Source organism: Eurypyga helias, unplaced genomic scaffold (assembly GCF_000690775.1).
Source record: "Eurypyga helias isolate BGI_N326 unplaced genomic scaffold, ASM69077v1 scaffold16458, whole genome shotgun sequence".
NCBI lineage: Eukaryota > Metazoa > Chordata > Aves > Eurypygiformes > Eurypygidae > Eurypyga > Eurypyga helias.
In genome coordinates this window covers 1-54,976 of record NW_010265103.1, presented here as the reverse complement: position 1 = coordinate 54,976, position 54,976 = coordinate 1, and the positions used below count along the sequence as shown (strand labels likewise).

The 54,976-nt window shown below is 40.0% G+C and overlaps 1 protein-coding gene across 1 annotated transcript; it reads left to right on the top strand.

Annotated features, from left to right (window-relative positions):
• Positions 1 to 13,307: 13,307 nt before the first annotated feature.
• LMBR1 (limb development membrane protein 1) lies at positions 13,308 to 35,562 on the top strand (the record flags this gene model as incomplete). The annotated part of the gene is made up of 13 exons (XM_010156611.1): positions 13,308 to 13,407; positions 14,014 to 14,140; positions 14,561 to 14,629; positions 17,064 to 17,128; positions 18,651 to 18,723; positions 23,394 to 23,474; positions 24,695 to 24,771; positions 24,997 to 25,074; positions 26,155 to 26,228; positions 26,471 to 26,561; positions 28,018 to 28,084; positions 32,563 to 32,724; positions 35,106 to 35,562. Coding segments are annotated over 13 exons (1,147 nt in total), but the record flags the coding sequence as incomplete, so codon positions are not given.
• Between the last annotated feature and the right edge of the window lie 19,414 nt (positions 35,563 to 54,976).

Here is a 54,976-nt window from a genome sequence, read left to right as displayed (position 1 = left end):
TTGATTCTAGATACCCAGCTTAGCTCAGAATTTGGATAAAAGCACTGTTCCAGTGGAAGATTTTATGCAGGTCGTCTTGAATTTGTCGTAGAATTAACATCATTATCATGAATAAATAGATCACTTGAGGTTTAGTTGTACACAGACAAGATATCTGTTAGAAGGTGTTCATGTAAGAATTACTTGTTAGATTTTAATAGAAGTTCTGAAAATGAATCATTAGAAGAGGTTCAGTCCTGAGATAGAATGGATTTTTAAATTTTTTAATGGATTTCTTTGTTCAGCTTAAATTGTGACAATAATGTTAGTCATTATAACATATGAGCCTAACTCCCAGTGTTTTTAGCCATCTGTTTGACTATTTATCATGCATTATGCTACAGAAGGTGATTTTATGTATTCACTGTAATGTGAACCTTTTGCAAGCTGTGATATTTCAGATAGCTCATAGGTTACTACTATGAGCTTTGTGTAACTTTTCTTTCCATGTTCTTGTAAACAGGTATTGTTCCCTTAACTGTTCAAGTTTCATGGGTCAGAGTGGGTTTGATTAACCATCTACCAATTTACTATGACTTTTTTTTCTTGGCTGCTAATATGCTTTCTAAACAGCATACGGCCCTTGTTATAGACTCTTTTCGATTCCCCAGGGCAACAGTTTAAAACAACCAAGGACTTGCATATTGTGCAGAGGAGAAAAATATGGAAGTCAGGCACTCACCATGGACGGATGCAATGTTGTACTGAAAATCAAACTGATTCTCTGCCTCGTTTTTAATTAAAACCACTATGTTAATTCAAAAAGGGCATTTTGGGCCTATGGGGCTTGACCATGCCCTTTTAAAGAGCACAAGTGCTCTTCCTTGCTATAGTTTCCATTAAATAGCAGTTGCAGACTTCTGTTATCAGGAAAACAATTATAGAAGCAGTATTGAAGGTGTATAATATGTGTGTATGTATATCTGTGTATATACGTGTGCATGCCATGCCTGTATGCCCACATACGTATTTTCATGCAGATACGTGAATTGGGCTTTTCAAGACTATTGAGGTAGTTGGAGGTTGGCTATATTACACCTTAGCCAGAGCTATTAACTGAGCTATTGGAGTACCTGAAGTAACTTTAATCTTCTGTATCAGTATTAAAAACTTCTTCATAGCTTTCTATATTCTTGTTTTCCTTTGTAGAGTCTGTACATAACTTTTGTTTCTTGTTTAGATATTCTTTCAGTTCTTTGTCACTGGCCTTCTCAAATTCTGTAGTACAGTTATGAAACAAAGGTGTCAACCATCTATCTTAATGTCAGAATTAACCTCATCCTTTATCATTCTCTCTGAAAAAGGAAAATTGTGGTATTGGCAGTTGAGCCTCTGTAGTTCGCAGTGCTGATATTTCCTTGTGTGATAACAGACTGCACAGAAAATTACATGTGTGCTGCTGTGTGAAGGAAGCAAGTATTTTTGAGGAGATAATTGCTATACCTTTTCTTGACCTTTAAAATATGTGTTCTCTTGATGTAACTTCAACTGAAATTTGTATTTGTTTGAAGTTGACAAAGATAAAGATGTTTAGGAGTAATTTCCTTGTAAGAAAATACAAATAGTGCAATTTACCGCCGTGAGAAACTGGAATAACTAGGTATTGCATAATCATGAGTGTAGAGTTTTAAAAAGGCTTTATGAAGTATTTTACCTTAATACTGATCTTTGAACTTGAAGTCACGGCATAAAGTTTAACATGAGCGACAGCAACATCCTGACCAATTATCCAAATTATCCAGACATCCCAAAATGTTCAGAACACAACACACAGAGTCTGTGGATTAAGAGGTTAACTCCTGGAACATCAAAAGAAGTGCATGATAATAAAAACAAATAGTACAAAAATTTGAGGTAACTTCCTTGCTTAATTAATTAGGTAGACCAGGTGGAAGCGAAGAGGCCAGAGCTGGTGCTCAGAATGTCTATAAAGCTGAGCAACATGACAGCACAATGGAGGAGGAACAAAGATTTTTTTAATATACTTCTATCCTGTGTCACAGTTTGAAATTGTCCTGGTTTATGTCCCTTTTGGCAAACTTACATAAAAGTGACCCTGTACTGTATTTTATGACCAGATGACTTTTTTCCCAGTGGCTAATTTGTATCAGACCCCCATCTTAGAGAGACAGAAATGAGTAGGAAGTCCAAGCCGGTTTGTCTCAATGAGCTTTCATTGCATGCTTTCATTATTTTTGCTCGTTTTTGCCACTGATCATCCATAAATTGTTGGAAATGAGTGATTAAGGAAGTGCTGCTTAGTGTTAGTGGCACATGCACATTCTTGGTATGTTTTTTGTGGGTGAGAGGAAATCGCGTACTGCACAAACAAAAAGGAAAACTCCTGCTGGGAACCTTTCAAGGAAATTTAACTTGCATAATGTTTTGATCTTGGTGTTTATTACAGAAAATAAGAGTAATATTTCACTAGCTATTGTTATGTGTCAGCCAGTCTCTCCATCTGCTTGCCTTTCCTTGATATCTTTCCAAATTCTTACTGAGTTTAATGAAAGCCCCACTTAGAAGCATAGCAGTTTTCATACGCTTAAGGCAGGTGAGATGGGTCAGTGTTCTGAACAGTTTATTGCGTAGTGCTTGCTACTGTATAAACATTTGGCTGTCGTGACTGCAGAGTCCTGCCTGTGTAAGCAGTTGCAGCTTAGCCTGTGCGAGCAAAACGTGATGTCAAAGTTCCCTGCCAAATAGTGAAACATAGTGGTTCTGCTGTTACAGGCAGAGTTTTGTCCCTTCCCTCCTTCCATTGGAGCATAGTTATTTTTAAAAATGTGTTTTGTGAATAAAATTACTTGGATAGGGAGCGAAACATTGAGGCTTTACAGAAATAGTTACTAGCATTTTTTGAAACTGCTTTTTTGTTATAAAGGTAGGCTGTTGTTAATTTTGCTGAGCAGCCTCAGTGTGTGCATCTCATGTCTTCTCAACATTTGAGTTGATTCGATAGCCTCTATTTATCAATAACAATGACTTTTCCTAGTTGTTCTACCATGTAAAACTGAACTAAGTGTAAGTTTCTAATGTGTTGTGTTGCAGTGCATTGTATTTGCAAACTCTAGGTAACTAAACATAGTAATAAACATGAGTGAAAAGTAAACCTGCCACTTTTTAATTTCTTGGTGGGTATGGAAGTTCTAATTTCTGTATTTTTCCCCACAGAAAAGGTGCACTCCCCAGTTTTGCTGTGTGTACCTGTAGAACTGTGGTTTAACTAGTTGCAGAGCACTGTAAAATACGTTTTCAGTAAGTGATGAAGCCAAAGTACTAAGTACGTTCAAAGTTACTTTTGAAGCATTTGCTTTTAGAAACTTTTTTACTAATCTCCAGAAGTAATCCGTGGAAAGCAATAGTTCCTATAATACAGAATACTGGAGAGGTTGGCTTGGAAATACTTTCCAGTATGAGGTTATCTCTAATTTAAGCTAGTCACTCTTTTAGATTTGTCTTGATTTTTCTGGAAAAGTGCTTTGGATAGTGAAGAGTCTTGAACCTTGTTTGGAAATAGCATTTGACTTCGTGTTTTATGCTTCACGTACATCCAACTTGCAGTACCCACGGGCCAGTGTGTAATGGCTCACCAAATAGTCTTGAGGTACCCTGTTAACAGTGTATGTTTATTTGGCAATTAAGCTCATATTTATTTGTCTGTAAAATCATTCAGCATGAACTGAGACTTTAGTGTTCTGATCTCCATGAAATGTTTACTAGTATGTAACTGAATTATTGTACATTGTATTACAACCCACTTACTCATTCCATTAGCAATACCAGAGACAAAGTTGTTTAATCAGTCACATCAAAGGCAGCTGCTTTCATTTTGTATTTTTGACATAAGCTGACGTCTTAAGTTCAGATATGAAGTCCAGCTCTTTAAACTAGAGTAATTTAAGATGGCACCGCTTAAAATTTATTAGATTTTTGTTCTTGTTTAGAAGCAGATCCTGCTTATTCTGGGTTTCTGATTCGGTGAGTAGCTTGGTCAGGGTTTTTCCTCCTCCCTATTAAAATAAAAGCATACTTAACTGACAGTTATACCAACCCATAACATAATCTGTAAGATAGAAGGTGGGTAGTTAAGGACTTTCTTAATGCAAGATTTACTGTTAAATAATGGTGCACATCTTGACTCAGCTGAAGTCTCAGGAGTGGTGTCTACACAGCTAAATGTAGAGTGTGTTTATAATTTGTAAAGTAGAGTTCGGGCACATCTAATACTAAATTTGAAGAGCTTACAGAATGGCAGGAAATGGAAGATGAGAAGGTTTAGTATACGTGTCAGTGGGTCACATGGACAAGCATCTACACTAAACTCTGAAAAAAATCTTCATGTTACAGCTTTGTACTACTGTGTCCTTTATGTGCAGTTCTGCAGAGGGGAAAAAAACAAACAAAACCCAAAAAAGACTCTTCCCTGACAGGTATTTTCCAGCAAATTAATCTGAAAAGAGGTATGTGAGTGTCTGGCCTGCTCCTGAGGACCTGTGATCTGAGTCTGTATCTACACTGTAGATTAGTAGGAGATGAAAATACCTTTGTCTGTACAAGTGTTGCAGGGATGCTGTTTTTCTGTCCTTTCACAGTGACTGTAAGACAAAGTTAAGGTAAAGACAGTAAGAACATGAAAATTACCTGAGGTAGGCCAAGAAAAGGTTGGGAATGTTGCTTGTATTTTTGTACCAGAAAGCCTAGACTTCAGCATGCATGACTTTTTTTCTGGTGTTTGTATTTAGGCATTTAGGAACAAAAGCTGTGCAGGACAGGTAAATAACAGGCATGTCGTCTTCAGCTTGGGGCCATGTCACGTTTCAATGAGAGCAGGATAAAAAGAAATTCAAGAATCAGTGGCTAGGGGAGAGGAAGCTGCTATATTGAAGCCATTATATTGAAGAATAATGGCTTAATGTGCATTTCTTTATGTACAGATACAAAACGTTTTATAAGACATTTTGCTTAAGTTGGGGACATTATATGCAAAATCTGCCTTTTTTATTTTAACATAAGGAGATGGGTGGTTTGTTTGAATGTATGTAACAGTTTTGTATCTGGGGACAGCTGAGGGGGGAAATAAGTGGAAGTTGGTTGTTGCACACATTGGATCAAGATGTGATGAGATGCGATCTGTGCTCCGTTTCATTGAAGTAGTTAAATGTCAGTTGGTTGCTTCCATAAATTAGAATGTACTTCTTTAAAGAGGTTTCAGTGTAAGAACAGCAACAAAAAAAGGCTGACGGGAGGTAAACTAGTGTTATCGTTTACTTGACATAGCTTTTCTGCACTCCCTGCCTCACTTTGACTTCATGAGCTGAACAGTGATTCAGCCTTTCTGCAGTAGTTTGTGGGGTTGAGAGTAAAGAGTTGGTCAAAGTAATTTTAATGTAGATAGAAAAGCAAAATATGTCAGGTTAGTCTGTGTTCTTGGAACATTACCCATTTCCATAACTCAAATACATGAAAGAGTAGTAAGAGGAAACAAGGATTGCTGGTAATATTGGGGTGAAAATATTGTGCAAAGAAAATCCCAGACACAGTGTTATTTCAAAACATGGTTTTCTGACCATTACTTCTTTAGCATACTGTGGGAAGCTATATTAGTAGACTCATGCATTATGAGTTGCTAGTCATCTGTAAAACTAATTAGTTTTGGAAGCTAGCACTGGAGCATTAGTTATTCCACCTCATCTGGGCCAAGAACGAAACGCATTGCTGAACTTTTGTGCTTTCCCCACTCCTACATCATTCTGAACTTGTACATTTCTGCTGTATTTAGCATACTTATGGCTTGTGGAATTTCCATAGTTCTTTGCTGAAAGCCTTAACATGCAGCTGGAAGCCTACAAATGGAATAAGTTGGGAATGTTTTTCTCTGCTGCTCTCAGTGAATAAATTGAGTCGTTTTTTTTGATGTTACAGTTTTTATTTGTTTTTAGGATAGCTTATGGAGTTCTGCATGAGTAAAAATGGACATGCTAAATACTTGTACTGATGGTACAGCTACCAATACTAAGCTTGAATCTCTGCATTTTTCATTGATGTAAACTGAAGCACTGGGTTCTAAAATACTACTTTTTCTGAAGATACTTTTTTAGGCAGAAATGAGTAGTTTTCAAATTTTGTTTGGATGGAGCATTCTTAAAGCTCTCTATATTTCCTTCTGTTTGTAACAGATGATAGCTGTATGTCTAAAACCCCTGAGATGTATTTCTTATTTTTTTTTAATTGTCAGTTTATAATAAAATTCATGTAACTTTCATCTAAACTAGAAAATTTTGCCATCCTTTGGGAAGGTTAGCCATGCAGGATCCTTGAAAAAAATCAATGGTAGAAGGCGGATGCCTCTAAAGAATTTGGTATGTCCTAGTTAGAGGCCTCAAGTAGACAACATGAACACCATGTTTCCATCTCAGTATTTGAGTTCCTTGTATTTAATGGTAGGAAACATTAAATTGATCTGCAGCTGTTTCTATTTGAGTGTTGTGATTTGTTTTATAAAAATGGCTGGTTTATGCATGGGGAATATTTTAAGATTTGAATACTTGAATATTTTCACATTACTCCGTGTTTTCCTTTGAGTCTTCATGGACATGTAATAGTGACCTTCCAGGACAAGCAGAAACTGTGTCCATTTCAGGTCTCTTTATGCACTTTTGACTTCATATAAAAAAAGACTTTACAGGTTTAATAGAAATGTCATTTTAATTCAAAGAGGAAAATTGATGCATAATTTTATATTGATAGTGGCAAGTGTTAATGAAACAGTTTTTTCTAATAGGCTTCCTTAATTAAATGAGGCTGTGCTAGGTAAACACCACTGCTGATTCCCTCTCTGAAAACAATCTTGTTTTTTCATTAATACTGATAACCAGCAGCATGATATTTAGACCTTTAGTATATATTACTAGAAATATTCCACATTAAGTAATTCTTAATATAGGGCAATTCTTAATCTGAATTGACAGCGCAAGGAAGGAGCTAATGCATCTGTAGTGAGGATTGAGAAGGCAGCTAACAACTTTATTTACAAAGGAGGGGAGGAGGGACAACCAATGAGTTTGTCTCCCATCCCTGGCCTTTTTAAAAATTTTTTTTAAATTTACCTTAATTTTTTTTAATGGTGTAGTTTTTTGAAGGATTTCCCAGTTTATTAAAAGGAACTTCAGCAGTCTGGTGCTTTGGCCAATTCCTAGAAGTGTGCTTTCTTCTTATTCACCCTTGCCGGGTAAGGTTAGTAATAGACATTAACATCAAAAAACCTTCAGGTTTCTCTTTTTTTCTAGATCATTAATAGTGACCTGTGTGCTTCTGTGTCATTTACTTTTGGGAACTGTCTTTCTGGTTTCTTTCTGCCAGAAACACAATCACAAATTCCAAGTCTGTCCTTACTATACTTTATCTTAATCCTCTGCCAAGCTACAAAGAAGTTGGAAAATGTCTATTTATCTTCCTATCACTCCAGTCTAGCAGGAAAGATTCTTTCTGATCCAAAAGGGAATGATTAGAAGGAGACTCATAGTGTCAGAAGTCCCACAGCTCCCATGTTGTTGCAGGTGGCTTTGGAAAGTCTGGGAAACTTGGTAGGTGGAGGGAGTGGAGCATCTAAGAGCTAATTAATTAGTGAGGGCTGGGCTAGTGAATGGAACAACAGGGCAAACTTGTGGGGCCAAGGGAGGGAGCATTGGGACAGTCATCATACTATGTGTATCCTTTCTGTGCTTACTTCCCTTCTCCTGAAAAGTTTTGGGTTGTATGCGTTTACTATAGTGTCTAGATCTGCATCTGTCCTTTTTAATAAGAGCTTAGACGTAATGCTGTGTTTTTGGCAGTAGTGTCTTCCTGCAAAGATAGGAAGGGCAGGCTGCAGCAGGGTAGTCACATACATTTGACAGCTGTAGGCTGTAATTATTTTATTCCACCTAGTAGCTATTTGCGTTCTCTGATATTCTGTCTAGCTTTTTCTCATTTTAAGAAATTGTTGTCTTCTGTTGCAAAATATGGAGTGAACATTTCTGTAATATACTCTTTCTATGTTAAATATGCAAGAATGATACCTCTCTGTGGAAGAGCTGGGTGTATGCTCTTTCATGAAGTAACTTGAATCCATGTATTTGAAACAATTCCTTGACTGCTAGACAATAAATGAATCTCATGTTATCATTCTCACTGGAGTCTATCTTGTACTGGAGAATTAAATATTTCCTAGGAAAAAAGTGAGCAAGAACTGTTTTTTATCCCAGTCACAAGGATACACATATGCAAGGAGTCTGTCTATCCTTGCGCTTATGCTATTTCAGTGAGTTATTTGCATGCGATGTCAGCCACAGGAAAGTTTGGATATGGACCCCAAAATACACTGTAACACTGTGGTTTGGGTACTCTTCTGGGACACTGGAGAGGAGGGCTAAGCTTTCTTTGGCAGAGGAGTCCCTGCAGTGGGTGTAGTGCATCTTGGATAGATGTCCTCTTCAACAGACTTCTAAATAAAGACATCTCTCTTTTTGACCTCTAGTTGAGTGATTTTGGTCCTTCACTTGTAATTTGGCAGGCATAGCTCTAGTGCTTATTGATACGTGTCTTTTAGCTAATACCCAGAGAACTTGTCATTTTTCTTTCCATCAAGTTACTTTAACTTTCACTTTGTTTTTCTTTATCCAGTTCTTACTATCTCTTTTGAAACTTCTGGATTTTGTTACTTATACTGTGTATCTATGTAAGTTCTATACAGTTAAATGATTTCAGCTGCCTTTCTCCTGTTCCATTGACAGAATGGTAAACACTGTGAAATCGTTTGGGAAAAGATTAAGACAAAAATCAGCTGAAACTTGCCGCAAATGTTTTGTGACTGTGTGTTTTTAGGATTTTCATTGTGTAGAAAATATCAACTTCAAAGCATGCTGGTTGTGTTGTGATGAAAAGTGTTCAAGATTGAAATCCCCACAGGCTGGAAAGCTGCTGTAGAGAAGCAGTGGTGTGGCAGAAGACACAGTCAGCACTGATCACAGTCTGAAGACTTTGGTTCTTGCATGGGCAAGGGAACTTCTTTTCTGATTGCTGGAATCTGATGCCTGGATATATTATTCTTGATTAAATTTTTTTGCTCACTCTGGGAGGGTTCTGACTCATTGGCTTCTACATTTTTAAAATGAACTGAGTTTTCAGAAAACTACAGATAGTGTTTTTTTGTCTCAACAATTTGTGGAGGTTCATAAGGTAATGACCCCTTGACAACACATCAGTTTTTCCATGTTACCTGATGGAAAATGGGTCATCTTATTAAAAGAATTGTTGCTGCACTGCCTTGAGTAGGTCAGAACAAAGATTGCTCTAAGTATGGTTTCTAACTATAGGTAATGGCTAGAATGCTTGAAGCTCATCTCTTGGCTAATGCTTACAAATGGAGAAAGAGGGGGTATTACCTGCTAAATATGTAACTGATGTTTATATACAACACCCCCAACCTCACACCTGCTGTAGTTCTCGTTCTTTTTTAGTGCCTCCATTTTGATGTTTGCATGCGTGTTTGTTGCAGTCAGCCTCTCACTGAACAAATCTTAAGGTTACTAAGTCTTCGTTTTGCCATGTGAGAACAATGGGCTTCGTGTGTACTTTAAATGTGCCATGATTGCAGGAATGTTTCCCAGGCTTTCCCCATGGGTCGGGGCATGGTGTACAAAGTAATGTTTACCTACCTTGCAGGAGGTCAAGATGTCCCAGCAGATCTGTGTTCAGATACTCAGCACCATAGAAACCTTGTTAGGTCGCTCTGGGTTTGAGTATAATGTTGTGAAGTTTTACTTCATTGATAATAGGTGGTTTTGATTTTTTTTTTTCCCCTCCTGCACAATTTGCAACGAAATTAAAACGTAGAATTAACTAGAATTGACAAAAGCCATACCATGTCATACATTAGTGATGTAGTTCCACAAATGTCCCACCTTAGAGGAGCTAATAAATAATGTGTTCATCAAAATCACTGTAGCAGGTAACGTTTCAGCAAATAGATGCTTTTTCTTGAGGTGGGGGTTGGGCTGTAGTTCTTGGGTTTTATCAGGAGTTTTTCTTCTTACAGAAAGAGAAAATAACATGTTGCAAGGTTTTTGTACTCCATCATCAGTATTAAAACACAACAACTCTTGGTAAATATTATCTGTACATATATGTTAAAATCCTTATAGCATTAGAAAGCATGAAAAATTAGGCTTAAATTGTTGGAAAATAATATTTGGTTCCTCATCACAACTGACAGAGCAAAAATTGGCAAAAAACCAGCTTGACTGCTTTCACTTATGTAATTATTCTTTCCCAGAAAGTAATGATTTGTGAGTTTCTGGCACAGGGTTGTGTCACTGCTTGGAAGATAACAGTATCTTCCACGGTGTGCTTCGTGGAGATGTGGTGCATGTTTTACCCTAGCTTTGCAAGAACGATGGTTGTCAGAGTTCCTTTTAAGCCTTCCCAGATTTCACATGTGACTCTTCTGGAGAGAGGAGCAGTCAGCAGGTTTCTAGCCTATGGCCTGTCTTTGTGAGTCACTTGTTGGGAGAGTTCCCTGTGCTAACGCTGGTTATGCAGGACACCTAAAACCGCGTGGACAGCCAGTGTGCAGAGCCAAGTCTTCCCTTGTTACCTCCGCTAGCTTAATGGGAAAGCATTTTGTGTTTTAAAACTTACTCAGCATAGTTACAGAATTTCAAACGAGGAGAAAAACATGCAACCCACTACATTATTAAGAAGTCTCATGTTAGTTATTGAAAAGCTGTAAGAAACTATTACCAAACATATATTCTCCTGTAAAGTAAAAACCAGCCTCCAGGTGTTATGTGTGAACACACAAAGCGGGAAAAATCTTAACATTACAATTTGCATAATAGTCATCCTGCTTGTCCCAAATGCACTGGGGAAGAGAGTTGGTTTCCTTATTATGTTTTCTGAATTTCTTGTATGACATCCATCATCCCTTCAGGACTGTTGTTCCCATTTGTACTTCATTGGGCTTTTCAGCTGACAAATTACCTTTTTTGGCCATGTGTTGGTTTTTAATATGTTTTGGATATTTATCATCCAGGATGACTTATCTGTGCTAATCAGAATAGGAAAGAAACATGGTAAGATTTTGATGATGCCTTCTAGAGTAGCTACTAAAAATTTGTCAGGACAGTTGTAAAATAATTAAAACCTTTCTTGCTAAAATTAGGCTTTTCTGGTAACATAAACTGTTAGGCTTGCTGCTAAAATCGCTCTTCAGCCAAAGAAGTGCCATCTTCCTTCAAATTGTGGTTCATGCTTCCCATAGGATGGCCCTAAATGAGTCCATCCGGGGAACATTTTTCTCATTTTTGGACCTACAGGGAAATTCATTTATGAATTGAAGACCAAAGATCAGGTGGTGGTTCTCAACACACCTGGCTTTTTTTTTTTTTAGCTCGCGTTATTGCTGTACCTCTCCCTCTTGCTCTTTCTGTTTCACTTCCAGTTCATCTTTCTTCTTTTTAGTGTTGTTTAGCCATCTCTGTCCTCTGCATATCCTTGGAGAGCAGGAGCCATACCAGCACCTACAAAAGTGAGGATACTGTATGAGCCCCTTTATAATAAAATCTGTTCACGTCATGCTTGCGTTTTTGAGATCTTCAGGGAGTATCTGAGGAAGTAACCATGATCTACATTGCTGCATCCATTTCCTTTGAGGACTCTGTGTCCTGGTTAGAGATTCAGGTTTTCTAGTCTTCCTGACTGGCAAAAATAATCTTTCTAATCCCAGGCTTTATTCTACACAAGTGTTTTTTAGAAGGAGTATATTTTTTTTTTCTAGGTACTCCTATGTTCCTTATTTCTTTCCCACTCCTCTCTCCTTATGCACACAAATGGAAGCTGAAGTCACAGCAATATTCTTAGTGCAATAGCAGGGAAAGCGTGAGAAAACCAACCAGTTTAACACTTATTTCCATTCCCCACTTGATTTTGTAACTTCAAGCTCAATTACATTTTGTGTAGTTTGTAACTTTCTTTCTGATATCTGGTGTTCGTACCACTGTAAAAACAAATTTAAAATCTTGGTGTGTGGGGATTTTTTTTTTTGTTGTTACCTCTCCAACTTAACCAGCATCCCAGCAGTAATTGGCCAAGAGAAATGAAGTGATCTTACCTCCTTAAAAATGACACTTTACTGCAGGGGTCAGCGTGTCTTGCTGAAAATAAAGCAAGTGTATTGCCTGAGCTCACTCTTCTCATTTAGAATTGTCTTATCACTGTATTTAAAAACAATACAATTGAACCTGAAGTAGAGGGGAACATTTAAAGTTATTTCTAAAGGCTATGGCTGTGTTCATCTCATAGGTCTACATCATGGGAATGTTATTTAAGGTTGTACATGTACAGCTGTTAAGGCTGTACTGAAATCTGAGTTTGATATTTTGATTGATAGTGGTGTCAAGGTTGTTCTCCTTATGCTCCCTCCCTCTTAATAATATATATACATTTATAATTTGTTTCAGACTGCATCTTACGTTTGAATTCTTCTGTAAATGCTAGAATGTCGGATAGATGCCACTAAGCCTCTTCTTTGCTGTGTCAATACCCTGGAGGTGTCCTACTGGTGCTTTACTGTGCAATCCCTCATTGGTTTGGGGAGAAATGAATCCATCCTACCTTAGGTTAAACTGCAAGTGCAGTTGCATCAAAGTAATTCATAAGAGAGTGAATTAATTGTGGTATATGCATTCTGTTCATAATGAAGGACACCTTAAGAATGAAGTAGTACTTGTGTTACCAAATGCAGGTTTGAAAGCTGAGATCTAGAACAGCTTCCTGAAAAATCTGTTGGAAGCTGGTTGGTTGTGTAGTGCTTACTTTTCTTGTTCTTACCGGCCAGAGACATTAGGAAAAGACTACTAGATGAAGAATTGGACAACATAGTTTTCCTTCTCAAATACCATGTGGAAAGCTAAAAATACATTGTATTTTCCCATTCCTCTTTCTTATAGTCAGTTTAATTTCCATAGGAATGTTAAGCAGTGATCATAGGAACTAACGAGTCAATTTCTCCTAATTAAACACTCAAACTGGAAAACTTGAGTAAAAGGTATTTGGTATGTTTACACCTGCAAATCTCGCACTCAACTGTTAGAGCATTGTTACGTTTTTAGACCCACGAGCAAAAGCTGTGATACATAACCTTGTAGATCTGCGCTTTGCGTGTGTTGCTGGTATGTTTACACCTGCAAATCTCGCACTCAACTGTTAGAGCATTGTTACGTTTTTAGACCCAAGAGCAAAAGCTGTGATACGCAAGGCACAGATCTACAAGGTTATGTGTGTTGCAAGCGGGACGCGGGAGTTCCACGCAGCGAGGAGCATCCCAAGGTGGGCGGCAGCGGCAGCGTGGGCAGGCTGGGGCAGGCAGTTCTCCCACCGCACGCTTGAGGGCTCTGAAGACTGCGAGGAATGACGCAGAAGCGATTGCAGTTAAAAGATGTATTTTCACTAAATGGGTGTATTGTACCTGCATGGGGTTTAATGCTTGCTGGGCCATTTGGCTATTTGCCATAATTGGCTTTCCATTCCCTTGATTGGAATCATAGATAAAAATTTGCTAATCCACTTTCTTTGCTGAAAGTATTAGAAAAGTAATCCATCTTTCAAAAATGCTCGAACAAAATCATGTGGTATAAAGAATACTTTATGGAATAATGAGATTAATGAGAACTGTAAGGCGCACACGATTTAAAACATTTTTCTATGGTTTTAAGGGAGAAAACGCAATCTGGACACTATAAAGCCGTAATTACTTCCTTTTTTTATGCACTGCCTTTTAAATGTGCATTACCTGTTACACTTTTGTCCACACGATAAAATGTAAGTATATACTTAGGAATAAGGAACGGCTGTTTATTTGTATTATGTTGGAAAATACCTGATTCAAAGTTCTTGGCTGTGTTCTTTTCCCCCTCTCTCCTCTTCTGCCCACAGGGCATCAGAGCACGCATTTTGGAAACCCTTGTAATGCTTATTCTTCTTGCACTGCTTATCCTTGGAATCGTATGGGTGGCTTCAGCACTCATAGACAACGATGCTGCCAGTATGGAGTCTTTGTATGGTATGGAATTAAAAACCCCACTACCTAGTTTCCTTTTAATTATGGAAATGGATGTTTTTAATTAAATAATGTTTCTAATAAATGGCATGAGTATTGCACAGATTGTGAAGAAGCTGTATTAGTTTAGTCAACACCTTTTTTTTCTCTTAAATCTGTTTTTGGCATGCTGAGAAATTATATGCTCGTGTGGACATGAGGAGGTATGTTAAAAACAAGTGACCCAGATGAGAGCTTGAAAACTATCATCAGCTTTAAAATACTTGGCAGTCTAGTTGTCTGCAGGATTTTACACCGACTAATTCTTACTTTATACTTGAAAATACAATAGTTCAATCCTGAATGCTGAAGGAAAGATGTTAATTCAGTTGTGTTTGTAACAGAAGTAGCTTATTACAAATAAGCTTAATACTATCTTTGCAGACCTCTGGGAATTCTACCTCCCATATTTGTATTCCTGTATATCACTGATGGGATGCTTGTTACTTCTGTGTAAGTATTTTCCTGATTATTCCAAAAGATGAGTGCTTTTATTTTTTTTTAAAGATAAAGGAAGCTGGTTGGTTTGATTGTGGAAGTTGAGTGTGAAAATGTGGGGGGATGTGTGTGCTTTTTTTAAGTTTTATGTTTTTTTTTTTAAATGATGTTTAAATTTAGATGTAAACTTGTTAGGTTTGGGTTCTGAAGTTTGTGGACAAATGTTACCTTGTACTTTAAGTCTTTGAAGAACTTCACACCTCACCCAAAATAATTTCATTTTTTCACTTTTTAGAGCAGGTATTTGAAAAATAGGGACTCCATTCTGCAACAAAAAGCACAGTTCTAAAATGAAATGCCTGCAGGAGCTCAGTAGTACGGAGAGTGTGTTATTTTGAACACTTAGTTTGTCCTGTATTCAGTAAATGATCTTTCTCTTTTTTTTTTTAATTGAAAATCTTCCTGTATAGACAGAAGTGGGAACAGAGTGCAGTTAGCTTTCACAATCACAACACTGGCATCTGGCCAGTCCGGAGGTCAGCTACATGATTGCATGTAAAACAAATGGAGTAGGAAACCCCAACCTTAGTCCAACTGACCCTAGCCAGAATTCAGGCATCCATGTTTAGAGGAATAAGGGAGATGATGGAAGGCTCCAAATCCCACTTATAACTTCAGTCCTGCTTCGCCACCCCCAGTAATTTCTAGAAATGTGCCAAGAGGGAACAGAGTATCTCCCTGTCTAGATTATCCTGGTTTCACCTGCTCTCCAGGCTTTGGAGGTTTACAGCTAGTGTTTAGAGGGCTGAAGGGGTGAGGAATGGTAGTTTGAAACTTCCTTAAAACTAAGCCGATCTCTCTCTGAATGGTGTTGCTCACAGAGAACTCGTAGAGCTACCTTAGGTTCTCGGTATGTGGAGATTCTTAAGCCCACTTTAATAGAGGGAGGAAGTGTTAAAAAACCCCAAACCCAAAAACCAAAACACAAGCCAACCAGTGGTTCTGAAAGTCTCTCATAGGCAGTTCCGGAGCGCGGTTCACAACAGCTGCTGAATGTTTTAATGGGGAAGTTGGTTTACAAACTTTCTACATCTCGCAGTTTGTTTCAGCAGAGCTGAAAACACGGTGTGTTCTGGGGCTGTCGTAAACCAGGTCACCGAAAGGATTGGAATCAAAGGCCTGGTTTTGGAAGAGTTACTTATAATTTTTAGAAGCAAATCACTGAAGTTATTTAAAGCCCTCCAAGCTGTTGGAAGGGCAGCATACAGCGGTGGGAGAGAGGTAGCTTCATCTGGTGTTCAGCTGGCTCAGTTGCCGAAGCAGTGTTTGAGTTATTGCAGTGGTGATTCGGGGCATCACTTCCTTTCTCTTTTCTCCTTTTCCTGCAGGCTTCCTCTGTAGTAAGGGAAGACTGACTTAAGTTAGCCTTTTTGATTACTCTTGTATTTTTTTCTGTAATACATAGCAGTCATAGTGAAACACTAGTTCGTAGAAATATTTGTCATCCTCACTGTCAAATCTACTATGCTTCTCCTTTCTTGACGACTTTTATTATTATAATGGAAACTGTAACTGTATAACCTCATCCATGCTGTTACAAATTCCTTCCATCTGCTTCCATCTCCTACACACTTCAGTATTTGAAGGCCGTTTTCCCTAAACTATTGGTATTTACTAATAATTTTCTATTATCATAGTTTTGAGCCTTTCTCCCAGCAAACATATATGCACCATACCTGGGAGCCATCACGGGCTAAGATCAAGAAAGTCTGATTGTTATTTCATGGGAAAGTAACTTAAAATCCGGTAGCTGAGCCTACTGTCAGCTGAAGTTCCAGTACAATGTTCAGCACAAAGCAGCCTCATGGTCTCTTGACCTCACAGCTACACCAGTCCTGATAGATGAAATGTTCTTGAGGTGTTCTCCAGTGCTGTGCCCAGCTAGTGTCCTTCCTTCCATGGTACTGTGGTTTGCAGAAGGTGGTTGTGTACGTATTGCCTCATGGTAATGGTTCCTGGACTGCAGAAACTCCAAAACTGCACCTGGGAATTGTTTGGGAAAGTGCGAAGTGGCCCAGGGCAAGTCATGCCAGCGATAGTTCTAGCAATTTACTGGTGTAGACAATCAAGTCTTAACACCCAGGAATGTATCCTGGCACTGCCGAATTTGCTAGTGTAGACATAGCCTCTGGTGCCACGTGCTTTGAATAAATAATTGCTTGAGCAAGTTTAACATATCTGATTGTATGATGTTCCTTGTTAACAAAAAATTCAGTTATGCTCTTGGAAAGTCGCTTGTCTTGTTTGAAATTCATATGATAGCAGTGTGTTAAAGTTCATATTGACAGTTTGAAACTTGCTGTTTTCACTTGAACATCCAAATAAAAGTTGTCTTTGACTTACTGTTTTGCATAAATCACTGTTTTGCATAACCTCTCTTCCTCTGTAGTATGCACACCAGTGGGGCTTTCACGGATGTTTACAGTAATGGGTCAGTTGCTGGTGAAGCCAACAGTAAGTGTTGCACAAATCTGTCCTCACCTGTTATCTGTCAGATGGTAGAATGGCATTAGGGCACTTTCTTTTAGAATGCTTGCACTTCCACGTAATTCTGTCTTCAGTTTGTCAGTGTTTTTATAGTCAGTATTTATGTACTTGTTTAAAATTTTTCATTTACCAAAAAAGCCTGGTTTCTTCCACAGAATGTGGTTTGTTTTTAAACAGTATAGACTTCCTCTGATGTTTTTAGTTTTATGTAACTGCTACTAGCATTAACTTCTAATATTTATTGCAAGTATTGTCTGCTATGTCTGTTTTCCAAATGCCTGAAAAGTGTGGTCTTGTTCCGAGTTCAGGAGCAAAGCATACAAGGCTGAACTAAGGCTGGATGACAAGAAGGGTACCTGGGGGTACACTTAGATGGGTGAAACATAGGTGGTTGGCATCTGTACAAACTTCTTACACATAGCTACTCTACCTACTGTTTTTCAACTGAATGATGTGAGGGAGGAGAGGAGTTCGTACCATGTGCAAGTGCTCCAGTAACTTTGCTGTCACATTTCCTAGTTTGTATTTACTAAAATTTGGATGCACTCAGGTTTTGTATTTCTTATTAGTCAGTTCAACACTGCAAATACAAAGAAAACAGATAGTGTTTTGCTATCTAAACTTCAAACTCAAAGCACCTGACAGTAAGCTTCAGACTTCATTTATTTGGGTTTAGCTTCCATTAGCTATTTGTATTTGTTTGAAACATTGGCTTTTTACAAAAGTCACTTTCTAATACACTTTTTTCCAAAATCTGAAGTAATTTTTGCTTAAATAAAATTGAGTGTGAAGGTTGGTTGGTTGTTATTTTTTTCCCTAGGAGTGATTTGAATGATGTGAATGTAGGTCAGATATACTTTCATAGAATCGTCACAGAATCACAGAATAGTTTGGGTTGGAAGGGACCTTAAAGACCATCTAGTCCCAACCCCTCTAACATGGGCAGGGACACCTTCCACTAGACCAGGTTGCTCAAAGCCACATCCAGCCTGGCCTTGAACACTTCCAGGGATGGGTCATCCGCAGCTTCTCTGGGCAACCTGTTCCAGTGCCTCACCACCCTCTCTGGGAAGAACTTCTTCCTGATATCTAATCTAAATCTCCCCACTTTCAATTTAAACCCATTACCCCTTGTTCTGTCACTACAGGCCCTTGTAAAAAGTCCCTTCCCAGCTTTCTTGTAGCCCCCTTCAGGTACTGTCCCTTCCCCTATTTCCCAAGTCTCTTTTAGACTGAAACTGAATGCAAGAGCTTTAACCTGAAATGAAAGCTTTACAGATAATTTGCTTGAAGAAGTAGATCTGTAACAGAATAGAATAAACTTTTGTAGAGTTCTTATTTGTATTAGTATTGTGAAGTTCTAGACTATATATTTAAAATATAGGTTACTAGAGCAAAACATACCTGACTAAGTAAGTGCAGTCAGGTAAAAAAGTGATTTTTTTTTTCCCCATTCTCAGTCAGTTCATGTTTCTGTTTCCAAATACAGATCCTTGAAGACCTAGATGAGCAGATGTATATCATCACTTTAGAGGAAGAAGCAATTCAGAGGAGGCTTAATGGTATGCTTGTTCTGATACTGCTTCAAATGCAGTGTTTAGTGGTTCTGGTCACGAGTATTGATCACACTGTTACATAGCCTCTTCTCTCAAAATACAAAATTTCAACATCTTAGTATGTGACAGGCTTACATTTTATTACTTACCTTGTTCATGATTGGCTGTTGTGTGTTTAGTTTGCTTTGTTTTTGTTTTTAAGATGTTCATCAGCTCTATGTGAATATTCTGAGACTGAAGAAGCAAACTGAGTAGTTGACCAGACCCACCACCCTTACTGCAAAATATTTTTGACTAGTAGATGACTGTATTTTAGCCTTGTCTGAACAACAATGAACTTAGATTAGCAAGAGGCTCAACTTCCTGCATTACAAGTTTTGGGTTTTATTGGGAGAATTTTTTTCAGTTCATAATTATTTAGAATCTTTGGTAATTCATTAAATGTCAGAGCAGTCCTTTGTATTCTAGGAGCTATGTGGTGAATATAATAATTTTAATGAATCTATTAATGAATAATTACAATGATTAATTCTACAAATGTTTTAGACTATTTAGTGTTGCAGTTATGCACTTCTTTAAGGTGTTTCTGTTTTCAGTATTTCAAAAGCAGTATGAAGCTTTGGCTTTTAAGAGAGAGTATTGGAGCACCGCAGGCACCAATTAAAGAAAATATATCAATTTCATAAACCTGGAAATCATGTTTTGCAAAATCTCTTCTGAATTGCTTTTAACTGCATGGATAAGCCATCCATCCACAACTTCTACAATTGCTTCAGATTGGAAATCCAAGAAAATACTCATGTCATGACACATCCATTGTTGTGTTGTCTTATGACTTGTTTTAGCCTCAGTTTTCTTCATTTCCTGCCTTACTCTTCAGTCTTGTCATATATGTCAATCTTCTTTCAAGTCTCAGAAAAATCTGTTCAAGTTGCTTGGTCAGGAAAAGTACCTTTGATAACAGTAGAACATGGTGATTGTCTTTATTCCCGTGTTTAAAATCTGTGGAAGAGTAGTGACTTCTGTGCTAAAATCAGCCATGGTTTCAGTAAAAGTAATGTTCACCTTTGCTGTTTTGGAAGCTTAGGTTTTTATGCTGACATGTGCATATATATATATATTTATATATATTTGCATACTCATGCAGACATGCAGAAAGGTGCGTGCAGCGAGTGTCTTTGAAGCTGTGATGGGGTAATTATCATTGTTCTGAGTGCTTGATGTTAGCTAGCAACTGTAAAATATTTGTTTCTGAATATTTTATGTTGTCATGGTGATTGTGCTTATGTACAAGAAAAGCGATACAGAAACACAACCCAGTTGTTACTCAGGTACCTATTGGAACTACTGCGGAGTGGTTTCTGCTATCCAAGTGGAGAACGTGGTTGCTTAGATTGTCTGCTGGTTTCCTAAGCAGAGGTCTCTGCGACAGGTGTTTACGTTGCAATTTAGGAATACTACTTGTGAGGTGGGCCTAGTCTGTTGGTAGGCATCTATGAATTGGATCTGGATTTAGGATGTGTGGAGGTGGCTCCCCCAGCCTTTAGCTGAAAGGCTGGATTCTCTTGCAATGAATGGGTTAGTATGCAGCGTAAAGTGGAACGGCAACCCGCTCGTGTTCCACAGAGCTCTCACCAGCCTACTCGTTGAGAGGTGAAAGATGTGGGGCTTAAATGCCCTCTGACATGAGAGGGAACTGAATTCTGTTTTGCGTGCTGAGGGAATGGTATTGACACTACGGTCTGAAGGAATGCTTGGAAACCGGTTTGGTGTACAGAGAAAATTGACTTAAGCTGAGAAGTAAATAAAAATGGGAGCTTGGATATAGCATGTAGGTAGAGGGCAATGTGTCACAGGTATGAGAAGATGCTCTGCAGCACTTCTGTGTGTAACTATTTAAGTAATTTTAAGTATGGTTCTCATTTATGTTGCAAGCATGGGATGTTTCATCTTCCCTGCCAAAACTCTTTCTAATACCTACAAGTTATGCCAGAAAAAGAGACACCATTTTTGCCAGACCTATGAAAACTCATGCATAATCGTGTTTATTGCATCTTGAAAAAACTTGTACAAATGGAGTTGTAGTGCTGATTACATCAACAAATGTCGTGCTGTGATGTTAGAGGCCATCATCTCTAACAACACACAGCCTGTGTAAGTATTTACGTTGCTGTATCGGAGCAGGTACGTTAGGCTACGTGCTCCCGTGCCGTGGCCGTTGCAACTCTTCCACAGTTGTGGTAGTGGAAATGTGTGCTTCAGTAACCTTGCTGGATGATTTTGCAGTCAAGTGTTCTGAAATACATACTCCGTTTATATGTATAACCAAAGAGTTGAATTTTTATTAAGGCTGAAGAGGAGCAGAGCACAGTCACAAGCTATACTTGATGATTGGCGATGCTGATTATTTTTTAAAATTTTATTTCTTTTTTTTCTTGGTAAGATAACTGCTACCACAGTCCTGACACTGCTTTGCCCTGTCCTGATTAATACATCCTCAGAGAATGCCTGTACACAGGAAGGCTGTAGCATGAATCACTGTTCCCACTGTATAGGGTGGGTAAAGCCTCTGTTTTCAGGAGGACAAACATTTAGCTGTGTGAGCTGGTGCCCTTCTTGATTTGTATAGATGCAATGATCGTGGCAGTGATGCAGTTGATTGATAGGTTAATTTTCAAATATGAAGATCTTTACATAATACTCTAAAACTTCTTTTTTTGTGGAAACAAATTTTCTTCATTCTCAGATGTCTACAGTGTGTAACTGAAAATCAGAGGAGGAGGGAGGGGAAAGTTTGATCCTGTTATCTACCCTAGTATTTTTATCTATTGAAGAGATACTGGGCTTTGGGAAAATGTTTGTTTCCAGTGTATTATATTTCAGTACCCACATCACTCCTACAGTTGAAGAATAAAGCTGGGACTTTTTTATATTAAAAGAAAAAAGTTGCCTTCAGCTATTAGTTTTCCTGAATCCAAAGAGACGGGTGGGGTAGGATCAAAAATACTTACGTGATCAAAGTTATTGGCTCTGAAGGTATCCTTACCTATGTAAGAAAGATGAAAGGTGTTGTTTTTATTGCACGCTAGTAACAGTGTAATTTTGAACTAATTGGTGTTGAACTGCCAATCACCTAGGGGGAATGCAAATAGATACTCTTACAATTTCCTTTGAGGTACTGAAATCTTATGTCGGGGCTGGAAGAAAAACAGAATAATACCGTTAAATTGACCTTAAATGAGCTGCTTTGTGGCTTTCTTGGAGAATCCCTTCTAACTTTTCATTGCTAGTCCAAACAAGCCTTGTCTACCAATTTGATTTATTGGCTAGACAGCGCTGACATTGAACTTTGTGCGTGTTTGAAATAAAGCTAATGTTATAGAGCTTTTAAGAATTTTAGCTGCATCCTTTTCAAATACTCTTTTGACTGATCTGAAACTTTGCCTTCCCCTCTTGTAAAATATCCTTTTGTATAGCAACCTGTTGTTTGCTACTATTTTTAAGGAGGAATTATAAGAGCACTTCGACATGATTCAGAATGTCTTCTGGAGTGTCTCTAAGGGACCTAATGTGATCATGCTGGCTTTGTTGGAAAGGCTCCCATGAAAATCAGTGTTTTGAGCTCTGGATTTTTATACTGAGTGGAGGAAACAACATATATCTTGAATAAAGCTTTTCCTCAGGGACCCCTAAATCAGTTGTGGAAAAGAAAATGTCAGATGCTATTCTTTTTCAACTGCTTCCATTAAAGTTCTTGAGACTTTTTCCACTGAACTCTATAGCTATCCTTTTTCTCAACTCCTACTAATTACTCATTCCATAAAACAGATGTGTTACTTTTTTTCAGAGGGAATGCATCAGTACAAAAGCTTTATTTTTTTTACTGAAAATGAGATTAAAAAAGAACAACCCAAATTTTTATACCCCCCCAAATTACAATTACTTACTTAAAAACCACTGCGAAATTAAGCTGACATTCATTATGCAGGTACTTAAGTGAGTAGAAGTTGCTACAAGAAGACCATTTGTAGGTCTTACTGGTTAGTCCTGGGATTTGAGATATTTATGTTTGAAGCCCTGTAAATATTACCATATACACATCATGTCATTGGTATCAAAGACAAATATTTAGGTGTTGCACAGAAGCTGTGTTATATACAGGAATGTGTGTGAAAGGCACATGCAATTAAACACTTAAAAATTAATTTTTGAAACAGTTGGTTGCCTCATTGACTTGTTCAATGGAGTCAAATTACCAGTATTAATAATCTGAAAATAAAAAGAGTAAAAGTTTTAAAAAAAAAAAGTCTAAGAAATACTCTTGTATAACTTGGTTTTCAGGTAGGACCTCACTGTGTTGCTGGAATATGGAGAATGTGGGGGCTGGATGGGATGAGAAATTTACCTTTCATCTTGTATTGAGGTTGGTGGATGGATGAGCAGACTACAGCAAATAAGGAAATAATGAGACTGGACTGTAGTGATAGTGTGCCAGCAACCTAAGTGCTATTTAGTTTTTGTAGGCAAATAATCAAGATACAAGATAAAAGCCTGGACAAGACTGCAGTTTAAAGCCACAAGAGTTAATGTGACGTTTCCTAAATCTGAATTGTCACTGTGTCTTATGGTATTATACTTAGTCTCATCTAAAAAAAATGTTGCATCTGCTTTAAAAGGTGTATCTTCCACGGTGGAATACCAGACAGTGGAGTTGGAACGGGAGCTTGAAAAAGTGAAGAGCAAGAAAACAAATCTAGGTAACTTTTTTTTCTACTGTCCTTGGCTGTTTCATGTGGATTGCAGTTTAATAAATCACCTAAAGATGCCGTGTTTAGCTTGTAGCAGTCACTTGATTAATTCCAGTTTGTTCTTAACCAAATCTGTCATAGTTTATAGAATCACAGAATGGTTTGGGTTGGAAGGGACCTTAAAGACCATTCAGTTCCAACCCCCCTGCCATGGGCAGGGACACCTTGCACTAGACCAGGTTGCCCCAAGCCTCGTCCAGCCTGGCCTTGAACACTTCCAGGGATGGGGCATCCACAGCTTCTCTGGGCAGCCTGTTCCAGTGCCTCAGCACTCTCACGCTGAAGAACTTCCTGATATCAAATCTAATTTGTTCTTAAAAATACATCACATGGGATCATTGTGTTCCTCTAAAACAAATTTAAGTAGGGAGTCTGGATCTTGCGTTTAACATAGTTTTAGAGGAAGTGTAACACTCCTGACTTAGGAGCTCAACAGCACTGTTTTTTTCACATATGATATGCTTATGATTATTTGGGATAATCTAATACATCACTTTTCTCTGTTTTTCAATTACTTCTATAGTATTCAAATTTTGGTTAAGAACAGTAAAATAATTCTTAGGTTTGTGTTTTTTAAAACTTAAAAGCGTTACTTTTGGTAATGGCAGCCACCCAACAGGAATCTCCTTACTCAAAGACTTGCAGGATTTATCATTTATCAGTGTGTTATGTGCAAAACTAAGACTGTGGTAAGCAAAGGTTGTTGGGTTTTCTTTTTAGACATACTAGTTATGTCCAGTCCAGTGAGTTACTCTTGTCTTTCTTATGTTACAAGAGGAAAATACTGTTTAAATACTTGAAATTCCCTTCTGTGCCTTTAGGTTGTACTAAAAGATACATGTCAACAGCATATTTTTAAATTCAGTATTGATTAAACTTTGTGGAACTGCTGTGTGCCGGGAGGGGGGAGGGAAGTTATGGTGAAACATGCCTGTAAACAAGAAAAAAAAAATCTGTGTCTCTGCCTCCACAGCCTTTCTCTAAAGAAGCTTCATGTCTTTGGCATTGCTCTGTACAGCTCTTCAGAGTGGATATTTTTATGAACTGGCTGGTATTGGTTCAAGACAAGATGACTCTAGTGACCTATGGTTACAACCAGAGTTTATAGATATCAATGACTTTTACTTGTTGTATTTGGTTTTAAGTTCCTGTTGTTCTCTTCTGAACAGAACGGCGGAAAAAAGCTTCTGCTTGGGAAAGGAATTTGGTCTATCCAGCTGTCATGATATTGCTACTGATTGAGACAGTAAGAGTTTGTCTTTTTTATTTTTCCCCAGCAAAAATAAGAATAATTCTTTGGTCATTTGGGGGAAAAGTTTTAGAACTTGAGTGATATGTCTTTAAGCAACAAACTTTATATTCTTTCATTTTAAAAAGAACTTAACTTTATGAAATCTGGTGAGGGTAGATGTATACATTTAAAAAATGTGGAATACTTTTAAATAACAAGACTGTTTCCATTTCTTTGCAGTCCATCTCAGTCCTCCTAGTTGCTCTCAACATTCTTTACCTGCTGGTTGATGAGACCGCAATGCCAAAGGGCTCAGGGGTAAAGTAAACTTCTGTTACGATTTTTATAACTTACACTCAATTTAAGAAACTATGTTAAAGTCTGAAAAATCTGTCTTTTGTGTTCCTCTTAGAAAACACAACATTTTGTCCTCCTTTATGATAAAAATACTTGAAGAAAGTAAGGAACAGCAAATTGAGTAGCTGTGTCTGTTTTATTGACTTGGGAATGCTTTCCCAGCATGGAGCTGTATCTGAGCTTGCAGAGGGCTAAATGATGTTCATAGAATCATAGAATGGTTAGGGTTGGAAGGGACCTTAAAGATCATCTAGTTCCAACCCCCCTGCCATGGGCAGGGACACCTTGCACTAGACCAGGTTGCTCAAAGCCACATCCAGCCTGGCCTTGAAGACATCCAGGGATGGGGCATCCACAACATCTCTGGGCCACCTGTTCCAGTGCCTCACCACCCTCTCTGGGAAGAATTTCTTCCTGACATCTAATCTAAACCTCCCTGTTTTCAATTTGTACCCATTCCCCCTTGTCCTATCACTACAGGCCCTTGTAAAAAGTCCTCTCCCAGTACCCTTGTAGGCCCCCCTCAGATACTGGAAAGCTGCAATGAGGTCTCCTCGGAGCCTCCTCTTCTCCAGGCTGACCAAGCCCAGTTCTCGCAGCCTTTCGTCATAGCAGAGGTGCTCCAGCCCTCTGAGCATCTTCGTGGCCCTCCTCTGGACTCTCAAATGATGGCCACTCTGCCTCTGGGATTTGGAACAACTAGAACTGTCGTCTTTTGAGGCCACTTACTTTCGTTTCCAAAGTCATGGGGTGTGTGTAAAATGCAGTGTTGTGGGTAGATGCCACGTGCAAAAGATGTGAATCGTTGCACCTTCTGCCTTAGTAATCCGTGGCACTCAAGTGACAAAGCTGTCTGCTGTGGTCGCGTAGGGTGGGGGGAGCATTGCAGGCTAGAACATCAGAATGCCCCTTCTGTACTGAACTGAGAAAAGGCTGTATTGCATGTAAGATAGTAGGTTTTTTTTCATCCTGGTGGAAGTTAACTTTATGAACATTTGTGTGTATCTTATAAAATTACACAAAGTATTTTTCTCCTTGTAGGGACCTGGAATAGGAAATGCCTCCCTATCCACCTTCGGTTTTGTGGGAGCAGCGCTTGAAATCATTTTGATTTTGTATCCTTTCTGTAAGAATTCTGTCTGTTAACAAGTATTCTGTCTAGTTTTCTGGGACACTGGTAATTTACTAAGACACTTGCCTGGAAAGAAGAAAGATAGGTCAGCCATTCTCAAGCACCTCAAGTATTTTTGTTTGTGGTGGGTTTTTTTCCTTTGGTTCTTAAGACTTTTAGGACAATTCTAAGAACTTGAGTGGAACTTGCATTCCTTGGAGGTTCCTTTTTCCTTGATTCTCACAGCTATCTTATGGTATCCTCTGTCGTCGGCTTCTACAGTCTGCGTTTTTTTGAAAACTTCACTCCCAGGAAGGATGACACAACTATGACAAAGGTAAGGTAAAGTCTGGGGTGGTGACGGCCCCCTCCTCTCTGTCTTGCCACCCAAGGCAAACTGACTCTCTTAGTAATTGCCCTGAATGGCTCATTTGCAGTGATCAGTATTTGTTTGTAAGCTTGGTAAACACAAACTGGAAGATTTTCAAAATGCTGAATGAGTGGGAAAAAGGATGTGCTCTGTTTAGTTTGGATGGCATCCATTCACTTGTAAAAAGCCGGGAATAGCAGAGCTTGTTAACTAGCTATAGAAAAGCTAGTGAAAGAACTTTTTTCAAAGGAAACGTATTGCTAATGAGTAACTTTGATTGTGCTAACTGTACTTCAGGGAGCTTGTTTGAAATCTGAAGAACCTGGTTGCCAGAAGTAATACAGATGAAGTAATTCAAATTTGAATAATTAAACTAAGACTGAGGAGGTCTATTCAGCAATGTTTTGCATTCTGAGGCTAATTTGACTTTCCACCATTGAGCCCTGGCTTCAGAATAAGAGATGCTGTTACCTAAAGTGGAGCAACATGCTTGGGGTTTTGGCAAAATATTCCCACTGCTGGCCAGGGGAGGTGATCAGTAACCAAGGATCAGATGTTGAATTTAATTATATTTTTAATGTGTTTCATTGTTTGTTGTTTGGTGGGGTTATTTAAGTAATGGTTAAAGACATTTTTACCATAAATTTTTGGAAGTGAGAAAGTAGGTAAACACACAGAATGGTTATGGTAGATAGGTAGTAGGGAGTTGGAATGTTCGTTTTCTTGTTTGTTTACAGTAAAGCAGGAATAGGGTAGAAATAAATAGCAAATACATAAATATCTACGTTCCTTTAGGAACTTTTCTGATTTTTTTTTTCTTTTGAATTCTGATAGCATTAGAGCTGAAGAAAGTGATCCCTTGTGAGAGAAAGTTTCAATTACTTTTTACAAAGGCCTCACAAAAACTAGAGTAAAATCTAACAGCTGTGAATTTTTTCGTACTATTTGAAGTAGTCAACAGGGACTCAATTGAAAGGAAGGTCTTTGTAATTTTTTAAATAATGCTAATCCTGCAAGCAGTTACATACAAAGCTTAAGCTGATATATCAGTCGTCTATTCTAAGCCCCTGGAATGGTTCTTTTATAAAAGTTTGCAGGAATTAAGTAAACAGTTGACGCTTTGCAACATGGTAGTTGTGAATTATTTTGAATCTAATCATAGGCAACACTTTGAATAAAAGTAAATGATTACATATTTGATTTTTTTTTTTAAACTCTTCTCTTGAGTGATCTTCATCCTGTGTAACACCATATGGAGAAGTGTGACAGAAGTAATCAACACTACCACTATGTTGTTGTAAATTGCTTTAGGTTCAGCCTGAAGAGTTAACTTTCAGGAGTTCTTTTTCATTTTGACCACCATTTTTTTTACCCTTCAAGAATACCATTTATAATTTAAATGCTGATTGTTGTTTCCAAACAGATCATTGGAAACTGTGTCTCAATCTTGGTGCTGAGCTCTGCTTTGCCAGTGATGTCAAGGACACTGGGTGAGTGAAATGGAAGTATAAAACATGGTAATAAAGGATGTTTGAGTTAAAAAAAAAACACAACACAAACGAAAACCAAACGAATAAACAAAAGAAGAAACAGTCTGTAGCTGTACCCTTCATAGCATGTATTTAATTTGCCATCACTTTAAAGAGAAGAAAGAACGTTTATGTGTGGCCTTATTTTCTACACTAACCTGAGCTGTTGGACATACACTCTACATACATGAACTGCAGAATATAGATTCTAAAAAAAGATGCTAAGCATCTTCTGGAGAACATACTCTTTTAAAAAGGTAGGTCAGATTAAGTGTCTTAAAACTGGAGATGTTGAGGATAGATATGGAGACTGGTTGTTCAGGGCAATATAAAATAGTTTCATGTTCACTGAAATTACAGTAGTCAGTTTTGAGGAAAAATATATTTGGGGATTTCAGGTATAAAATTTGGATAACGTTGAGTACAGAGTTCTTTAAAAACAATTAATGGATCTTCTTTTTTTTTTTTTAATTGGCAATGATACCAGGCTACTTTAATTTTCTCTAGAGTAATCTGCTTGCATTCTTTGTTACTTTGGTTTTCAAATATGAGAATTTGGAGTTCAGCATAGTAGGACTGAAAGTTCTGATTTTCTTGTTAAGAACTAGCAGTAGCATTTGAAGTGGGAAAACTATTTTAACCAGTTAAAAAGACAAGATGTGTTGTATCTTCACTTTTTTTAATTAGAATCCTAGAATGATTTGGATTGGAAAGGACCTTAAAGACCATCTAGTTCCAACCTTCCTGCCATGGGCAGAGACACCTTCCACTAGACCAGGTTGCTCAAAGCCTCATCCCGCCTGGCCTTGAACACTTCCAGGGATGGGGCATCCACAGCTTCTCTGGGCAACCTGTGCCAGTGCCTCCCCACCCTCTCCGGGAAGAACTTCTTCCTGATATCTAATCTAAACCTCCCCACGTTCAATTTAAACCCGTTACCCCTTGTCCTGGCACTACAGGCCCTTGTAGAAAGTCCCCTCCCAGCTTCCTTGTAGCCCTTCCAGGTACTGGAAGGCTGCAGTAAGGTCTCCCTGGAGCCTTCTCTTCTCCAGCCTGAAGACTGAGTAATCTTCAACTTGAATTCTCACAGTTAGATTGAAAAGCTACTCATTACATGTTTAAGTAGTGTAGAATGCTTGCAGCTAATGTGAATTTGACTGGGAACATTAAACAGAACAAACCAAAAATCTTCACCTCGGCTTTACGAGTCTTAAGTACAAGTTCAGGAGTTTAAGCTCTGCCCCACAGACCTGTAATGTATACCCAGTAGCTCTGCAGCTGATGTTCTTTTCAGTCAGAATACTGTCAAATCAAGAGTAGTTAATATTTTCCCTTAAACTATGCTGTATATTTTCGTGCTGTGTAGATCTAGAGGTATTGACTCTTACTAGATTTACTGGATCATTTCAATAACAACAACAAACTATAATGCATTTTGGAGGGTTGAATCTTAAAATAGACATTCTAGAGCTTATGTTTTAAAAATATGTAGTAAAATTTCACAAAAATGCAGAAGAATAAGTCAAGTATTTAAAGTACTGCAGCTTTAAAATATACCCAGTACGATAAAGATCTAAGAAGTTGAAGCAGTTCTTGCACTTAGAACAAGATGTTATGTTGAAAAATTAATTGTTTAAAATAGTGGACACAATACTAATTAAAATTCTAAGTTACTGCATGCATCCTTTGTTTTAAAAAAATAAAAATCATTGTTTGAGATTATCAGTTGATAATAAACGGATTTTGTGGAAGTAAGTATACATGCTGGGTGCATTGTTGTCTCATAGGAAACAGATTAATGGTAAAACTCCGGAGAGGGGGAAAAAAAAGACTAACAAATGAAATTCCTGAATAGTTTGCCATAGAGATAAATAAAAGAAGAAAAAAGATGGAACGGTTAACACGCAGCCAACAAATGCGCAGCCACAGCTGTCCAAACAGGATTAATAGAGTGTACAGTGAGTCATGTGGTGCTTTGCAAAAATATCAACATGTGTTGCGCTGCGTGCTACCGCCCTGTGGCACTGAATAGATGCACAGAAATAAATATGTTAAGCAGGTTCATAGTCTTTTCACTTTATTAAAAATGCGAGTTTCTAGACTATACAGAAGACACTAGGCTTTATCATTATGGGAAAGGTAAAAAAGCAGAAGTTATCTAATATACATAGTGACCCTTTTCAAATTTTAAGAATGGAGATATTTGTTGTGTTTCATAGTATTCTAATTAAATAGGTGGTGGGTGTCTCTAAGGTGTCATTCCTTCAGAACTCCAGGCGAAGTGTTTACTAAAGTAAGTTATTTTACTAAAAAGTTAACTCATCTCTCCCAGAACTTTTCAGCCTTTTCATAGTCCTTCTTAAAAAAAGCTCCCCACCAGCACCATATTGCTACCACTGTGAAACAAATTGGGAACAGAGCACTAAATAGCCAGGGATATAGAAACAAGGAATTGCAAACAACATTTAATTTTATAATATATTCCTAGGATTCTTCTTTTGATTATTATGGTTAAGTAAATTGAAAACTTACTTGTATGTACAATCTAAAAGCAGTCTGTCTTTTTTTTACCTTAAAATATTAATTTGTTAAACTCCTTGACAACTTTAGTGGATATATATTTTTCCGCTAGAGGTGTAGCTTTCTATTCAGACTGAGTAGTCTGTCAAACTGCAATCCTGAATTTTTTTTCTGTGGGCTGAGTAGACACTTCTGTCAAAGTCAGCAAAAGCTTTACAACCCTTTTCTCCCATGGACTTACAAAATGATATTGTGTCAGATTTCTCTTTTTCTGATGAGCAGTGGCTTTATTTGTAAGAGGAAAACGAATGTAACTTGTGGAGAACATTTTCCCACCCGCTCTACAGAAGCATCAGGCTTCATTTTTGTTTGTCCTCATCCCGCTTGCTTTATTGCTCTCTCTTCTGAACCCCTTTGTGCCAAGGAGTATTTTGCTTTTCCAGAGAACTCGTTACTCAGTGCTCTACCTGGTTTCTTTCTTTTCCTTTAAAGCTCTGGAAGTCTGTAGGTTCAAACTCTACTTTCCCAGTGTTCTTGTAGCTCTGGAGACTGACTAAAACACACTCTGTTTCTTTGAAAATGTTCTTACGGTCACTGGCTTCAGTTGTGAGAGCAACTCTGTGTTTATTATCCTTCCTCTGTTTACAGTTTGATTCAGTCTGTTTCTTCTTGTGCAAAGACCTGTGCTTTTTTGATATTTCTCCCTCTCTTGTTACTTTGATCATCTTCAGTCATTTTTTTTTTTGCCTTTGAAAATTATTTTCTTCATTTTGGCTTTTTTTCTTATTTACTAAATTTGATTCCCCTATTTTCTTATTTAATTGACTCCTGCTGAGTACCAGAAGCATGTGTACCCTGTAACATTGTGAGAGCTGGCTGTAAGTCTTGGCTCTCCAGGTACAATGAGACTCGTAAGTGCCAGGCTTACCCTGAAAGAAGATAACTGACCCGTCTTTCTGTTCTGTCTCTCTTCACTTATTATCACAGTTGAAGTCAAAATTCTTAAAAGCCCCCAAACCCTTTTAAAGTAGAATGGTAGAAAACTCGCTTCCAGGAACTTGAGAGCTGGGATTATTTTCTGATTGCCTAGTTTTCTGCCCCCATTTTAGTTGTGGGGTGAGGTAAGCTTCCTTCCTCAGCACCACTGCTCTCAGCTGCGAGAGCTCCCATGCCCGTGACATCATCAGTGCCAAAAGTGAGGTTTTTGGTAATATAATGGCTCATCGATCCTAGACAGCTGTCACTTGGGTATTGTCTCAATATTCTACTCGTTATTCAGATCAGTCCTTCATGTAGACCTAGGAAAGGTCCTGTGGGACCTTCTGCCTTCTGGGATGGACCCTATTCATCCCAGAAGATGGATAGGCTTGTAGACAATTATTTTGGAAGAACTTTGCTCACTTGGCGGTAGTGATCGACTTGCCTTTGGTCAGCACGGAGGCCAAGTGTCGGTGTGTACAGTCTGCCGAAGAAGAGCTGTCAGCACTGTCTTTCAGCAAAACTCTTCCCGTTGTGCACGTGCTCTGTGGCTATAGTGGTGGGGAGAGCTGGGTGAAAAACTGGTGCTGGAAAGATGGCTTTAAGCTCTGGTTTCAGAAGCTGTGGCTCTGACGATCCTTGACAGAGGCTTAGTGTTCGCTGTAAGATGTTGTGGCTCTTGCAGAAAGGCTTTTTGCTACCTGTATCTTTGAATAAGGAAGCCCACGGTGCATTTCATCCCCTCCTGGAATAGGTAAGGATTTCAGAAGCTGAGATTCCATGCATTTTTCATACTAATACTGTACACACACAATATAGATACTTTTTACATACGGAAGGAAAATTCTTTCAGACAACACACTATAAATAATGGAATTAAGTGTTTGTTTCTTTAAAAATATCATAATGATTTTGATGTGACTCTAATGCATTTTTAACAGGAATCACCAGATTTGATCTGCTTGGAGACTTCGGAAGGTTTAACTGGTTGGGAAACTTCTATATTGTTTTATCTTACAACTTGCTCTTTGCTATCATGACAACATTATGTTTGGTCAGAAAGTTCACTTCCGCGGTGCGAGAAGAGCTCCTGAAGGCATTAGGTAAGAGCACAGAACACTTAGTTTCTGTTTGAACGTTTCCTTTCTCCAGCATCGCTACCTTGGTGTGCTACTGCTGAAGTGCTGTTACAACTCAACTTTTTCTTTTGGGTGGAATTTTCTATAGGTTAAAGTGAAAATGAGAATAGCTTTTGTGTTATTTTTTTGAGGAATGTGGAGAGCTAAGGTACGACGTTGATCTTACTGATACATCTGTGTAGTTGCTGATCTGTAGTTAGATTTTTTCCACCTGTAGAGAGCACAGAAATATTCTTGCTTTTGAGCAACTGCTCCAAACTAAAACTTCAACTTCTGTGTGGGTTGGCTTTTTCTTTTTTGTTTAAAGCAAATTATCAATTACCCAAAAACAGTTTAGTGGAAGTTTTAGCTCCCTTGTTGTGATGCCTTTTTTTTTGAGCACTACATGTTCAGAAAATCTTTGTACAGAAGCTTAATAATTGGCTGAGTAAAACCTGAACTTGATATATCAATTTTGTTCAAATTGTACATTCATGTTTCTTGGCCATAGAAGATAAGGCTTGAAACATATTTGATGGTAAGATGAAATATAATAACACAAATACCCAGTATGTGTACCTTTATTAATTCAATGAAGCTCCTGTCTCTTTAGAACCTTAGAGTAGTGTTTTGCTTCAATTGAGAGGACTAGTAGGGAAACTGCAGTGTTTCTAACTGCGGATCAGTTTGTAGAGTGTGAAAGGTACTCAGGTTAGTTTTCACCAATTGCTGCTTTCCAGGGGTGTGTCTCTGGTAAACAAAATCCAGGCACTTGCTGGAGTGCTCCTCTACTGGTTGCAATCAAGTTCAAATCAGACCTAATAGACAGGGAAATACAAAATTACTGGTGGTGTGGGATTAAAACAAGCCTTTCCCTTTTGGTGATTAGTTTTTTTTTAATGGTGAGTGTGGGAGCTCCAGGGTAGCAGATTGGTGGGCCGGGGCATGTGTGTTCATCTGGCCATTGATTTTTATGCTGAAAATATTTTCAGAGAAGTTCCATTGTTGATTGAGATGGATACTTGACAGAGTATGATGTGCTTGACATTATCCCCCAGCTTTTAGTTAAGGTCACTTTTATGAGAAGAACTTGATTCCTCTCTTTCAGTTGACTCATATAATTCTAGTTCTTTTGTGCCACTGTTTTCACTGTAAAGGGATTACTTTGTGTAACGTAAAGGCTGTTGCAGAGCTCTGAGTGAAAGAGATTAGCACCGGTCAGCATGGGCCTATAGCCACAGGTATAACTTTAAAGTTTATGTCTTAAAGCAAATGATGTAAAGATTTATCTTGGTAATTCATGGCACTCTATCTTACTGCACCTACATTTTAAGGTTTTTAATCTGTTCCAATATAAATAATTTTAATTACACTATACATTTAATAATGGTCATTGGACAGCATCATTCCAGTGTTTTTTTTAGAGATTTGTTTGGCTTCTTGCTGTTACATATGATGTGATTTTGTGTAAATATTGTGTAAAAAATGGAGAAGCAAAGTAATTGGTATAAGGTTTGCATTTGACACGAGCAGGGAGTTATAAATCCTGAGGAGCGCAGGTTGCTGATACAGTTGACGCTATGCATAATGAACAGTGTCTGTTCAAAACTGTCACGTGGAGTTGAACCCGAGTTTGTCCCCCCCAACCCCCCCCCCCCATGCTAACCACTGCAGCACAGCGTCTGGAGATTGGCAGAGCATCGTATGGAATTAGTGGAAAGTAACTCCTGCTGCAGGCCTGTCACCAAAAGAATCAGTGTCATATTGGGACTTACAAAAATACAATATTTATTAGAGTTTGGTTTTCATTAGTGCAGTCAGTTTTGAATTCCAGTGATTCAAGAAGTTTAACTTGGTACATATGGAACCTCAGTAAAACATGCAATATAGTCTACACCAAATTGGCTTGATAGGAGACCACAGGGGAAACTGTAGCGAGCCAGGAAGGGCTGGTGTCATGCCATTATTGGACATGCAAACAGGTTAGAGAGGTGATGTGGTCATTGCTAATGACCTGAAGATCAGCTGTGGATCCTTTTCAGAAAGCTGCTGTAGTTTATAAGAAATATTTTAGGTAATTATTTTGATCTTTGTAGTTGGCAGAGTTAAGGATTGCAAGTCTGTCTTGGTTGTTAACATCCACTCTGTGATTCCAGCAGTGTGAAGTTAGGCTTCTCTCCCCTCCATGCTTGTCCATTGTAATGGACTTTTCGGCAGGTATTTCTTATCCAAGGCAGTTGTGGTCTCAGCAGATACAAAGTCCTTAATCACAAAGCAGGATTTGGTTTGCGTGTATCCTTTTGAATAGCTGTATGTGTGAAATATGGGAGAATCTCAGTTTATCCTTATTGTGTCATGTTTTGCAGGATTAGATAAACTTCATCTGTCAAACAATCCAAGAGACTCGGAGACAAAGCCATCTGCAAATGGGCATCAGAAAACACTGTGATTAAGAATCGCCTGTGATCAACAGAGCTGAAAACATCAACCTCACGGCATTCCGGTCATCTCACCGGCATTTTTATGTTCATTTCATTTGTCGATAAGTTGGGTCCAACCTTGTCTCACTTTTTCTTTTTTTGATGCTGTGTGCTTCTGAGAAAGTTGGGTGTACCAGATTCTTCTCTTTCCAGTGAACTTTTGGTCTGCTTGTTTCTTTCCCAGTGAGTTAATGCAGGAGGTGCCTTGAAGACTGGAAGCTGAGGAGAACAATGCATTCCTTTTTATTTGTTGACAGTCTCGCATATTTAGATACAAACCTGCTACCATTTGAATGCACAGTACCTCCTGTGTTACACAGACACAGCCGAAGAGTAACTTTGGGACTTGGTTAAAAAAAAAAAAAAACAAACCTTTGAAGCCCTTTCTGGAAACGAAAACTGCCTGGTGTAGGTGTCCTTGACAGTAGATGAACAGTTCCACTGCGAACATACCAGAAATGAAAGTACCTGGCAGAGATGGCAGTTCCTTCCGTGCTGGTGGCAGTAGGCCGTTCGTAGTCTAGCGTCACAAAGCTTTCTCGGAGGGCCAGTGTTTTCAGCTTTCTGTTCCTAGCTCTAAATGCCAGGTTCTTTTCCTGGTAGCCAGACAATGTCTTAGTGAATAGAGTGAAGTACAAGATGAAGATTAACTTCAGTGTTAAATCTGAGCCTAGTATGCTTTGTAAAAAGCTGTGTAGACCCCCTGTCACAGCTCTTACAGTTCTGTAAGCTATTGTGCCATGGAGGTCATTTACCCTACCACGTACATCCCTGTAAAATCCTTTATGAACTACTGTGTATGAGCAGTACTTGTAATCAATGCAAGTAGCACAGGCCTAGGAGGCTGCAATTGCAGTTTTTTTACAGTCTTTAATTTGAAGTAAATTATTTCTGAATTACCAGGATTTCTGTTCAGTGGCATAATCCAGTATCTTTCACTCGCCGTGTTTTTTAAGGTGCACATGAACGTGTATATAGGCCTATAACGTGTAGATATCGTAAACTAAATTCTCAGATTATAGAGACAACATAGGTGGCTTGGTAAGTAAAACTTGTGTGTTCAGTCTCGGTAGTATGAATTTCTGCGGTGTTACAGTTTACCTGCTCAGAGGCCTTGGATTCGGGATGACGTCGGTGGGTGGTAACGTCAGTCTCCTGCGCACCACCGCGGCCTTAGGAATCCTTGAATCAGTTTATAGTAAAGAAAAAACCCATCAACCAAAACCCAAGTAAACATTTAAAATCTGGTTGTGCTTTTTTTTTTGCCCTGCCACCAGTAATTTTCAAACAGATTGGAATGGGGACACCTGCAGTGTGTGCCCAATGTGTAGCAAGTCGGGTAACCCTCCGCTTTGTTTCCTGTGCCTGTACATGTCTCTAGCTGGAGGTCTTGCACAGGATCAGGTGGTGACGACTAGCTCTCCAGTGTGGTTCTGGAGTATGATAGACCTTGTGTAAGAAACTCTTTGGCCGTTCCCCTGAGATGACTGCTCCGGGCAGCAGCCCTTCATGCTGTGTGAGCCTTTTTCCCCTGGAGTGTTTCAGAAATCAAGCTCCAGTGTACAGGAGGATTTCTGTTTGTTTGCAGCTGCCTTTTCTGACTTGAACTGGGGCATAATGTAAATACTGCTGTAGTGCATACGATGCTAGAGAGTTACTTTTTTTGTGTGATGAGTATAAATTCAAGGCTTATTAAACTGACTATCGATGTGTTGTACTGAGTCTTGGAAGACTTAAAGTAAAACTGCTTGATTTCCTGAAGATTTACAAGCATCTTTTCTGTTGTTTGAGTTTCATACTGCCACTTTAGTGAGAAACCTTTATCTGAGTCAAAGTTCTGCAACTGAGAACAGGCAGCTGTTGTGAAAAGCTGTTTTGAAATGTGTTTACATTGAAAATATCAGGAGAGGTTTATTAAGGGCAACATTCAGGTCTTCTCAGAACTTGGAGCCTTATGTATTAGCATTATGTATCCACTTGTCCATGCAAGTGATGGCATGGCCACAATTGTCCTCGTGTCTCAATGGGGCTGGTGAGTTGTGGTGTGAGGCTAGTCAGCTTTATTAAAGATATCTCTATTGCAGCTGTAAGACAGTTACTTAAATTCACTCTGCAACTGAAGAAATGAATTTAAGGAATAAATCTAGGGTGTGTGAACCAGCATAGGTCTTGCTCTTCATGCTTTTGGAGAGAGGTTTGTCCTGGCATCTGGGACCCAAGAACACAAAAAGGTGCGATTATGATGTGTACGGGGTTTCTGAAAGCGGGCTGGGCAATTTTTGAGCAGAGACAGTCCCTGCTGATAAACCACAAGTTTCAGGCAAGACTGACACTCCCTTTCACAGCAAATGTTGGGGCCTTGCCCATTCCCACCCCTCCTGCCGGGCTCCGCAGGCGGAGCTGCGTGTGTTCAGGCTGCCTTAGCGAAGCTTCACACCGAAACACGGAGGATGGTTAAGACATGGTTTCCAAAGTGGATGAGGAATTCGGAATGGCCCTGTGCGACTACTGACAGCGTGTTGTGTTAAAATCAGCTGTTGATATTGTGACACTGTCCACGTTAACCCATGCCTTTGGCCTTGAGAATGACATGCTTATGCGAAACTCCTCTCCAGATACAGTGCTGCTGTCAGACATAGTATGTGTAAGGTCGCTATAGACTTTTCACAGAAGCATATGGTCACTTAAATACAAGCAACTGGTAATTCATTAATGGATATCGACGATACATTCCTAGTATTTTGACTCATGTAGAGTCAGGTGGTCTATACCTTCAGGGTATATACAGCTGATCTTAGTAACATTAACATCTGCCTCACTTCTTATGAGGCAAAAAGCACATAAATGCTTCCATCTTCAACTAGATGCCACGCAAGACCAAAAAATAGGTGTAAACTAAGTGTTTTAAGTTCGCTGTTTCTTGGCTTTATTCTGTGTTGGTAGCACAGTATTAAATGCAGTGGCAGAACTGTAATATTGTGGGATTTCTAAGTGTAAAGCACACATACTTATCACTTTGAGCTAAAAATTAATAGTGTTGGTTACTGTACAAGTAACAGTTTTTGCATCCATAGGAAGCTTTGTTTACTGTCTGTAATGTGCTGTTTATCTCTGGCCCTGTTCCCCTGATACCTTTTACCCTGTTGACTGTTTAGTGTCATAGAAATTAAAGGATCTGAGAAGTTGTTTCCCTTGTCTGGTTCTGCAGCACCACTCGAGCGCCGCAGAAGCACGGCCGTCGCTGCCCTCGGGTCTGGCAGCTGGGAGTCGTGCGGCCCTGTGCGCGGTGGGATGAAGACGTGAGCGGGTGCTGCCCCCCATGCATCACCAGTAGTGACGAGCGTGAAGGGGGCTGCAGCCTGGCCTGTCGCACCAGCACTCTGCTCCCCCGTGTCTCCGCGGCAGCTGATGCTGCTGCAGGTGGTGTGCCCACTGCTCTGCCGCAGCGACAGGATGGCCCTTCGCTTAGAGAGCTTGGCCTGGAGTGAAAGGGAGTAAGGTAGAAACAAAGAGCAGCTGGTTTCTTCATGTGTGTGCCTTTCCTTGAGTTTTGTAAGAATGCTCTGGGCTACTTTCCTTTCTCTCTCTTTTCCCCCTCCTCCAGAAGCCAGGTGGGTGAGGTGGTGTGTGCACAGCAGCTGGGCCTTAGGCTTAGTGGACGAGCATCTACAACTTTGAAATACCAAATAGAGGTCAGCTAAATCCTGTTGTTTTACATATGCTCTGATTTTTAAGCTAGCAAATTTTTTTAATCCAGGTAAAGCAATTTCAGCAGAGAAAGTACACAAAGGCCATGTTAATAACCTCTTTAAAAAGAAGTGTCCTTAGTTTTGTTTAAAGAAGTATTGATGTGAACCTTCGCGTCCTTCACGGAGACAAGAGCCCCTATCCTGTAGCATTAGTATCGTCGTTACTTTGGCGTTGACTTGAGCGTACACTAACTCCCCTCCCCAATCTGCGTGTGTCAGGAGCTGAAATCCTGAGCTCCCGAATGTTGAATTTACTGTTGGTGAACTGGCAGGTTGTTTCAGCCACATGAACAGCATTTGAACTTTGCAAAAACGCTGCTTTTAAGTTCATTCCATTCGGTGGGAGAGGTCGAAGCCAACAGCCACCACCCAGGTGGCGACAACCTCTGCCACCTTCCGCCTTGCCCAGCGCCCTTGCCTCAGGCAGCGCCTGCGACACTCCTCGCTGTGACATTTCTTGTGTTTGCGGTGTGAAGGGACCAGCCCCTGGACTGCCCACAGCTCTGCTCGCTGAACTGGGTTAAGTCTGACTGGGACCACGGGCTCTCAGGGTTTCCAGGTGATAGCCCTGCATGTTCCTGAACCGTAGATTTTAATAGAATCATAGAATGGTTTGGGTTGGAAGGGTCCTTAAAGACTATCTAGTTCCAACGCCCCTGCCATGGGCAGGGACACCTTCCACTAGACCAGGTTGCTCCAAGCCTCATCCAGCCTGGCCTTGAACACTTCCAGGGATGGGGCATCCACAGCTTCTCTGGGCAACCTATCCCAGTGCCTCCTCACCTTCTCCGTGAAGAATTTCTTCCGGATATCTAATGTAAACCTCCCCACTTTCAATTTAAACCCATTACCGCTTTGTTTTCAGCTCTCTTTTCTTGGGGCTAAGAAGTCGTTCAGGGTTTTGTGGTGGCCTGTTTCTCTGGAGGCTGTTCGGTGTTTGAATGGCTTCTTGCTGTCCCTGGAATGCTGCATATTCCCCCAGCCCATGTCCAGAGGGGTCTCCTACGAGTTTCATTTGAACAGCGAGATCCTGACAACACTGGTCGGAATCTTAGGAAGGAGAACACATCTTGTGAGGAATTAACACTGTGACTTCCACTGTGCCCAGTAACTGGGGGGGGAAGTGACATGGAGCTCACTTTTGTGTGGATAGCCTCTCTTCCATTCTTTCTCTAGTCGATATTTAAAATTCTGTATTACCAAAAGTATGTTTAAAATCCTTAAGGTCATGAAGTTCAGGGACTGATGAACCTTTTCTCTAAATCTGCCCTTAATTCTTGAAGACATTCCCCATCTTGGCTTGCTTTCCTGTTTTATGGTTTCAAGTCATTCATTATCTCTCCAGTGACCTGGATGTTAAGAACAGATACTGGCCTAGATGTAGGCAAAACGTGAAGTAACAGAAGAACCTACACAGATCTGGTGTACATACCGGAAGGAAACTTAAATGGAAAGGGTTTTTTGGAAGTATTTCACAACTGAAGCACCTAAAACTTTTTTCAAAGAAAAAGATAACACATGTATCATTAGTGCATGGAAGTTAATTGTGTATTTTCTGAACATGCCAGTAATTCACTAACACCAAAAAAACTTCATAAATTCTTAAAATCTGTTTTGTGATTCAGGGTGCACAATATCCTTGACTTTAAATTTACGGAAGCCTGAACTTTTGAAGATAGCTCTGTCTTGGCAACAGAAATCCTGAGGGTATTTGCTAGTTCTGTAGTAATTACCATATTTTTCTAAGTAACTTTTTCATTTATTGTTCATAGATTATTTTTTACATATATACCTATAGCATTAAATGTTTTAGCAAATACAGAGAGTGACTCCAAACAAAGGGATAGTGTCAGAAATGCCCTGTGGACGTTGATACTCCTGACATACCGAACTCCATGCTGTGTAAAAGCGCTGTCTGCATGAAAGCTTCACAAACACAGAAAGTAGGAAATCCCAACTCTTAGAGGTTTTGGGCATCTGATTCTTCATTTGTACCTATGTGAGCACTGTGGGATACCGCTTCTAAATGTTTGTGTATTAAACTCGAGTGTAGCTGTTGCTTCCACCCCCCACCTCCCGTTATGTTAAGTTTTATAGTTGGCATCACTGGGCCAGGCTCCTCCCACGGACAGCGCGTTGTTCTGCATTCCTCCTGCAGTCAGTGCTTCCAGAGACACCGGCTGTTGAAGTATGGGGCACTTGCTTTGATTTTAGTCTGTTTCTCTTCCCACATGGTCTACACAGAGACATTCCCTTGGTAGAAATCATCCATTGTGAAAAAGTTGGTATTTATTAATGCATTTGTACTTCACTTGATCTGCTTTTTACCACCAGATTCCATTAAAGCAATCCTGTTGTCCTCTAACAAAGCACCAAGAGCTCATCTAAATTGGAATTAGGAGGGAGATGGGAGAGGTTTAGTCATTGCACACGGATGTGCTTTCTGCAGCAAGGCACCTGCCTGCTTCTCGGTGAGAGTAACGTGCTCGTACAGCCCATTGGAGCCCGTGCCGGTGGCAGTTGCTTTGGAAGAGCTGATGTTCTGCGGAACTGCTCTTCCCATCACTTGTGGAGTAAGACGGCAGCTCCTGATGTCCCTCGCTGCCGTGCTCAACTGGAGATTGAGACTCAGTGTTCCGGTGTGTTGGCAGCCTGTAACTCTCACGTTTGATCGAGGTCGGACCATGGTGCCCGATATGACTCTCCGTGTGTTTTCTGTACCTTCTGATCTCATGCCTGTGAGCATGTTTTGGGCCTTCTCTCTCCACGTGAAAGGGTGGTTCAGAACAGCAGCGTGACTGATACCTGCATTGTGAATACGATGGATGTGCTTAAGGAGGCAGTTAACTGGCGTGACTTCCCTTTTGCCTTTAACCATAAGTTTTCCCAGTCTGGGCCAAAATACTTAAATTCACAAAATCTGTGCAAGCAACGTTCTCCCTGTTTTTATGTAACAAAACAAAGTTGAGCCACTTTTCAGTTTTTAAAGGCAGGTTTCAGAACATTTTTGTCTTATTTGGCCCGACTTCTTCTGCTTTAAAAACAACTGGATAGAAAAAGAAGATACATTTGGGTCATGGATTGGAAATCTTGACGAGTATGAAACACACTTGTACGCAAAAAACATGGGTACATTTCCTTTGCATTCTTTTGTGGGGTTAGGAACCCAACCCTATGTTACCTACACAGAAAACATGCGTTGCTCTTGTCTTTGTCTCAAATTCCCACTGAGGGGATGGAGAGTCTTCTTGGAGTGCTGCTGGCTGTCTTGTCCCACGGGATCAGCTTCACGCGGACTTAGGGGACGCAACCATAAAAATACCGTTCTGAACTTGCAATCCTGCCGATGTTGCTGCCGCTGGAGCTGTAACAAGGGCAGCAGACGCCTTCTGTCACACACTGCCAGGGTTTGCACTGCAGCCTTACTGATAAAGGTTTTGGTTTACAAAAAAGTAATTACACGCAATCTCAACTGCGTGGGAGGCTGAGACATTGAATGGACCCAGCAGGTCCCCTCTTGGTTCGGTTTGTGCCGAAGGTTTTGTGGACTCTGCAGTCCTCAGCAGCTGTTGCGCGGATGTAGCTTGGACCAAGGTGAAAGATTACACTCTTAATCAGAACTACTTTCTGTGTTAATGGCTTTGCCCCACCAAAACCCTTCCTGGTTTATTTTAGGTCATCCAGAAACATGTTTTACGATGTTCTCATCTGGATACTTTGCTGTGTTAGGAAACTAAGTGAAAGCACCTGCCCCCTTAGCCAGGTTGAAATTCTTGTGAAAAGCAGTGTTAGTGTGTCTGTCGTCTTACCCGTTGTTGGAAATGTTACACTGAATGCTCTGTAGGAAGATATTTTTTTTTTTTTACTGTCTTTTCAATAAAGTTCAAGTGTGATTCATGGTGGAGTTTTGCTATTTTTTTTTTTTAATTTATTTCAAGCAGTGAACCCACCCCCCCACCTCTGTGGCTCTAAATTACCCCGTCAGTCGTCGGTGTGGATAGCTGCATTCCTCTCTTCCTTCCTGCCCCCAGCTTAACATGCTTTTGAGGTTCTCAGAGGGTCAGGTTTTTAAAATCTGTGACGTGACGGAGTCTGTGAAGGAGGTTCCTGTACGTTCAGAGGTGTTACAGCCCTGTGTTTGACAGGAGCACAGTTAATTTGAACCAGCTACTTCAGGCAAGCGGGGTGTGCTTGGAGGAGAGTGCTGACTGTGTGCAATATATAAGGCATTTTCATTAGCTTAAGATGACCAAAGGGCAATTTTTATATATTAAAAACCTGACCGCCATGTTTTCTAAACTGTTTCAGACTTTCTGTTTCAGGCCATTTTTACAGTTCAAGAATCACGTGGCTGGAAGGGACCTGGAGGCATCTGATCTGTTCAGTTGCAGGGAAGCAAACCTACCTATGTTAGCCTGGGCCAGGCTGGTTAAATACCAGGCAGGACTACCTGCACTGTCATTTCTGCGCCGTCTCCAGAAGGTATGTTCCTGCGTGTAATTGTCCGAGGGTTTCCTAAATGTCAGATGTGAACGGCCCTTGCCAGGCTTGAAGCTTTCATTTGGTTCTCAAACACCCAGAGTGACAGGTCTTTCTGCTCGCACCAACTTCTTCCACACCTGGAAAGTTGCATTTCCCTTCATCTTCTACAGAAATGACCCCCCCCAAACCCTTCGAGGGTTTTCTGGAGGCCTGCTGCCATCCTTTTTGTGCCTGTGGGGACCCTCATGTCTGGAAGTGCAGAGCTCGGGACTGGACACAGACACCTCCAAGCTGCAGGCCCCGCGCTGCATCCTGTCTGCAGTACTTCGTTGGGTTTTCCCACGTCGTCCGTTCATACTGGGCTTGTGTTCTCAAACGTATTTCTGGAGGTCTTCTTACAGAACGACTCTATACTGCTACACACATGTGAGTCATCTCATACAGGGGGTTATTCCCAGGTAAGTGTGTATTTTGCACTTGTTTGATTGTCTCACACAGCCTCGCCTGCTTCTAGCCCAAGTCTCCAAGTGCGTGCACCCGGTACAGTGGTGACCCAGTTTGTCCCTGGCAGTATTACTTGGAAGCTCTTGTGCCAGTTGTGCAGCTGATCAGTTACTGCCTTTTCACACAAAATGGATTTGCTTGTTACCTTGATATTTTGATCTTTCATTTTGTTCATGTGCTCGTACAGTTCTTGTCAATAACCTGTGGTGACCTGACTTTGGCTCAGCAAAGCAGAGCTGAAGAGCCGTGGTCATGGCTTTGTTTCTTTGGAAAGTGGTCAGCCATAGGTTAGTTCTCTGAAGTTCTGAAATGATGCCACAGCTCTGAGGGCCGCTTTTGTCTCCCTACACCTGTCTCGAAGGGGTCAGTTGTTGGAGCAGGAGCAGCACCAGGGTTCCAGGTAGCGAATGTGGCTGAAGGAAAAAAAGGGTTTCCCGCCGCCACTACCAGCCGCAGAACTGGGAGCCTGGGCTGCAAAGAATCCCATATAAAAAGCAGGTGAGGGATAACAGTGGGGTAGTGCCGAATGAGTCCATGAAGCCTGAAACAACTGTGGCTCATCTTTGGGAAAGGGAGGAAGGTGGGAGGGGCAGAGGAAGAATAAAAATGCTGGAAGACCAAAGGTGAAACAGTGTAAAAGGGAAGCAACAGCACGCATCTCACTTTTGTTTCTTTTGATGCAAGGTGAGTACCATAGTCCATACAAAGTAATTTTTTCTGGGGAGGTCTGGATCTGAAAATGCTCCAAAGTTAGAAATACATGTGTTGTCAGCTATGTTCCATGAGGTGGTTCATTATGAGCTGTAAGTTACCAACATTTGAGGTAACTCAAATTATCTAACATTATCTTCTGATAATGACTGGCACAAAGGACAAATATGTCTGTCTTCCAAGGAAAACTCTTCAAATGCTTGAAGACAGGAATGAAAAAACAAATGGGAACAGGAAAGCAGAACACTCTTGTGAAAACTGATTGCAGGTACCCGAAAGGAGATGGGCAGGATGACTGCAGGGCTGAGTGGCATGATACAGACAGGACAGATACTTGGGCATTTCAACAAGAGGTAAAAACAAACCAACAAACTTGTAGTGAAACGTTGGAAGGTGACTATTAACATTTTGATTCTTAATTAACATTTTGATTCTTAATCTCTTTTTGGGTTCTTTAACTGAGTGGAAGAGATTCTGCTGAGGGAAATCCCCAAACTGTACAAACTTTTTATTATTTCTGATTTGGAACAGCTGGACCAAAATTTAAGAAAACACTCAGCTGTACTGAAAAGACTGCCATGCCTCAAAAGAGTATAAAAGAGCTTTATAAATGCAAAACTACTTAAAAAAGAGCCAACCAACCTACATCTGGATCTTTTCCCAGTCAGTTTCACTTATTTCTTTTCCTTCCAACTGCTGAAACACATCTCGACTGGCAGCTGTTGAAGAATTTATCTTGGAAAAACATCTCTAGGCTGATGTTGTAACACCTCCATGGTCGCTTGGTGATCTGTTGAACCTGAAGGGAGAATGGACTGCTGTTAGACTGGAAGTTACCCAGAGGTAGTTCCTCTGCAGATGAATGGTGAGTGATTGAACAAGTGGACCTGGTTAGTTCATGATCTGTGGGGTCTTGTTCCAGTTTGCAGCTGGTGTCAGGGGCTGATTTAGAGGTTAAAAGCATCAGGACCCCGGACTCCACTGACAGACCATTATCCTCTAGAGAAAACACAGCATTTCCATGACTGAACTTCCCCAAGACATGTCCCACTGGGTGCAGCACGTGGGTACAGCTGTGTGAGAGAAAGGATGTAGGGAACTCAGCTGAGCACTGGTTATTTGATGGGAAGCCATCAAATGTGGAAGATGTGTTTCTGCCTGTTGCAGACAGCCTAACCTGTCTGGTCCCTGTGTCTGAAGATGCTCCCATCAGTGCCCAGCAAAATAAATACCTAAAAGCAACGAATGCTTTCCTTAACTTAATCACCTCCTTGAGTGCAATCCCACCTCGCCTTGGCCGCTTTCTCTCACTGCTACCGCAATATCTGAAAGTTCTGTAGGGAGTCATATGAGCCTTAGATTTGTCTTCTGTGACAAGAGTTTTATGGGACACTTCCACGCCTGTAACATCACCGTGCGCTGAGCCTTCCTCTCCATGCGTTTCCTGTGAGTCAAGACTTGGTAGGAAAACAGGGAGTCACATTTTCAGGGGGAATGGGAGGTGAGGTGGCAGATGGGTTGGCCTGATGGTACCTGAACACTTCCTTATTATTTCAGGTTTTTTTCATTTGGTAGCTTTGCCCTACCACGATGTGCGCCCTTGCAACTGCCAAAGTGACCTTTCATAGCGTTTATCGGAATATCCAAGGGGAACTTTTCTAGACCCAACAGAACCAAGAGCCCAAATCTCACAAAAGAACCCACAAAAATAATCTGAAATGCTCATGTAGCATTCTAAGATTCCATTTGAACTTTGAATTTCCTTCTAAAACTATGAAAAAAATAATTTTTTCTTTTCAATATTATGCCCCTATAATGTGCAACTGTGAAAGTGTCTTCTAGTGAGACCCATAATATTTCTCAGTAAAGGCTTTAGAGACAAACATTACAAGGGTCCAGGTAAGGGAAATGGTGAGAACCATCACGTAAGGCAAGTTGTTTGCTTCTTGATGTTCTTTGTTAGTTAATGCTGATATATCAACATAACTTAAGTCCCCTGAGACCCCTCGTACAGCATCTATGTTTACATCACAACGCAACAGGAAAAGCAGCACCCCCTTCTCTGCTCTGCCAGAGAGTTCTGTGTTTGGGGAGGAGCAGATGGGTAATCTCGTGCTGCCCTCGTTACTGTTCACTGACACGAAAGAAGAAGTCTGATTCTACCCCAGACAGACATTCACACTGACCTTCAGTGGTATGTGTAAACCAAAAACTGAGCAAGAACCCCACCACAGGCCTCCTTCACTAGTTACACTTTGTGGGTTCCAAACACTCCCAAACGATGACACTGTGGGCTTCCTGAAGGAGACATGAAATACTAATGCACTATGATCAGGTTATGTCTCCAGTATTTTCATGTGGTTACGTCTTTAATGAAGCAAGGACAGTCCTAGTAACCTTTATCTGAACTATTGTTACCTAGGTACAACTCAATCCTCTCCACATTGCAGTTTTAACTGCCCTTAGTGATTTCGTTTTAAAATCTGACTTCAGGAAGAATAGGGCAAGATTAGACCTCAACCGTATCTAATCCATGGTTTCTGTTCAATATCAAGTAAAGGTTGATCCACTTGAAAAGACTTTTGGTCCTGACTTATGCTTGGTCTTCATTTATATTGGTGTCAAAGCTGAACCACTTCCATAAGAAAGGCAGAGGGATGTAACGGAAAGCTAGAGCAGCCATGACAATGCTTTCTCACAGGCTCCCAAGACCCAAAAGTTGAGGAAGAGCAGCTACGTTTTAACTCTGCCCATACCCAGTGTCTCTTTCTGTGGAGGTGAGAGCAGCACAGGTAGTATGGGGTCACCTCCAGGACCTGGCCTCTTGGCCAACTACGCTATGACTAACAGGCTGTGGAGGGAAACCAAGCAACCAGGAGAGCTGGAAGCTGGGGGAGAGGAGCTGGGGTTGCATGAAGCAAGCAGTGCCCCCTTTCTGCCTCTGCCTCCCTTTTCCCTCAGCGGGGACAAGCTATCCTTTTCCTCCCTGAGCTTGCGCTTGTGTTTCTCTTCCCGCTTTCACTAAGATCCTGAAAGTCCTCGCATGAGCCTCCTTCAGCAGAAACTGTAAAAAGAGAGAGGGAAACTCTTCTCCTGCCTGAGACAGTGATCTGTGAACTTCCCCTGCTGCTAAGATACTATCTGCTTTGAGCTACTCCTGTATGTTCTGCAGTATGACCTGACCCAACCCGTACACAGCAATCAGCAAATAAAGTCTTAAGGTTAGGGAAAAAAAAAAAAAAAAGAGTGTAACTAAAACAACCCTAACTAAAATTTATGCTAACTGGCAAACTAACACTGTGAACTGAAAGGGAATAAGCATTTTTGATAATTTGGTAGCATTAACATGTTCTAGGATTTGAATCTTAAATTCTGCTGGTTTTTAATGCATAATGCTGGATAACCTTTTTTTCCCCTGGAACAGCTGAAACTGATTAATTGAACTTATTTCTGAGAACACTAAACACCTCTATATTTTATGTCTGTGACTTCTTAAAACTTGAACAGAATGGCGTAAACTATCTGAAATACTCCATCAGTATGCAAAACGACATCAGTCATTGCACAGCAGCACAAGACTGGGATAAAACAAAACGATGAAACAAAGCACCGAGGTGAACTTTGACCACGGGGAAGCCTTTTTAAGTGAGCCAGTGTCAGCAAATTGCTTACTAATGTGTTGACTTATGGCAACCCTCAAAAGTAAAATGAAAAGGCTGGAATTTACAGCATATCAATGAGCCAGTTGATAAGCTTTTACTGGTTTAATATCCTCCTAGTTTTGCTGCTTGGAGCCACTTCAAGTTAGCAACAGAATGTTTACCATTGCCATGTGATAAAGGAAGTCAAACGACTAAACAAATTCTGGGTCCATTATACTGTTTGGCGAGATTTAAATTAAAATCTTTGGGAGAAATCGTGGGGAGGGGGTAGGAAGAAACTAAAGTCAACTACATCATTTCACAATGACTTACCTCTAAACAATGGCAAGATATTTAGCAAAGCTGGAGATAATGCAGTGCAGTTGAAAAGATTTAATTGCACCAATAAAAGACTATACCACAATTACGTGACATACAGAAGTGACATTTATAGGTAAGATCAAAGAAATTCACTACCTAACATGCTGAAGCAACACCCTGCTTTCTGTGTATAGTAGTGCTAAGAAGTAGCCTGCTTCGGTTTCTGTGACCTTTCTTATCTCCTTTGATCTAGATTATTAAAAATTTTAATGATGGGTGTAACAAGGGCTACTGTAGCACTCTGAAACAACTAATATGTGTCCTTCCCAGTACTAATATTTCAGACCTTGTTTTTTATTTTGTGATATTGAAGGGTATGAAACTTGACATTTAACCTCTGCGATCCTTCTAGAGGAGCAGAGTTGTTATTTTTTTTTTTCCCTTATTGTGATGCCATTGGATTATGCTGATGCTCAGGGAGTGACATTTTAAAAACACAGCGCAGGGATCTGAGAGTCAAAATTTATTTTAGAAAAGCTTTTTAGGATCTGGAAACAGCTCCATGTGAAAAATTTCTTCAGTGCTTTCACTAACCAACACTTGTAAGAGTAAACAGCAGGAAAACTCGTCCACAACTCCCCCTTGAAAGCCGCTAAGAAAAATTAAGTATGTTATTTAACCATAATTGGTACTGCATTAATTTAAACCTGGCTAATCCATGTGAGAAGATTTTCATAAATTTATTCTTAATAGAAGGTGAAAAAGTAGGGCTAATTCTGCTCCTTGCAAAATCCTGAAGTGTTGCATGTGAGAATGATTGCGGAATGCTGTGGGCTATATATGGAAACTATGTTAAATGAAGGCCTTTCCATGGCTTATAATCTTAAGATGAAACGTGTCAGTCCATCAGCTGTTTGGGGGAGAAATAGGTATCTGATAAGGGCCCTAAGAGCCATCCTGCTGCTGTAGACATTGGAAGTTTGCTGAGGGGAATTTTAAAAAATGACACTGAGCTGCAGCTTTCAGCATGTTTAGAAACCTTCTTCAACTGCCCTTTACTGAGCTTATTCGTAGCGACGCATGGTATCTTGAGCCCGCAGAAAACTGAGAACCTTCCTGGCAAAGAGGCACACGACTGTTTCCACGGTCTTCCACGCAGAAAAAAAATCGAGGTGCTTCTGTTGTCTGTTCTCATCACGTTACCCGAGGCCAGTCACAGTCCACCGAAGGATTCACTTCTTCCCAACCGAAGCACTTGAGCGCTGTCAGATGTAACATTAGCTTTTCTCCGTTACCTCCGCATTCGGGATCTGTTACAGCAGAGGACTTCACTGATCACAAAGGCAGCATAGCGACTGGCAAGCTGAGAGCGGCATCTCCGCTCTCTCCCTGCCGCTGTTACCCCACGGGCGGAACAGCCATACCAGTTTTGTAGCAACAGCCTGCAAGATGACGGCTCGGGTACCCATCTCCCCATCGTACATAAATGCATGGTCCAGCAAGAGTGGGTCTTTGCCTCCACAGCTCTCCTCTAACAGGTACACAACCAAGTAAGTGTGAGAAATAACCGTGACAAGCCTTTTCCTGCAAGCACTCTTCCAACTAAAGCAGTGACTGAAAAAGTCCCCAAACAACTGATTTAATTACTATTTTAAATCTACTATCGATCTGGCTTGTGATGGGTTGAGAGTATTTTCCTAGTTGCGTGTCCTCGCTACGTGTAAGCGGCCCTCGCCTGGCTTTGTTAGTCAGGCCCCCTGCTAACCTGGGCTGGAGGATGGCTCCTCTCGCTCCCCGGTTTGCTAATTGCTGAGGATGCTCAGGGCAGTTTTTGGTACTGCAAAGCGGCGCTGGGCTGGCTGTTACTGAACCGGGGGAAGACTAGAAGCTGGCAAAGGAGGACTTGAGTGCACAGCGAGGCTGCAGCAGCTGTGTGCTTAAAGGCAGCAAAATGCTTCCACCTATCCGGCCTCTTTGTATAGGGCCGGGACACTAATTTATAGCAGCCAGACCTGCGTCTGAGCAGAAGTTACAGAAGGGCAAAGCTATGGAATGGAACCACCCAGTTCAGTGTCCGCTGAGGGAATAACAACAGTGAAAAGAACTTACGATCATTTATGGATTTATTCGTTTCTCCGCTTACTACAACCCCTTCACAGAATTCTGTGAAATTCTGTGAAAACAGGTTACTGTGATTTAGCAAAAAGAAAAGTGAAATAAAGAGCCTTACAAAAAGCCCCACTATTTTTGGCCTTGGCAACAGGCAGGCCTTAAAATTAAGTACTTAAATTATTTTCCTTACTTCTACATTGTAAAGAGGGTGGAACGAACAGACAAACAAAACGAGTGCCTCCAGTGCTGCCTGTTGGATAAGAATGAGAAGGAATAAATGCGGAGCTAGAGAGCTAATATTCAGGAGTTTTGATTTCAGGGAGCTGAATCAGACCAAAGAAGCAAATGCAGCATAACTTTTTCTCAAATAATTGCTTTCCTAATTTGCTATTTTTAGGAGGGACTGTTTTTCTCAAGTTTTTATACCATTTTCTAACAATATATCCCCTCCAGGAACCTTGAATTCTGTCAGACACAATTTTGCTCAAGGAGAAGAAACTCAAATTTATATAATTTTACTATTTAAAGAAAACAATTTTATGCATTCTTTTTTAAACTCTGACTTTTGTGGTGCATTAACATTATAAGAAACTAAACAGAATGGAAGTTTTAACACATTTGGAATATTATTTAGTAATAAATATTGTCCAGTGACAAGACCTGTAGCAAAAGTAAGGCTTACCTAAGAGTGCACTTTGTTGTAAACAAGTGTGCCCCGTCGTGTATTAGTCTGGTCTGATACTGCTCTTTTCCATACATAGGACAAGACTTTTTACCTGTAAATTTTTCAAAGGCTTTCAGACATGCCTGAAAAAATAATTGCAGTTACTTACAGTGTATTTCATATCATTGGAACAGATGAAAGAGGATAGATTACAGAATACAAAACCAGTTTATTCATCGATCCATGAAAACGATACAAGATGCACATTTTTAGAATTGAAACGTTAGGAGAATTTTGTAAATCTCCATACATTTGCACGAAATGTCATTAATTAAACTATTCCTGCTTAGTATACAAATGCATAAGCTCACCTACAAACTGTTTTCTCATATGGATTTAAAAAGGTAATAAAATGGAATGGAGTGCCTCATCATAAAATAGCCTTAAATTATATTTCTTACCATAAAAATCTGGAATCAAAATTACTTTTCAAGATCATTACATTTAATTTATGAAGATACTCACTTAAGTAGTTTAATTAAAACACTCGTGTTATATGCTTGACTAGTTATATAAAAATGCACTCACTTTATAGAATACATGGAAACATGAAAGCAGCACCTGTTTTGCAATGAAAAAGACCCAACAAAAACAATCTGACTTTAAACCATTCTAAAAGCTGAAAAGTAAAAAATGCTGATAAGTTCTGACTGCCTAAAAGGTCATCAGTTCCTTTCTGTTACTAACTGCAGTCTTTCCAGTGAAAATAAAATTAGTCTTCTATAGAAAATACTTAATATATTACATCTTAAAGCAACATGTGAATTCTGTATTAAAAACCCATGGAATGGCAGAAAGCAAGGAATGCCAACTGCTATTTACTGGAGGAAAAGATTATAGAACAAGTGCTTAAAATGTAAGCTGATAAATTTTTTCCCTTTTCCCCACAGAGATGTTAAGTTTCAAGGAGTGATGTACATCAAATGCAGCATTTCACACGTACAAAAAAAACACCCACAAAACAAAAGAGAAAGCATGTTCACAGGCTACAAGAAAACTTCACCTTTATCTGACCTAAATTCCCACCAAATGCTGATGATCTCCATCCTGACAAAAGATACAGAGTTGGACAAAAAAGGCCGTTGGCTCTTAGAGGAAGGAAAAACTGGGAAAGGAGTGAAAACCAGAACAAGTAGTGTGCACTATTGAGCTGGCAAACACAAAAGGATTAATGGCTAGCAGCCAGCTGAAGGGAAAGCTTTCAGATACAGTGGCTTTTTTCCCTTGAGGGAGGAAAGCTAACGAAACACTGGGGACAAAAAAGAATTCCAGAGGCATTTCCCTTTTTGTGCCAAATCTGAAGTAACCTCTTTTAATGAGTGCTGTCTTTTGCTCTCTCTTGTCAAGCTTTAGACTTTCAGGGTAGCCAGAAACTGGCAGACTGGTCTTTTGCCAGATCCATCCCACCTGTCTGTGGGCAATTGTACACCTTCAGTTCACGCTGCCATAAGAGGAGGCAAAAGCCCTGTATCTAAGGTTATTGAAAGACCTTGATTCACATCACAAACTTGTCTGTAAAAAGTCTTCAAGAAAAATTAAAAGAAGGAACAGGCAGCAAAAGACACCCTAAAATGCAATGTGAAAAGAAACTTGCAAGCAGATTGGATAATTCTTTTAATTACCATCATTGCCTCTTTGCAGCCGTCTTCCTCTTCAGTCAGTTGCTGTCCCTTTCCTTAATATTTTCAAGATGACAGATGAGAGATTCTAGTAAAGTGTGGTGTATTTATACTTCTGCTACACACATGCATTGAATAAAGCTAGTGAGGTAAAGTGCAAGCATTTCTTCTGATAACCTTAGGAAGTAACTGACTGGTAGTGAGAGCACGCCTACTTCCATTTTCCAGAGAGAAGTAACTATTGAACTAAACTGCAAAGTAATAAAATTTGTGAGAAAACCAAATACATCTTATAATTAGTAAATACTTACCATTCCAACGAGTGAAGGCTAGGATCACATCTAACAGAAGTTTAAATGAAGCAAAATATAGCCTATACCTGCTTTGCACGAACAGATAAAAAGGCCGATTACTAAACCTGCAGAAGTGAACGAAGACTCCCAACCTTCAAGTCTTCAAGTAGAACCTTTCATTTCCTTCCTTTCTTCCTCCAGCTAATGATTTTTAGCAGTAACTCTGGAAATTTTTTTAAATACAACTGTGCAGTCCACACAATTATACCATTACACATGGACCTGAGGCTGAAGTGCAGGTTCCTCCCTGTATATTGCACAAGGCCATATGGAGGCTCCGTGCTCTATGGATCTCTGCTTTATTTTTACCCGTTCTTCAGCAGTTAGTGGCAAGGCTCAACTAGGCCTAATTTCTGAGCTGTAGACAGTAACTACAACAAATCACTGAATAAAACCTACTGACAGATGCAGACAATGGATTTTCTTTATGTGAAATTCATCCATGATGCACTTACTTAAAAATACTTGATACAGATACTTCATATAAATCTGGCATCAGACGAAGCACTGTCAGTCAAAATACTTCTTACTCTTAGCTATCTCCCCAGTAATTGTAAGAACCTCTTCTACATACAGGACTTATACAGAAATCTTTTAAATGTAATCTTCTGTTTGCTGAGTAATTTGAATTTGTTTTGATAATATTACCTATCATAATGGCTGTGGAAAAGTAACCAGAGACTGTAACAATGCACAGCAACGTAATTTTGTTTTCACAAACAAAATCTATGCTAGAACTCATGTGTGAAGGTCTCTTCAGTATTACATTTTGGTATTCACAAAACCAAAAATGAACAAAATGGTAAAACAAAAACCATGCTGGTGCAAAATGAAGTGTAACAAGACTGTGATAGATGCAAGAGAAATAAAGGCCGTAAGGAAATAAAGCAATGGTTACAAGACACCAGGGACAGTGGCACTGTGATAGCTGAACTTGCTGATCTCAAATGGTTAAGTGTGAGGTGCCTGGCTGCATGTCCATGTGAAATCTCTGCCTTCTCAAGGAAGGAACCAGTGAAAATGCTTACAATATTCCCCTCCCTGCCCCCACAAATAGCAGATGAAGCCCAGCGTCAGTATCTCAGTGGTAAAGAAAGATGCTAGTAGGTACAGCAAATGGTAGATCTTTGTCGTCCTTGAAGACCAGAGGAAGCAGCCTGTGTGAACTGGCCAAAGTCACTGGAGGAATGTCCAAGGTATGTGCAATAAGCCAAGAACAAGAGTCCATGATGAGGCCTCAATGGTATTTGCTAAAACCAGAAGGGAAGAAGGACACGGAATAGTCAGACTACAAGCTGATGACACCTAGATGAGAATTCTAGTTCTAACAGGAAGGAAAGGCCAACCCTTTCACTCGTACCAAAACCTTTGCATAAGCCAGAATGAGTGGCATTCCTCAGGGGTCAATATTGGTATGGGTGCTGTTCAATATCTTTGTCAGCAACATGGACGGTGGGATCGAGCGCACCCTCAGCCAGTTTGCCAACGACACCAAGCTGTGTGGTGAGTTTGACATGCCGGAGGGAAGGGATGCCGTCCAG